Here is a 72,089-nt window from a genome sequence, read left to right on the forward strand (position 1 = left end):
CAGAGGAAGAAGCTTGTGCCTTCCCTTTCCTCTTTCTAGAGGTTTCTTTGGCCTTAGGTGCCATAAATGGTTATGGAAAAATAAAAAGCAACACTTTTAACACACCAAACATAGAAGGTTTGCTCGTCCTCGAGCAAAAGAAGAAAGAAGGAAGTAGAGGAAGAAGAAAATGGAAGAGATGGAGAGGTGTGAGTGGTTCGGCCAAGGGGGAAAAGTGTTTATGATGTGTGAAAATGAAGGAGGGATGAGGGGTGATAAACCACTATTTTATGGTTTATATTGTGCTAAATTAAGTGGTTTTTCATCTATTATTCTCACGCTTATTCATAGAAATGCATGTTTTATATTTTCCTTTCCGATTTTGTGCTATGATTGAAAACATGCTCCTTTGACCTTAATTTCATTAATATTAATTCTCTCTTTATACCATTCGATGCCGTGATATGTGTATTAAGTGTTTTTAGAGATTACAGGGCAGGAATGGCTTGGAGGATGGAAAGGAAGCATGCAAAAGTGGAAGGAATACAAGAAGTTGAAGGAACTGCAAAGCTGTCAGCCTGACCCTCTCGCACTAAAACGGTCATAACTTGAGCTACAGATATCCAAATGAGGCGATTCTAGTTGTGTTGGAAAGCTAACATCCGGGGCTTTGATTTGATATATAATTTACCATAGTGGCCATACTGCTAGGTGATGCGAACGCGTGTTCCACGCAGACATATCGCAGTGACGAAAATCAGCGTGGCAAATTTCTTCTCCAGCGATTTCTGGGCTGTTTTCGACCCAGTTTTCGGCTCAGAAAATAAAGATTAGAAGCTATAAAGTGGGGAAATCTATTCATTCATAATAAACAACTCCATAATTTATAATTTTAGGTTTTAGATGTAGTTTTCTAGAGAGAGAGGCTCTCTCCTCTCTCTTAGGATTTAGGATTTCTCTTAATTTTAGGATTGCTTCTTCTCAATTCCAGGTTCAATGTTCCTTTAATTTAACTTCTCTTCTACTTTTATTTGTTCTAGTACTCTGGTTTATTTATTTTTCTTATTGATTCTCTTCTTATCCAAATTGGCTTATGAACTCTTCATGTTAGATTTGAATATTCTATTTAATGCAATTTGAGGTATTTCAGATTTATGATTGCTTTCTTCTATTTATGATATAAATAATTTAGATTTTCCCCCTTTGCTTTGGTTAAGTAATTGGTGACACTTGAGTTATCAAACTTAGCTGTTGATTAAAAATTAGAATTTGCTGATTAATTTGGATCCCTCTAAAGCTAGTCTTTCCACAGGAGTTGACTAGGACTTGAGGAATCAAATTAATTAGTCCGGTTGACTTTCCTTTATTTAGTAAGGGTTAACTAAGTGGGAGCAATAAACAATTCTCATCAGACCTGATAAGGATAACTAGGATTGGATTTCCAATTCTTATACCTTGCAATGGTTTTCATGATAATTAATTTACTTTCTTGTTAGTTTATTTTTCCTGTTCACTATTCAAAAACCCAAAAATATACCTTTTTCCATAACCAATAATAAATCATACTTTCCTGCAATTCCTTGAGAAGACGACCCGAGGTTTAAATACTTTGGTTATTAAGTTTAAAGGGTTTGTTACTTATGACAACCAAAACGTTTGTAAGAAAGGAATTCTTGTCGGTCTAGAAGCTATACTTACAACGCGAATTTATTGTGAAATTTCTAGATCGCGCGAGAGTTTCGTTCTTCAAAATGGCACCGTTGCTGGGGAATTGCAAACGTGTGCCTTATTATTGGTTATTGTAAATATTTGCTTTTTGATTTGTTTTTATTTTTGTTTTTTCGTAAATTAAGAGGTTATTGGTTTTTATTTAGTTATAAAAAAAATTTCAGATTTTTATTTTAAAATTTTTTATCTTATCTTATCTTAGTTTTAAATTTCAAAATTCAAATCTTTTTTAAAAAATCATATCTTTTTCAAAATCTTATCTTATCTTATTTCAAATTCAAATTTCAAATTTCAATTAAATTCCAAAATTCAAAATTCAAATTTCAAAATTTAAATTTAAAATTTTAAAAATCAAACCTTTTCAAAATTTAAATCTTTTTCAAATCTTTATCTTATATTGTTGACTTTTTCAAAATTCAAAATTTAAAATTTAAAATTTAAAATTCAAAAATCAAAATTCAAAATTTAAAATTCAAATTTCAAATTTTAATTTTCTAATTTCAAATTTCAAAATTTAAAATTCAAAATTCAAAATTTAATTTTCAAATTCAAAAATTTAAATTTCAATAACCTTTTAATTTAAATTTGTTTTTATTTTCGTTTTTAATTTTTATTTGCTATTATGAGTTCTCACCCCCATCGTTTTAAGTTTGGTTCTAATGTTGTTGTAAGAAATGGAAACTATAATGAAAATAGGCATCAAGGTTGGAAGAATCAAAGATGGGAGGAGCCACAAGGATTTGATCAACCCTCTTGGCAACAACCCCCTCCAATGCACTATAACCAACAACCATTCTGTGATGCATACCAAAATGATGACTATGGTGGACCCCCTTGTAGTTACCAACAAGCCCCTCCATATGCTTATGAACCATCTCCTTAACACAACTTTGAACCACCATACTCACAAGCCCCTTACCACCAAACACCACCATATGACCCTAACCTGTATCCATCACAGCAACCACCATATGAACCACACCTAGAACCACCACCTCAATATTCACCATCTCCATATCCTTATCAAGAAGAACCATCTTCCTATTATGAATCCTTTCTCCAAAATAATGAACCCTCATATCCACCCCAATCTCCAATGGATAACATCCTTCGTGGTCTTCTTCAAGGGCAAGCGAAGATGAAAAGGAATGTACTGGAATTAGTGACTGCCTTAACTGAGGTAGTAAATCAATTAGCTTTTGATACACGAAAAACTTGTCTCTCAACAAATTCCCCTTCGGCAAGTATACCGAATTGTCGTCAAGTAATAACTCACAAAAGAGTGAGGTCGAATCCCACAGAGATTAACGGATTAAGCAATCAATGGTTAATTGATTATCCTAGTTAGACGAATCAGATTGGAGTGATAAGCAACAAGGAAATGTAAATGGCATAAAAGTAAAGAAAGCAATAAAGTGCAGAAAAGTAAATGTAAGAACTAAAAATAAAATGAACATTGGGATCAAGAGATATTGCAATCCTTCGGATCAAGTTCATTCTCATCTCTTCCTCAATCAATGCATTCATTGATCTCCATGGCAATCTTAAATGATCGAATTACAATTCCTTGTAATTCAATCTCTCAAATCTTGATCAATAGCCAATTCCTTGGTCAATTGCTCATGAGAAGAGATGAAGTATGGTCACTGATTATATCACATGCTTTCCCAAATCAAGTGTTGGTAGGGTTATAGTCACATACCCCTCCAACCCCAATTTGTTCCAACATGAGAAAGCATTTCTAGCATGATCTCTTCATTCCTCTTCCAAGGTTCAGAAGAAATCCAAGTATGAATAGCTTCTTTTCCAAGATAACTACCCAATTGGATGAAGATTGAAAGCTTTCTAGTAAAATCAAGAGAAAAGATAGAAGAAGAATAATGAAAACTAATATTGATCCATCAAATTACAACAGAGCTCCCTAACCCAATGAAAAGAGTTAGTTGATCATTGTTCTACCAAAATAGAAAAGAAAGAAAGTGCAGAAAAGTAAAGATGAAGATTAAAACTAAAATTGAAACTTCAAAATTCATAAATGAAAAGTACAAAGAAAAGAAAGAGAAGGAAAAGTGTGTAAGGGGAGGGAGTCCGAAGACCCCTCTTCAATCCCCCCCTCCAGAATGTCCTTTGAATGTAAAAGCTAAGGCCCTTATATAGGCTCTCCTAAATTACAAAATGAAATTAAAAGCAATTTACAATTAAATGAAAATTCCTATTCTAGATGCTTCTTGTGGCCTTGATTGGTTGACACTTGTGGGCTTGCTTCCTTGAGGTTGGGTGGTCCTTGAAAGAGAATCAAGTTGAGGTCTAAGTGCTAATGTCAGTGCTAACGTTAGCCACACTAACGCTACAAGTGTGGCGTTTGTGCTGAAGTTAGTGTGGCTAACGTCACACTTGCTACCCAGTTGGTGTTTTTGGGGCTTAAAAGATGCCTCTGGTTTGTTCTCCAATTTCATGCCCACTATAGAGTATTATATCTCGTTGGAAAGCTCGGAATGTTAGCTTTCTAACGTAACTAGAATCACCTCAATTGGACCTCTGTAACTCAAGTTATGCTCTTTTGAAGAGGACAGGGTTGCTGGCATAGTGGCTGGCGTTATTGGCAAACGTGAGTGCCAATAACGGCCACGATCAGGGGCTGAAAATTTCCAGTTTCTGAAGCTTAAGTTAATGTCCACCCCATACTATTATATATTTTTGGAAAGCCCTGGATGTCTACTTTCCAACGCCCTTGGAAGCGCATCATTTGGAGCTCTACAACTCGAGTTATACTTCTTGAAAGGTGAAGAGGTCAGCTGGCCTTACTACAGGTTGATACCATGTTCATCTTTGCACTTTCGGGGCAGGTTTTCTCCCTTAAATTTAGAGTCCACCATGTAATGCCATATATGTTTGGAAAGCTCTGGAATCCTACTTTCCAATGCCACTGGAATCACCTCATTTGGAGCTTTGTGTCTCAAGTTATTCTTGTTTGAAGAATGCATGGTTAGGCTGCTGGGTGAGACTTTTGCCCACGTTAACTACCACGTTAATGTAGTTAACGTGGAAGCTAACGTGGGTCTTTTTGCTTCGCAAACGTTAGTGGAGATTACCTTTTCCACTAACTTTGCATCTCCCTTTCCTTCCACGTTAGTTCCCACGTTAATGTTACTAACGTGGAGACTAACGTGGGTCTTCTTGCACCTTCGCTAGCGTTATTGGCACTCACTTTTGCCACTAACGCTGCTCCTTCTTCAAAGTTGATGCCATTAACGTTCCCACTAACGTTCCAACTTTCCTTCCTTCCACGTTAATGGCCACGTTAGTGGCACTAATGTAGCCACTAACGTGGCTCTTCTCTGCTTCTTGTTACCTGAAATCAATCAAACAAAGTACATCAAAGTCTTGCTCTTAATCATGAGATCACGCATCATCCATTTTATCATTCAATGCATGCATAATTCTCATGAAATCATTCAAAATTCACAATGTTTGCTTGAATCATGGTATGAATGCATTTTCAACCAAATACTTGCTTATTTCTTAAGAAAATGCATGAAACCAACCTAAAGCATACAAAAAATGGCTAGTAAAACTAGCCAAGATGCCCTGGCATCACAACACCAAACTTAAATCTTGCTTGTCTCCAAGCAAGAAAAGAACTATGCACAAAGAATTCTCTTAATTGGAATGCATTGAAGAATTACTTATGATGCCCTAGTGGGTGAAGTGAATAAGTGACAGTGGGGTTAACTCTAATTTGTATGCTTATGCAAGGATTCCAGTGCTCATTAGTCCTTACATTTTGGAAGTTTTAGATCTTAGGACTTTTATTCAAATGATATTATGGAATCTTCTTTATGGATTGTCACCTTTGAAGCAGCACTTATTTTCTAGCATTTTTCTTTTCTTTTTGTATCTTGGCCTCGACTCTAGGTATCATGTCTCAAAGCGGCTCTTTAAGATAAGCTTTCAATCAATACTCCTAAACCAGTTGGTCTAAGGTATTAGGTGTTGAAGCACCCCTTAGGATATACTTGCTCAAGCCTCTCTCTTTGACACAAATCCACCACAAGCATGTAACTAGGACAATAACTCTTTGAGTTCTTGTTTCTTTCTTTTTCTTCCTAGTAATTGATGCTCAGAGCCTTGGGCTTGTTCTTTGTTTTTCTTATTCTTTTGTTTTCTTTTGTTGCTGCTTCTTGGATCAATAGATGTTTGAGAAATTCCATAATACTTTTCTAAATTTCAATTCCTGTCTATGAGCTCCCATGCAAGTTTTCACAAACATGCAACCTCAATACACAATCATACAATCAGAACCTCCACTCCTCTTAATCTTTTGCTTGCCCCAAGATTTATAAAATTCTTCAACATTTTCCTTTCAAAAGAATGATTTCTTTGTTGCATTCTTAGAGATATTGGGTGCAAGTAAAATTCAAGATGATAATCATGATGTCATAGCAACATGTTACAAATCAAATATCAAATTATGCTTATTCACAAGGAGTAATCACACATGCATACAAAGAAAATAGAGGGCAATCATGCAATTTAAAGTGCTGGAAATAAGTAAGAGGAAAAAAGAACTTTACCACCTTGTAGTTCATCTTCATTGTTGTTGCCCTTTTCCTCCTATTCTTCCCCTTCCCACACCAAACTTAGAATGATTGCTTATACTCAAGCAACAATTAAAACAGTGGTGATGGGGTTTATGATGGATCATGAATGTCTTAGAATGAAGTTTGAGTATACATGTGTTTCAGCAAGCAAGATTAAGGATACAATAAAGGCACAAGAGATACAAACAGAGACATTTTAATTGCATTAATAAGTGGTGTTGGCATGGTACTTTGCATGAAAGTTAAGTGGCAACACCAAATTTAGTGTGATACTGTCATTTTAGAATGATGCAAATACCTAGTAAAGATTGAAAATCATTTTATTGCATGGCAACACCAAACTTAGAATGCAATCATATGTCAAATGATTGAAAGTAAACTATGTAAGGAAAGAAAATGTTACCTACGGTTGGGTTGCCTCCCAACAAGCGCTCTTTTAATGTCATTAGCTTGACATGTTGTTCATGAGTTTCTTCCTCTTCTTCCAGTTTGTTAAGAGGAATGACCTCAAGAGGAAAGAGGAGCCAGTTAATGCCCCTTGTTTTGAGTGCCTCTCCCCAGCAAGCTTTTTTTATTGTTAGCTTGTGTAAACTTGCTTGTTGGGGTAGGGGTGGGATGGCTTTTAGTTGACCTTTTCATTTCCCTGGATATTGTCCTTCTTTTCTTGGTCACCATCCTCTTTTTTGTACTCATGTTGATTGCCTTCACCACCTTGATTTCAGTACTTGGGTGTTGTATGATGGTTGGAGCATCCTCTTCATCAAGAGCTTCTTGAATTGGTGGTTCAATGAACTCATCCTTTATGCAACTCTCTGTTTTATTGGAGTTGTGTGGACTCCCTTGATTGACTTCCTCCCTTTCTGCTGCATGATGTTGCATTGAGCCTTTTGGGAGTGAGTTTGCATGTTCCTTTGTCACCCTTAGTAGCCTCTGTGGGTATGGAGCTTTGGGCTTATATACTCGCACAGCCTCCTCCTTCTTCATATGAATCTCACTTGGTATGACTGCCTCTTTTTCTTGTTCTTCTGATTCCTCCCTTGTTCTTGACCTTTGAATGAACTTCTCTATTTCTGGAGAGAGTGAAGTGGTCTCTCTTTGTAATCTTAGCTCTTCAATGAATTGTTCTTTAGAATAGAGTTGTGCATTCTGTCTCAATTTTTCTTCATGGTCTCTTTTTGCTATTTTCTCCTCTTCGTTTGTCTTTATTATTTCTTCAAGGAGGAGTTCTATCCTAGCGAGTATCTCTTCTTCTCTACTTTTTTTGAGTTCTTCCATGATGAGTTCCATCCTAGCAAGTCTATCTAAAGGAGGTTGGGTAGGTTGTAATGGTTGGTCGGGGTTGGCTTGTGAATGGAATTGGTTGTTTTGTGGTTGTGTGTTCTGAAAGTGGTATGACTCTTGTGGGTAGTGGATTGAGTTTTGTGGATGGTGAAATGAATTGTATGGATTTGGGATAGACTTTTGTGCTGAGGCATACTCAAATGATGAAGAATTTAAGCATGTAAAACTTGAAGGTGAGGTTGTATAATTGAGAGGTGATGGCTCTTGATGAATTGGGTATGAATGAGTGAAATCTCTTTGATTTTGATCTTCCCAGCCACAACTTGAGTAGTGATCAATTTCACCAAAATATGGACCATTTTGTGGCTCTGGAAAGCACCCCATTTCATGTTCTTGATACTCCCACCCACCATGAGCATAGTAAATTGGATCATCCTGTGGTGGTGGAGAGTTTCTCATGAAATGTGATTGACTACAATATGATGGATGCTCCTTTCTTTTCTGCAAAAAGCTCTGTCTCAAACAATACTCACCAAAAGACATTGGAATCTCCATTGTAATAAATGAGGGATTCTTAGTGAGGCAATATCACAAACAGTTGGTTAGCAAAAGAAAATAAAGAAACAAAAGAAAATAAAGACAAAAGAAAAGTGTCTAATCTAGTAAATCAATCAACCGGTAGTTTGTTAATCACAATTAATCCCCGGCAACGGTGCCATAAACTTGATACACGGAAAACTTGTCTCTCAACAAATTCCCCTTCGGCAAGTATACCGAATTGTCGTCAAGTAATAACTCACAAAAGAGTGAGGTCGAATCCCACAGAGATTAACGGATTAAGCAATCAATGGTTAATTGATTATCCTAGTTAGACGAATCAGATTGGAGTGATAAGAAACAAGGAAATGTAAATGGCATAAAAGTAAAGAAAGCAATAAAGTGCAGAAAAGTAAAATGGCAAGAAAAGTAAATGTAAGAACTAAAAATAAAATGAACATTGGGATCAAGAGATATTGCAATCCTCTGGATCAAGTTCATTCTCATCTCTTCCTCAATCAATGCGTTCATTGATCTCCTTGGCAATCTTAAGTGATCGAATTACAATTCCTTGTAATTCAATCTCTCAAATCTTGATCAATAGCCAATTTCTTGGTCAATTGCTCATGAGAAGAGATGAAGTATGGTCACTGATTAAACCACATGCTTTCCCAAATCAAGTGTTGGTAGGGTTATAGTCACATACCCCTCCAACCCCAATTTGTTCCAACATGAGAAAGCATTTCTAGCATGATCTCTTCATTCCTCTTCCAAGGTTCAGAAGAGATCCAAGTATGAATAGCTTCTTTTCCAAGATAACTACCCAATTGGATGAAGATTGAAAGCTTTCTAGTAAAATCAAGAGAAAAGATAGAAGAAGAATAATGAAAACTAATATTGATCCATCAAATTACAACAGAGCTCCATAACCCAATGAAAAGAGTTAGTTGATCATTGCTCTACCAAAATAGAAAAGAAAGAAAGTGCAAAAAAGTAAAGATGAAGATTAAAACTAAAATTGAAACTTCAAAATTCATAAATGAAAAGTACAAAGAAAAGAAAGAGAAGGAAAAGTGTGTAAGGGGAGGGAGTCCGAAGACCCCTCTTCAATCCCCCCCTCTAGAATGTCCTTTGAATGTAAAAGCTAAGACCCTTATATAGGCTCTCCTAAATTACAAAATGAAATTAAAAGCAATTTACAATTAAATGAAAATTCCTATTCTAGATGCTTCTTGTGGCCTTGATTGGTTGACACTTGTGGGCTTGCTTCCTTGAGGTTGGGTGGTCCTTGAAAGAGAATCAAGTTGAGGTCTAGGTGCTAATATCAGTGCTAACGTTAGCCACACTAACGCTACAAGTGTGGCGTTTGTGCTGAAGTTAGTATGGCTAACGTCACACTTGCTACCCAGTTGGTGTTTTGGGGGCTTAAAAGATGCCTCTGGTTTGTTCTTCAATTTCATGCCCACTATGGAGTATTATATATCGTTGGAAAGCTATGAATGTCAGCTTTCTAACGCAACTGGAATCACCTCAATTGGACCTCTGTAACTCAAGTTATGCTCTTTTGAAGGGGAGAGGGTTGCTGGCATAGTGGCTAGCGTTATTGGCAAACGTGAGTGCCAATAACGTCCGCGATCAGGGGCTGAAAATTGCCAGTTTCTGAAGCTTAAATTAATTTCCACCCTATACTATTATATATTGTTGGAAAGCCCTGGATGTCTAATTTCCAACGTCTTTGGAAGCGCATCATTTGGAGCTCTACAACTCGAGTTATACTTCTTGGAAGGTGAAGAGGTCAGCTGGCCTTACTACAGGTTGATACTATGTTCATCTTTGCACTTTCGGGGCAGGTTTTCTACCAAGAGGAAGAGGTTGAAATTGAAGAAGCTTGCAAAGATATGGAAGTTGTCAAAGAAGAGCCCAAGGGAATGGAGCTGGAAATCACCTTGCCAAGGTTGCTGGAGACCTCTTCCCCAAAGCCATCACCATCCATCCCTCATTCAAGTGGGTAAATCTCTCATCTCTAAGCTTAATTAGCTCACTTGAATATGATTTGCTTGAAACAAATGGTCAGCTTAGAGCTCTTTGTGGCTTTAAGAGTAAGAGGGAGATGGTTAGTGGTAGGAGTCGTCATGCAAGATTCAATATGGTGGAAAGCTCAAAGTTTAAATGCAAAGGTTGGTGTAAAGCTCAACTGAATGGGTCTAGGAAGTTGTTTGGCCACTTTAGTGAGAATTTAGATTGCCTGCCACCCGGTTGGAACACTAATGATCAACAAGAAGACGGGTGCAAAAGCAAGGTTTGGGACCCCGGAATTCAGTCTAGAAATCAACACTCTTGGGGCCTTGTCACTTGCTTTAACCTGCTTGAAGGCTTTCTGCGCCTAGTTTGGGACCCCGGAGGCCATTGAAATCACAAACATTGGTGGAGATTCCTGGATGATTTCAAGCACAAGCCACCATAACAAAGGACTCTCCAAATGTCCAACTTAAGGACAATAACTAAAAGTGCTAGGTGGGAGACAACCCACCATGGTATGATCTTTCATTTTTATTCTTAGTTTTATTTTATTTTATTTTCATTTTTATTAGTGGTCATTCATAAATTTTGCATAAGCATCTGCATTCTGCATTCTGCATTTTTTACATTAAAAAAAAAACACGCACGCGACGCGTAAGCGTTGCTGACGCGTCCGCGTCACAGGAGCATTAGGAAGAAAAGAAAAGTGAACAGAGAGTCACGCGAAAGCGTGGCTAGAGGCGTGCCTTAGGCACAAATATGATCATGCGACCGCATCGCTGACGCGTTCGCGTCGTTTGCGAAATAGCTTCCCACGCGTCCGCGTCACCCACGCGAACGCGTGGCTCTGTAAAATCGACGTAAAGGGGTGTATGGCAGTATGTTGGGCTGGAATGGGGCTGGACTCATGCTGGAAGCCCAAGCCCTCCCACGCGAACGCATTTCCCACGCGGCCGCGTCATTTTCCAAAAATGGCCATCCACGCGATCGCGTCAACCACGCAACCGCGTCACCCAAAAATTGGGCAAAAAGAGTTTCGAACAGAGAGTTGTGCGAACACGAGGCTGCACTCGCGCCAATCGCACAAATCAGGCCACGCGATCTCATGATCCACGTGTCCGTATCACCTGACCTTATCGCACACCACGTGATCGCATCACTCACACGTCTGTGTCGCCTGCGCCGCACAACTTATCCAAATCAGCGCCAATTATCTTATCTTTTCTTTTCTAATCCTAATTTCTTCTATCTTTCCTTCTTTCTTCTTTCTTTCTTACTTTATCTCTTTCACTTCTCATTCTTTTTTACCTTCATTCTATTTTACTTAATTTGTATACTTTCATTCATTGCATTTTAATTTTGTGCATATTTTTATTTTCTTTTCTAAATTTATTATTTTTCCGTTGGTGTTAAATTTTCTTATTTAACAGTTGCATCTTCTCTTGTATTATTTTGGGTGCTTAGTGACTTGTTTTATTTTGATTGGGTAATATTATTTAAATCAATGCCAATCTTTTATACCTGTGCTCCTTTTTGTATTGATATGAACTTATACTGTCTTTTATTACCCATACTCCTCCCCTTTATTGCAAATTTTGCACCACTGTTATGCCATGTGCTTCTATTGTTTTCTCACTTGCATGTTGTAGCTACCATGTAATTAAGACCCCCATTATTTGGTATTAACCCACTCAGACTTTATTTATTTTCTTATCTTTATTTCTGGGTTACTTTTTCTTCTTTTTCCTCTTCTTTCAGGCTGGCCACTAAAGAAGGAAAAAGGAAAACTTCTAAAAGGGGAGACAGACAAGTCCATCTACACAATCTCTAGAGAAAAGCATCAGTTGTAGCAGTCCGTCCACCTGAACATCTCTGCATGCACCGAGGACGGTGCAATCTTTAAGTGTGGGGAGGTCGATACCGATCTCCATGGGTTAGTTATTTTCTTCTCAACACCAATGTCTTATTTTCTTTATTTGTTCATTGTTGCATCTGCATATTTGATTGCATGTTCGTATGATTTTGTGCATTTAGTTACTACTTGGTTAAAGTAAGAAATTTCTTTTTAAGACCCTATTATTTTTGAAAAATTTTACTAATTTAAATTAAAACTTTTTTGTTAAAACTTGTTTGAAGATTGTAATTGGAACATAGTTTAAAAAGCTAAGAACACACAACCCGTGAGATTTGAGCTTAATTACATGGTTACACTATTTAACCATAAATATTTTATTCTTGTGTGTTTACTTCTCTATGATTGTAATCTATATTTTGTTTCATCCTATATGTCCAATGTTTAATGTGTTATATGCATGCATATGATTGAGGCCATTATTTGTTTTTGCTCACTTATCCCAAATAAGCCTACCCTTTAAATTACCATTGTTAGCCACTTTGAGCCTTTTAATCCCATTTGTTCTATATTTTACCACATTACTAGCCTTAAGAAGAAAAATAATTAAATATCCTAATTGAATCTTTGGTTAGCTTAAGATAGAAATTGTGTGTTAATTAAGTATGGGAAAACTGTGGGAACATGGGTTAATAAGGGAATGTGTCATGTTTTTACTTTGATAAAATATTGTGAATTTAGGTACCTACTCATGTGAGACCAGAAAAAATTAAAAATCCATGTGCATTGATAAGTTATGTGTATTTTTTTCAATTTTAAAAAAATAAAGAAAAAAAAAAAAAGAGAAAAAAAATCCAAAAAAAATATTTAATAAATAAGTAAATAAATAAGGGGACAAAATTATCCCAATGTTAAGTTAATGAAAAATCAATGCATATGTGATAAAATTAAAGAAAAGTTGATACATGAGTATGATATGCAAAAATGGGAACTTTGGGTAGCTAAGCATGATTTTACAATTACATAGAGTGTGTGTATAGGTGAAGAGCTTAGGTTAATTAAAGATTCATATTATAGCTCACTTGGCCATACATATATCCTCACCCTTACCTTAGCCCCATTACAACCCTGAAAAGATCTCATGATGTTTGCATTGGTACATTAAATTTTTGTTGATTGGTTAGATGAAGAACAAAGTTTAGAAAGCAAGATTAGAGAAGAGTAGAGTGATTAACCCTAGACACTTGAGCGATTAGAGTGCATATACACTACCAGTGAGGGTTCATTGCTTGATTCTATGTTCCCTGCTTTCATGAGCTATCTTCTTACAAGTTTACTTGTCTTTTATTGTATGATTTGAATTAGTGAAATATGATTTATGTTTGTCTTGAAAAGCTTATTTACTTTTAACCAAGTAGATAGAAACATCTTAGCATGTAGTTGCATTCATATAGATAGGTTGCATTTCATACATCATATCATTCCTCTTTACTCCTTTATAGCTTCTCTTGAGCTTAGCATGAGGACATGCTAATGTTTAAGTGTGGGGAGGTTGATAAACCACTATTTTATGGTTTATATTGTGCTAAATTGAGTGGTTTTTCATCCATTATTCTCACGCTTATTCATAGAAATCGCATGTTTTATATTTTCCTTCCCGATTTTGTTCTATGATTGAAAACATGCTCCTTTGACCTTAATTTTATTAATATTAATTCTCCCTTTATACCATTCGATGTCGTGATATGTGTATTAAGTGTTTTCAGAGATTACAGGGCAGGAATGGCTTGGAGGATGGAAAGAAAGCATGCAAAAGTGGAAGGAATACAAGAAGTTGAAGGAACTGCAAAGCTGTCAGCCTGACCCTCTCGCACTAAAACGGTCATAACTTGAGCTACAGAGATCCAAATAAGGTGGTTCCAGTTGCGTTGGAAAGCTAACGTCTGGGGTTTCGATTTGATATATAATTTCCCATAGTGGCCATACCGCTAGGCTACGCGAATGCGTGTTCCACACGGACACGTCGCAGTGACAAAAATCAGCGTGGCAGATTTCTTCTCCAACGATTTCTGGGCTGTTTTCGACCTAGTTTTCGGCCCAAAAAACACAGATTAGAAGCTATAAAGTGGGGAAATCCATTCATTCATAATAAACAACTCCATAATTCATAATTTTAGGTTTTAGATGTAGTTTTCTAGAGAGAGAGGCTCTCTCCTCTCTCTTAGAATTTAGGATTTCTCTTAATTTTAGGATTGCTTCTTCTCAATTCCAGGTTCAATGTTCCTATAATTTAACTTCTCTTCTACTTTTATTTGTTAGTACTCTGGTTTATTTATTTTTTTTATTGATTCTCTTCTTATCCAAATTGGCTTATGAACTCTTCATGTTAGATTTGAATATTCTATTTAATGCAATTTGAGGTATTTCAGATTTATGATTGCTTTCTTCTATTTATGATATAAATAATTTAGATTTTCCCCCTTTACTTTGATTAAGTAATTGGTGACACTTGAGTTATCAAACTTAGCTGTTGATTGAAAATTAGAATTTGCTGATTGATTTGGATCCCTCTAAAGCTAGTCTTTCCACAGGAGTTGACTAGGACTTGAGGAATCAAATTAATTAGTCCACTTGACTTTCCTTTATTTAGTAAGGGTTAACTAAGTGAGAGTAATAAATAATTCTCATCACACCTGATAAGGATAACTAGGATTGGATTTCCAATTCTTATACCTTGCAATGGTTTTCATGATAATTAATTTACTTTCTTGTTAGTTTATTTTTCCTGTTCACTATTCAAAAACCCAAAAATATACCTTTTTTCTATAACCAATAATAAATCATACTTTCCTGCAATTCTTTGAGAAGACGACCCGAGGTTTAAATATTTCGGTTATTAATTTTAAAGGGGTTTGTTACTTGTGACAACTAAAACGTTTGTAAGAAAGGAATTCTTGTCGGTCTAGAAGCTATACTTACAACGCGAATTAATTGTGAAATTTCTAGATCGCGCGAGAGTTTCGTTCTTCAAGGGGTTTATATAAGAGTGGAGAGAGGGGTAGGGTTCATGTATTAGGGGTTAGGTTTGGGAGGTAAAGGATTTGAATTTGAATTGTGAGGTGATTGGGGAAGAGAAATGGAGGTGATTGGTGAGGGGTATTTGGGGAAGGGTGTTATGGGAAGGTGTGAAGAAGAGAGATAGAAAGTTGAGGTAGGTGGGGATCCTGTGGGGTCCACAGATCCTGAGGTGTCAAGGATTTCGCATCCCTGCACCATTTTGGGAGTGTGAACGCCCCTTGGGGTGCCAATCGTGGCGTTAAACGCCAGGTTGCTGCCCATTTCTGGCGTTTAACGCCAGCTTTTCTTCCCTTTCTGGCATTAAACGCCAGCTTGATGCCCTTTTCTGGCGTTAAACGCCAGTCTGGTACCCTTACTGGCGTTTAAACGCCAGTAAGCTCCTCCTCCAGGGTGTGCTATTTTTAATGCTGTTTTTTATTTTGCTTTGATTTTTGTAGTTATTTTTGTGACTCCACATGATCATCAACCTAAGAAAAACATAAAATAACAATAGAAATTTAACATAGATAGGTAAAAATTGGGTTGCCTCCCAACAAGCGCTTCTTTAATATCAGTAGCTTGACAGTGGGCTCTCATGGAGCCTCACAGATACTTAGAGCATGATGATGGCCTCCCAACACCAAACTTAGAGTTTGAATGTGGGGGCTCTGGTTGACTCTGCATTGAGAGAAGCTTTTCATACTTCCTCCCCATGGTTACAGAGGGAGATCATTGAGCCTTAAACACAAGGTAGTTCCCATTCACTTGAAGGACCAACTCTCCTATGTCAACATCAATCACAGCTTTTGCTGTGGCTAGGAAGGGTCTGCCAAGGATGATGGATTCATCCTTATTCTTCCCAGTGTCTAGGATTATGAAGTCAGCAGGGATGTAAAGGCCTTCAACCTTTATCAAGACATCCTCTACAAGAGAGGGGCATAAGGTTTACACTTGACCCTAGGTCACACAGAGCCTTCTCAAAGGTCATGGTGCCTATGGTACAAGGTATTAAGAACTTTCCAGGATCCTGTTTCTTCTGAGATAATTTTAGTTGAACCAGATCATTCAGTTCATTGATGAGCAATGGAGGTTCATCCTCCCAAGTCTCATTACCAAATAGCTTGGCATTCAGTTTCATGATTGCTCCTAGATATTGAGTAACTTGCTCTTCAACAATATCTTCATCCTCTTCAGAGGAAGAATACTCATTAGAGCTCATGAATGGCAACAGTAAGTTTAGTGGAATCTCTATGGTCTCCGTATGAGCCTCAGATTCCCTTGGTTCCTCATTAGGGAACTCCTTAGAGGCCAGTGAACGTCCATTGAGGCCTTCCTCACTGAAAATCACTGCCTTTTCTTCCTCCCCAGATTCGGCCATGTAGGTTATAGTTATGGCCTTGCACTCTTTTTTTGGATTCTCTTCTGTATTGCTTGGGAGAGTACTAGGAGGGAGTTCAATAACCTTCTTACTCAGCTGACCCACTTGTGCTTCCAAATTTCTAATGGAGGACTTTGTTTCAGTCATGAAACTGAGAGTGGTCTTAGATAGATCAGAGACTACAGTTGCTAATTCAGAGTTGCTCTGCTTAGAATTCTCTGTCTGTTGCTGAGAAGATGATGGAAAAGGTTTGCTATTTCCAAACCTGTTTCTTCGATCATTATTACTATTGAAGCCTTGATTAGGCTTTTGTTGATCCTTCCATGAGAGATTAGGATGATTCCTCCATGAAGGATTGTAGGTGTTTCCATAGGGTTCTCCCATGTAATTCACCTCTTCCATTCCAGGATTCTCAGGATCATAAGCTTCTTCTACAGAGGAAGCTTCTTTATTACTGCTGGATGCAGCTTGCATTCCAGTCAGACTCTGAGAAATCATATTGACTTGCTGAGTCAATATTTTATTCTGAGCCAGAATGGCATTCAGAGTATCAATCTCAAGAACTCCTTTCTTCTGAGTTGTCCCATTGTTTATAGGATTTCTTTCAGAAGTATACATGAACTGGTTATTTGCAACCATTTCAATGAGTTCCTGGGCTTCTTCAGGCGTCTTCTTCAGATGAAGAGATCCACCAACAGAGTTGTCCAATGACATCTTAAAAAGTTCAGACAGACCATCATAGAATATGCATATGATGCTCCATTCTGAAAGCATGCCAGAAGGACACCTTCTGATCAACTGCTTGTATCTTTCCCAAGCTTCATAGAGGGATTTGCCTTCCTTCTGTCTGAAGGTCTGGACTTCCACTCTAAGCTTACTCAATTTTTGAGGTGGAAAGAACTTTGCCAAGAAGGCATTGACCAGCTTTTCCCAAGAGTTCAAGCTTTCTTTAGGTTATGAGTCCAACCATGTCCTAGCTCTGTCTCTTACAGCAAAAGGAAAGAGCATAAGTCTGTAGACCTCAAGGTCAACCCCATTGGTCTTAACAGTGTCACAGATTTGCAAGAATTTAGCTAAAAACTTATGAGGATCTTCTCATGGAAGTCCATGAAACTTGTAATTCTGCTGCATCAGAGAAACTAATTAAGGCTTAAGCTCAAAGTTGTTTGCTCCAATTGCAGGAATTGAGATGCTCCTTCCACAGAAGTCATAAGAGGGTGCAATAAAGTCACCAAGCATCTTCCTTGCATCTCCACCATTGTTGTTGGGTTCGGCCATGTCTTCTTCTTTTTCGAAAAATTCTGTCAGGTCCTCTCCAGAGTGTTGTGCTTTAGCTTCTCTTAGCTTCCTCTTCAAGGTCCTTTCAGGTTTCGGATCAGCTTCAACAAGAATGTTCTTATCCTTGCTCCTGCTCATATGAAAAAGAAGATAACAAAAAAGAATAGGAATCCTCTATGTCACAGTATAGAGATTCTTTGAGGTGTCAGAGGAAAACAGAAATAGAGGGATGAGGTAGGTAGATAAGAATTCGAACATATGAAGAAGGAGAGAGAGTCCGAATTGCTAATTGAGGAGGATTGTTAGTCCTTAAATAGAAGAAGGTGAGAGAGGGAATTTTCGAAAATTTTTAAAAGAAAAATAAAATTAAAATTTAAAACAATTAGTTAAAGAATTTTGAAAAATGGTTAATGGTTTTTCGAAAATTAAAAGTGAGAAAGTTGTTAGGTGATTTTGAAAAATATTTTGAAATCAGTAATCAAAAAGATATGATCGAAAATTATATTGAAAAAGATGTGGTTTGAGAAGATATGATTGAAAAATAATTTTAAAAAATTTTAAATTAATGATATGATTGAGAAGATATGATTGGAAATTAATGACTTGGCTAACAAGAAATTTAAAAGATATGATTCTAAAATTCAAATATTGAACCTTTCTTAATAGGCAAGTAACAATTTGAAATTTTTGAATCAAATCATTAAATGTAGCAAGGATTTTTGAAGATATTGAAAAATAATTTAAAAAGATTTTATTTTGAAAAAGATATGATTGATAAGAGAGGATATGGAAAAGATAAGATTTTGAAAAATTAGTTTTAAAACTTTCAAAATTGAAAAAGATTTGAATTGAAAACAAAATTACCTCCTTTGTGTTGTCCTGGCATTAAACGCCCAGAATGGTATCCATTCTGGCGTTTAACGCCCAAAATACTACCCTTTTGGGCATTGAACGCCCAGCCAGGTACCCTGGCTAGCGTTTAAACGCCCGTTTTCCTTTCTCACTGGGCGTTTTTGAACGCCCATCTTTTTCTCTGTAATTCCTCTGCTGTATGTTTTGAATCTTCAATTCTCTGTATTATTGACTTGAAAAGACATAATTTTGAAAATTTTTTTGAATTTTTAATGATGAGAGAGAGCAACAACAAAATGAAACTAATCATGAATAACTAAGATCAAATAAACAATGCATGCAAGAACACGTTGAATGTCAAGATGAACATCAACACATATTTTTAAGAAAAGAATGACATGCAAGACACCAAACTTAGAAATTTTCATTCTGTAGACACTAATAATTCAAAAATGCATATGAAAAACAAGAAAAGACACCAAACAAGAGAATTTAAAGAACAGACCCAAGAAAATCATCAAGAACAACTTGAAGATCAATGAAGAACATAATGCATATATTTTAGAAAAAAGCAAGAAAATTACAAATATACTAGACACCAAACTTAAAATGTGACACTAGACTCAAACACAAATTATTTTTTATTTTCATGGTTTTATTAAATTTAGTTTTTTGTATTTTTTTTTCGAAAATTATTTTGAAAAGGAAAATAAAGAAATTCAAAATTTTTAATGAGAATTCCAAGAATCATGCAATGTTAGTCTAAAACTCCGGTCCAGGAATTAGACATGGCTTACTACCCAGCCAAGCTTTAGTGAAAGCTTCGGTCCAAAACACTAGACATGGTCAATGGCCAGCCAAGCTTTAGCAGATCATTACATTCAACAACAAGATTGATAGAAATCAACAAGCTCTTGTGATGATAAGTTGAAACCTCGATCCAAAAGATTAGACATGGCTTCACAGCCAACCAGACTTCAACAGATCATCATGAAACTCTAGAATTCATTCTTAAAAATTCTGAAGAAATTTTTTTTTAGGAAACTAAACATATTTTATTTTGTTCTTCAGAAAATAAATTTTTTTTTTGAAATTTTTCAAAAATAAAAATCTTAAAAATAAAATAAAATTACTTAATCTGAGCAACAAGATGAACCGTCAGTTGTCCAAATTCAAACAATCCCCAGCAACGGCGCCAAAAACTTGGTACACGAAATTGTGATTCACACTTTTCACAACTCCGATGCAACTAACCAGCAAGTGCACTGGGTCGTCCAAGTAATACCTTACGTGAGTAAGGGTTGACCCACGGAGATTGTCGGCTTGAAGCAAGCTATGGTCATCTTTGTAGATCTCAGTCAGGCAAATTCAAATAGTTATGAGGCTTTGATAATTAAAATATAAGTAAAACAGAAATTAAGATAGAAATACTTATGTAATTCATTGGTAGGATTTCAGATAAGCGTATGGAGATGCTTGTTGCTTCTGAACCTCTGCTTTCCTATTGCCTTCATCCAATCATGCGTACTCCCTTCCATGGCAAGCTGTATGTTGGGGGACCACTATTGTCAATGGCTACTGTCCGTCCTCTCAGTGAAAATGGGCTGGCTACGGGTTACGTAGGGCTAATCATCTGTCGGTTCTCACTCATGTTGGAATAGGATCCATTGATCCTTTTGCGTCTGTCACTACGCCCAACACTCACGAGTTTGAAGCTCATCACAATCATCCCATCCCAGATCCTACTCAGAATACCACAGACAAGGTTTAGACTTTCCGGATCTCAAGAATGTTGCCAATTGATTCTAGCTTATACCACGAAGACTCTGATCTTACGGAATGGAGGGCTCTGTTGTCAGGAGAGACAACCATGCATCATGAACCAGGAGGCTAAGAGATACACACTCAAGCTATTGCAGATAGAATAGAAGTGGTTGTCAGGCACGCGTTCATAGATGAGAATGATGATGAGTGTCACGGATCATCACATTCATCAGGTTGAAGTGCGAGTGAATATCTTAGAATAAGAATAAACTTGAATTAAATAGAGAAATAATAGTACTTTGCATTAATTAATGAGGAACAGCAGAGCTCCACACCTTAATCTATGGGGTGTAGAAACTCCACCGTTGAAAATACAAAAGTGATGAAGGTCCAGGCATGGCCGAATGGCCAACCCTCAAAACATGATCAAAAGATCAAAAGTGATACAAATATAGTCTCAGAAATGATCTAAAGATGAAAATACAATAGTAAAAGGTCCTATTTATAATGAACTAGTAGCCTAGGGTTTACAGAAATAAGTAAATGATGCAGAAATCCACTTCCGGAGCCCACTTGGTGTGTACTTGGGCTGAGCGTTGAAGCTTTCACATGTAGAGACTTTTCTTGGAGTTAAACGCCAGTTTTGGTGCCAGTTTGGGCGTTTAACTCCAGCTTTTATGCCAGTTCTGGCATTTAACGCCAGAAAAGGGTAGAAAGTTGGTGTTTAAACGCCAGTTTGCGTTATCAAAATTCGGGCAAAGTATGGACTATTATATATTGCTGGAAAGCCCAAGATGTCTACTTTCCAACCAAATTGAGAGCACGCCAATTGGGCTTCTGTAGCTCCAGAATATCCACTTCGAGTGCAGGGAGGTCAGAATCCAACAGCATCTGCAGTCCTTTTTCAGGCTCTGAATCAGATTTTTGCTCAGGTCCCTTAATTTCAGCCAGAAAATACCTAAAATCACAGAAAAACACACAAACTCATAGTAAAGTCCAGAAATGTGATTTTTATTTAAAAAATAATAAAATTATAATAAAAATTAACTAAATCATACTAAAAAATACCTAAAAACAGTGCCAAAAAGCGTATAAATTATCCGCTCATCATTGACAAAAACAAGGAATTGTTAATACAAAAAAAAAGAGAAGAAAGAAGAAAATCATGTATATAATAGCATATGAAACAAAAAGCTAAATAAAGGATGCATATGTTTGTGTTGTGGAAAGAAAATGCATGAGTAAATGTGAGATAGGAGATAAATGGGTAATTAGGTTGTTTTGTTATATGTATAGGATGATATAGGATTAGGTGGACACTTGAGCTAATCAAAGATCTAATTCACTAAGTCCACTTGACCATATTGATCTTACCTTAACCCTAGCCCCATTACAACCTTCCAAAGACCTCATGATATTTTTTTTTCATGCATCAAATATTAGTTGATTGTTAGATGATTTGTAAATCTTTGAAAAGTATGATTAAAGGAGAATTGAGTGATTAAACCCTAAACACTGAGCGAATAGAGTGTAAACATATCTGGTGAGGGGTTCGATCGCTCAATTTTATGTTCTTGTTCCTTATATTGCACCTTCTTGCAAGTTGTTTGTTGGTTAGTTTTGAAAATCTCAATTCAATTCTTTGGATGTTGATCATAGTGCATTGACTTTTTGCCTTGGCCCTAAAGCCTTCTTGGGATGGATTGAAGTTTCATGGTATGTTTTTACCAATTTTCAGTAGAATAGACATTAGTAAGTAATATCTAGGTTAGTTGCATGCATATAGGTAGTACATTGAATAAGTTGCTTACCCTTTTTTGCCTTTCTCCTTTGATTGTGATTAGCATGAGGACATGCTATTGTTTAAGTGTGGGAGAATTGATGAATCTATATTTGATGATAAATTTTGGTTTAATTTGAATGTATTTCATCACATAAACTCACACTTATTCATTCAAATAGCATACTTTTGTGTTTTCTCTCTAGATTGTGCCTAAATGTGAAAATATGCATTTTTGTGCTTAAATTAGTGATTTTAATCCCAGTTTTATTCCATTCGATGCCATGACATGTTTGTTGAGTGATTTTAGGTCCTAGAGGCAAGTTTGGCAAGGAAAAAGTGGAAGGAAGCATCTACAAAAGGAGAACACATGAAGAAAACAAAGGAGAAGCACACAGCCATGTGTGCATACGCACAACTCCCTGTGCGTACACACAAGAGAAAATTTCAGCATGTGTGCGTACGCACACACCCGTGCGTATGCACAAGTACCAATGCGTGACTTCATTAAAAAGTCACGTGGCTCGCGATTTGAGGGGTTTTTTGGCCCATTTCTGAAGGCTTTGGAGCATATATGAAGGGGGAAGCAACACCATATCACGACATACACTACCATACTTCGTAGAATACATTTTAAGATTAGTTTTAGGGTAGTTTAGTTTAGGTATTCTCTCAAATTTCCTTAGGTTTAATTAGGGTTTGTAGCATTTTATACTTCAATTTTGGTCTTGGATTTTTGCTATCTCATTGTAAGTATTTCTTTAATTCCTCTTTTATTACATTAGTTGTTCTACATTTTCATATATTTCAATTTCTCTTGTTAATATATACATAGTTTTTCAATTTTGAGTTTTGGTTTATGAATTTGATGTTTGATGCTTATTTTATGTTTGTTGAGTTGCCTTTTTTGATTTTGATCATTTGTGGTTCATAGCTTTCATCATTTTCCCAATTTTGTCATGTTTTATGATTATGCCCTCTATGTATTTGATGAAATACCAGTTTTGATTATGGGATAATTTCCACCCCTTGGCTTGGGAAAATGAGTTTATGGATTACTAGAGCCATAATGTCCAACATTTAGTGATAATTCTTGAGTTGTTAGTTGTTATTGTTTCCACTAACGCTAGCTTCTTACTAAGGTAATTAGTAAGTTAGCTAGGATTTGTGCGTTAATAACAATTATGCTCACTTGACCTATCCTTCGATGTTAAGGGTTGACTTAGTGAGATTAATACATCATAATTATCATAGTTGTGGTTATGGCAAGGAAGGGATTCCATAAATCATCCCAAGTCAAGGTTTTCCATTTATTCTTTGAACCACTTTTCCATCATTTTATAGCATTACTTGTCCATATTACATACATAGTTCTTTCATTCCTTTATTACTTTATTAATTACAATTTTGCCTCGTTCTTTTATCTCTTTATTGTTTGCTTCAATCATTGAAAACCCTCTTGCTTCTCACAATCAAAATTGTGTGCGCTCTTAGGCATTAATTCCTAGGGAAGACGACCCGACGTTTGATTACTCTCGGTTAATTTGAATTAGAAATATTAAACTTTGATTGAGAGGATCCATTGCCGGTTTGGACTATGCTACCGACGAAGTAATTCTTGTTTTTCTAAAATTCCAAATCGGCACGATTCTCCACTCATCAGAGATTTGATAAACCCCAATTTTGTGGTTTATCTTGTGCTTAATTTAGGAGATTTTATCAATTTTTCTCACATTTATTCAATGAAATAGCATGGTTTTGTAATTCTCTCTAAATTTATGCTCAAGTATGAAAACATACTTTTTAGACCTTAAAATAGCTAAGATTAATTCACTTTAATTTCACTCGATGCCTTGATGTGTTTGTTGAGTGATTTCAGATTCATAAGGCAAGTATTGGATGGAAGAAGTGAAGAGAAAAGCATGCAAAGTGGAGAATTCATGAAGAAATGAGCATTTGGAGAATTCATGGCCACGCGCACCCATCAGCCATGTGTACGCGTGAGGAGGAATTTTGCAAGTGATGCGCACGCGTCGTCCATGCGCACGCGTGATGATCGGCACGTGACTCACTTAAAGTGAATTCGCTGGGGGCAATTTCTGAGCTGCACAGGCCCAAATCCAATTCATTTCTGAGACTATTTCATGCAGAATTCAAGCTTGGACAAAGGAGGAGTAATTACTTTTAAGATAGCATCATGTAGTTTAGTTTTCTAGAGAGAGAAGCTCCCTCTTCTCTCTAGAATTAGGGTTCTTAGGTTAATTGCATCTTAGGTCTAGGTTTAATTTCTTGTTTTCATCTTATTTTACTTTCAATTTCTTGTTATTACATCTTTGCTCTCTTAGTTCTCTTGTTAATTTTCCTTTTATGTCATTTTTATGTTCATGCACCATTGTTGGATTTGGTTTCTTTTTTTTTAATGCAATTTATGTTTTATGTTCCTTTATTGTTGATTTGGGTTGTTGTTATTATTTCCTTGCAATTGGGTAATTGTAGATTTATTTTTCCTTGCAATTTTACCATGCTTTTCTTTAATGCCTTCCATGTGTTTGACAAAATGCTTGGTTGGATGTTAGAGTAGATTTTTGAGGATTCTTGGCTTGGAAAGAGAAATTAGGTAATCTCGAGTCATGAATATCCAACTCATGTTGGTGATCTAGAGTGATTAGTTAATATTGTTTCCATTGACTCTAATATCTTACTAATTCAATTAGTAAGTTGATTAGTACTTTTAGATTGAGATTAACTAGTCCTATTTGACTTTCTCCCTATGTTGAAGATGACATCGTACCTTCTTCTGATGTTGGAGATGACGAAATAGGATTAGCTCTTGTTAATTATTGTATGACTAGGATAGAAAACCTAGATTCTCAATCCTTGCCATGAATGTCTCTCTTTATTACTTGCTTTATTTGTTTGTTTGCTTTATTTTCTTACCATTTATTTCTTGCCCTTTTATAAATCAAACCCCCCCTTGTTCCTTCATAGCCAATAATTGATCACTTCATTGCAATTCCTTGTGAGACGACCCAAGGTTTGAATACTTCGGTTAATTCTTATTGGGGTTTGTACTTGTGACAACCAAAATATTTTAAATTTGATTTGAGCATTACTTGTCGGTTGGGAACTATACTATCAACGAAATTATTTTGTGTGAAATTCCTAACCGACGGTTTTGTTCTTTCAGCTACTTTTTTTTATTCTCTCTGCCTTAAGCTTGCATTTATAGTGATATATTCATATAATGTAAACTTAATTTTCATTTTTCTTGTTATATGCAGCCATCTTCTATAATTGCTCTCCAAGATTAGGTATCTGGTACTGATATTCAAAACTTTGATATGATCATATATGGTTGCATATATTTGCTTTTATATGCAACAAATTGTTGAGACATCTGATGAACTCAAGTCTGCTCTCTCAGAATCCTTCTCGGCTTGAAATCGGCCATTATCAATGTTATTATTGATTCCTATGCTGGTTCAGAGTGTGGGATGCTGCAACATAAGAATTGATTTTCAAATTTTAAATTTCAATAACACAAATTGCATAGCCTTGTGGTTTTCTTTGGTGTACCATGATATGATAAAGACATAAATTATATTCCATGAATCCACACAAATGTAAAATGTTACATGATTATAATGAATACTTGAATGATAGAAACTGAATTTTATATATACTTATTACTACTATTTCTGTTTCATTTTATCCATTCCTTTTTTTTTAGATTCTTAAGATAAGGTATTTTGAAAGTAAAAAAAAAAAAAAAGAGAAGGTATTTTTGGTACAATTTGTATATAAATAAGTAAAAGAATGATAGTGACAAAATAAAAGGGATTATAGGAATATCTTTTATGTCGTAGAATCATTGAATAGGGATTATAGGTATATCTTTCATTGAATATTTATAGTTTCACCGAATTTTCAATTAAGTATCTATACTTTTTTTCTTTTTAATTAGGTCCCTAAGGATATACAAGTAATTTCACAATTCACTAATTTTTTTACGTTTAACGTCAATAGGGACTAAATTAAAAAAAATAATGTATAGGGACCCAATTGAAAAAAAAAAGTATAGGGACCTAACTGAAATTTTGGTGAAACTATAGGGACTTGCAGAGTAATTAAACTATTAATTTATTAGCTAATTATTAATTAATTTCCAGGGTTTACAATTTTCACATGCAACGCCTGCTTTTAAAAGAGAAGAGTTCGACCATGACTACAAAGAGGGATGGTGGTTGCAGTGGTTGCAGGGCGGGGCTATGGGGCTGCGGGGCTGCGTTTGAGGACTAGGTTTCTCCAAATAAATTTTCAATTTTCAAAGAGAAAGGGAAGAGTGGGACTAGCTGGCTACGTTTGGGGGATTAGGATTCTTTCTTTTTTCTTTTTCTTTTAATGGTTAAACAACGCTGTTTTGAGGATCGGCCAGTTTCGGCAGTTTACCGATTAATTGCCGGTTCGATTGATTCTTTGACCGTTTTTTGCTAGGCGGTTGATGAATCCATATTTGATGAGATATTCTGGCTTGATTTGAATGGATTTCATCACATAAACTCACATAAATTCATATAATCTTATTAATATACAAACTCAAGTTAAATAGTATAAAGAAATATCAAATATTAAATGTCAACATAAATATTTATCAATCATCTAAACCTCAAGATGTTCTTGTGAGTTTCTTTTTTTGGGATAATTATTTAAACATGTTATGTAATTATGATTGTGATTTCAACTATTGTGCTAAGAAAAACCTTCAAGGAACAAGGATATGTTGATGGTGATAGTGTCTTCTGAGGCATCAATGTCTCCTCATCCAGCCCCTCTAATTTCTTCAGCTAAAGCCATAACAAAAGGAATGGTACCAAAAAATGAGGTAGTTAATGAATCATCAAATGAGAAGCTTTTTGTTATTGCAAGTGAAGATGAACAGGCCAATGCACAAGTTTGAATGTAGCAACTTAACAGAACTTAACAGAGCCAAAAAGAAAAAAAAAAGCGGCAACAAAAGTTAAATACCAGCAACAAATAATCACTCTAAATCCTGAAATCAATAACTATTTCAAAAAAAATTCAGAAACATCATACTTAAAAATTAAAAAACGGCAACAGCAGCATAACAAATCTATTTTAATCAACAATTTCAACAACACAAAATCAATGATTTAATTAATTTCAGATTCAGAATTCATAAATCAGAATATCAGACATTCAAAACACTGAAATAGACTCAACAATAATGACACTAAATTAAACAGAGCATTAGCAAGGAAGAAGAAGAAGAACATTAGCAACATTATTTGAACAAAAAATTCAGAAATTAAAAGTAAGAAGAAGAACCGAGCATTCAGAACCAACCTTCAAGGACCATCAGCAACAGCAACAGATCCAGAACCAACCTTCAAACATTCAGAACAAAACTTCAAACCATCGGCAAATACAAGACATATTTGAACAAAACATCAAAAATCGAATAAGACTTGAACCAAGACCGAAGCAGACTTGAACAAAAATTGAAGCAAAGTTGAACAAAAATTGAAGCAGACTTGATCCAAAACCGAAGTAGACTTGAAGAAAAATCAGAAATGGAACAAAAATTGAAGAAGAAGACCAAAGTGAAGATGAAGAAGAGAAGCCACTAACCTGGGTCCGTGCCGAGAAGCCAGCAAAGATGAAGAGCCGAAGAGGAGCTGGGTTAGGCAGCGACGCTGAGGAGCTGGGTTAGGCGGCGATGATGGAGGGCTAGGTGGAGGGCAACACGGCTAGGGTTTCTTTCATTCAAAGTTCTGCAGAACATGGATGAATGAATGATTGGGGGAAGAGGGGGGTTGGGTCACGAGGGATCACTGGATTGGTGGATCCGTTTCTTTTTTTTTTTACAAGTTTAAAAACAGCATCGTTTTATCCGAACCGGCCGGTTACCAGTCCGGCAAACCGATCGGTTCTCGACCGGTTCGCCGGTTTTCCACCGGTTTTTCTTCAAACGGTTATAAGGGGAGGACCGGACTGCTTGCACTGCCGATTCCTGGTTGAACCGGTTCGACCAGCCGGTCTGGTCCGATTTCCAGAACCATGTTTTTGTGCTTAAATAAGTGATTTTAATTCCACTTTCATGTCATTCGATGCCGTGATATATTTTGTGAGAGATTTCAGGTCATTTAGGCATGATTGGCTAGGCAAAAGTGGAAGAAAGCATGTACAAGGGAGTACACATGATGAAAACAAGGAAAAGTACACACAGTCAAGTGTGTGTGCGCACAAGCAAGCATGCGTACGCACAAGAAGGAATTAGCATGTGTGCGTGCACAGAACCCTCTGTGCATACGCACAGATAAGCATTCAGCAAAGTGTGCGTACGCACAGGTCCCTGCACGTGGTTTCATTAATGAAACATGTGATCCGCAATTTTTTGGAGGCTTTTAGCCCAATTTTGGAAGGCTTGATGCTGAATGGGAGTGCTTATGAAGGGGATATCAACACATATGAAGGATGTATTATTACAAGCTTACATTAGGTTTTAGTCTTAGTTTTCCTTAGTTAGAAATCATCCTTAGGAGTAGGAGTAGTGTAGATAGCAAATGCTCTCCTAGGGTTTTAATTGTAGCATTTTATAGCAAGTTTGATCTTGGATTTTGCTTCTTTAATTGTAAGTACTCTCAATTTTCTCTTTAATTACATTATCTTTACTTTCATTTTCCTTTGGTTCAAGTACTTTGTTAATATTTGCAATTTTGAGTTTCTTGAAGTTTTGATTGATGAATTTTGTCTTTTATGGTTTATATATGCTTGATTGAATTTTTATTGTTGACATTGTGAATATTTTGGTTATAGTTTGCATTTTTCTTTGCAATTTCTCATATTTTGGTTTTATGCGCACAAGGTGTTTGTGAAAATGCCACTTATGGATTTTGAGTAGATTTTAACACCTTGGATTGGAATTTGAGTTCATAGGATACTAGAGTCATGATGTCCGACATTTAGTGGTAATTCTTGGGTAGTTAGTTAACTCTTGTGTTCATTGAAGCTAGCTCTTTACCAATTAATTTGGTAAGTTAGCTAGGACATATGGATCAAGGTCAATTATGCTTGCTTGACCTACTCCTCGATGTTAGGGGTTGACTAAGCGAGATTGACTCATTATAATTACCATAGTTGTGGTTATGGCGATAATAGGATTCTTTGGATTCTCATTCCCAAGTCAAGGCTCTTTTATGCATATCTTGGTATTTTCACTAGTTTTGATCTTGTTTCCTTTTTTGCTTGCATTGATATCAATTTTGATCATCTCTTAGTTCTTTTATTTCTTAGTTCTTTTAATCTTTCCTTTCTTGATTTCAAAACCCCCTTTTTGCCTCCACAACCAAGAGCGTAACATTTCAATTGCATTCCTAGGAAGATCGACCTGAGGTTAAAAGACTCTCGGTTTATATGTTTTGTATTGAAAAATATCAAACTTTGATTGAAAGGATTGTTCGTTAGTCTAGGCTATGCTTGCAACGAAGAAATAATATTTTGTGAAATTCTAGATCGACATCTATTCTCTCATCAAGTTTTTGGCGCCATTGCTAGGGATGCAATTAGTGTTATAACTTAAGTTGTTGTAAATATGTTGATAGTGTAAATATCTTACTTTTTTGGTTGATTGGTTGTTTTTGTTAATATCTAGGTGTTTGTTTTTCTTGTTTGTTTACGTCTTTAGTTTTTATTTTCAATTTTCTCTGAGTTGTCACCCTCTTGGTTTGGAGTTTAGTTGTGATCATTTTGTAGGGCCTGATAACTTCAATTTTGGATTGCATCATGGGATTGGAGCATAAATTTTGGAAGGAGAAACCTCCTCTATACTACAACGAGCCAAACCGTCCCCAATATGCATACCCAAATCAAGGATATGGTGGGTTTCACAACGATTACATACTTCCACCACCATATACCTATGACCCATACCCCCAACAAAACCCTCAATCACTACATTTTCAAACACCACACCACCATCACCGTACACCTTCTTACATATCACCTCAAAACACTTACCAACATGAGTCACCTCCCACACATACAACCTTTTTTCCACCCAATGAACCTTCTCTCTTATCTAACTATGGAGTTCCCCAACCCTTGGCCCAAGACCATCAAGATGTTCAAGTCTTTCTCCAAGAGCAAGAAGGATTCTGAAGAACTCAAGGGCAACTCATGGCTACCATAGCCGAGGCGGTGAACCACTTGGTCCTACTACGCTCATCCGATCAATACACTTCTCTTGAAAAATGTGATGGATCAACTAAAGAATGGAGTGAAGAGGGGAATGTGGAGCCTCAAGGGGAAAAAGAAAAGTTAGATCATGACATGCAACAAAGGGAGAAAGGGAAGTATGTGAACCAGAGGAGAGAAAGGTAGAATTGAGGGAGATTGAGCAAGATGAGGATTCCATCATTGATGATTTTTTGTCCTCCTTGGTCAATCCCCTTAATGATCCTAATGAGCTTCTTCCCATTGAGTTTGAGAGAGACATGGAAGTAGACTTCTCACAACCTCCTTGTTATGACTTGAGTGATGGAGAGGAGGAAGTTGGTAAGGAAGCAATTCCATTCCAAGAACATATTGAGTGAGTGGCAATTTCATCTATGAACTTCATTGGCCCCCATCAATATGTTAAAGATCAACAAGAAGGTGACCGGATACCTAGGATATGGGATCCCAGAGGAGCTTTGAAGTGCAAGCTTGGATGGAGATTCAAGGAGGAATGGAAACATAAGCTGTCCTAACAAGAATCTCCTTAAAAAGTCCAACTTAAGGACTTTAAACCAAAGTGCTAGGTGGGAGTGATAAACCACTATTTTATGGTTTATATTGTGCTTAATTGTGCGGTTTTATCAAATCTTTACCCACTTATTCATATGATTAGCATGTGATAAACCACAGTTTTATGGTTTATGTTGTGTTTAATTGTGTGGTTTTATCATGATCCTTACCCACTTATTCATTAATTTAGCATGCATTTATATTTCCTTCCTGAAATTATTACATGTTTGAAAACTGCTTCCTAGAGACTTTTAATTTTGTATTTTTAACTCTCCTTTATTCCATTCGATGCCGTGATCTATGTGTTAAGTGTTTCAGGCTTTATAGGGCATGAATGAGTTGGAGATTGGAAAGGAAGCTAGCAAAAATAGAAGGAACACAAGAAATTGAGGAGATAACCAGCTAGAAGTAATGCGGTCGCATGGCTCACGCGACCACGCGAAAGAGGAAAATTCGCAGTGACGCGGCCGCACGGCTCACGCGACCGCGCGGACTGGAAAAACTCGAGCGACGCGGAAGCGTGGACGACGCGAACGCGTGGCAAGGAAAAGCGCGAATGACGCGTCCGCATGGATGACGCGATCGCGTGACATGCGCGATCTGCATAATATGCAGGATTCGCTGGGGGCAATTTTGGACCCTATTTTGACCCAGTTTTCGGCCAGAACAGGAGACTAGAGCCAGAGAACATGCAGAAACCAAGGACAACATTCATTCTACACAAGTTTTAATTTTAGATCTAGTTTTTACTCCTCCTCTAGGTTTTCTCTCTAGACATTCATAGTTCTTAGGATTTAATTTGCGATTGCTCTTTGCATTGGAACACTGAGAAGAGTTATTACCTCATTAAGACTTCGTCATTCTAGTTCGTTTTCTTTACTTGGTTTACTCTTCCATGTTCTCTGCGTTGTTTAATTTTACCATTGGAATATTCTTAGGATTATTTAATACAAGGATCACTTTTATTTTTAATTGACTATTTTAATTTTTATTTACAATGTCTTTCTTTAATTCCTTTTCATATGCTATGAATTTTACCTTTACAATGAGTGAGTAGTTCCCTAACTTGATGGGGAGTTGATTTAAAGGAACCCTTGAGTTGGAAGGTTCAAGAGAAAGATTGTAATTGGGTTATTGTTGGTTTGCTCTCTAATTTCTGACACCAATCCTCCCCAGAGTGGATTGGGACTTGTGGATAGAACAGTATTCCAACTTGTTTTACCTTCCCTTACTTAGTAAAGGATAACTAAACGAAATAACTCTCAATTGTCAATTAATCTTAGAGTATTCCATCAAGAATAGGGCTTCCATGTAATCAACTCCCAGTCAAGGCTTTTATTTACATTATTCAATTTCATCAATTTAATTTCCTGTTTACTCAACTCAAACTTTTTCGAAAACATCTGATTAATAAAATAGCTCCCTTTCCTGCAACTCGTTGGGAGACGACCTGGGATTCATACTCCTAGTATTTTAAATTTTAATTTTCTGTGACACCTTTCTAAATTGAGCAGTGGATTTCTGGCGAGTTAAGAACTATACTTGCAACGTATATATTCTAATAATTTTTAATTCACCAATTTCTGCCCGCATCAATTTTTGGCGCCGTTGCCGGGGAGTTGCAATAGAGTGCTAAAGTTATTAATTAGAATTTATTTATTTGCATTTTTATTTTATTTTTCTACTATGAGCTGCCTGTTTCTTTCGTCAAATGACGCGTTCACTCCCTGATCCGCGCTTGCTAATATTCGATCTTGAAATTGAAAGGACTATTTCACGAATAAGGCGAGCTCGGCGTCGGTTAGTCCGCTCTGAGGGCGGATCTAAAACGTCACTTGAGGAAGAAACCAGCCCCCGTTCTACTGATTCGGTTGATTCACGTGCAGACGACATGGCAGAACCTAGGAGAATTACTATCCAGGAGGAAGGAGCCCCTGATTTTACAATACAACCGTTTCAAGCGCATCAACCAGCGGTGGCTACAGATTTTGAAATAAAGACCACACTGCTCAATTTGATGCCCAAGTTTCATGGCTTACCTGCTCAAGAGCCTATCAAGCACCTGAGAGATTTCCAGGCAGCCTGTTCTCCTGTCAGGCGTGATGGTGCTGATGAAACTTCAATTTTGCTGAAAGCTTTCCCATTTTCCCTTGAGGGAAAAGCAAGAGAGTGGTACTACACTCAACCCCTAGCAAATGTATCCAACTGGGATACGCTCAGAAAATAGTTTTTAGAGAAATTCTTTCCATCTGAAGTTACTGATAGACTGAGGAAAGATATTTCCACGATTGTTCAAGATGACAACGAGACTCTCTTTGAATACTGGGAGCGCTTCAATAATCTTCTGGAAGTATGCCCCCACCACATGATTGACAAGATAGTGTTACTCAGCTATATCACACAGGGCATGAGGCCCCAAGATAAGACCACATTGGAAAGTGCTATCAATGGGTCTATGAAGAAGTACAAGACCACTGATGAGGCATGGCAATTGATCAGTGACTTAGCTGAATCTACTAGGAACCACAGACAGAAGCAAGGCCGTTCAAAAGCCATTACAGAAGTATCCTCTAGCAGAGAGACTGCTGCTCTAACTCAGAGTATCTGTGAAATGACCAACTTGCTGAAGTAAATGCAATTGAATCAACAACAAGTTCAGCAAGCTCAACCTCCTTTACCACAGCAAAGCCAACAGTTAGTTCCACAGAGAGTTTGCAGAATTTGTGCTGATTATAGTCATTATACTGATGAATGCCCCCAGCTCCAACAGAAAGACAACATGGTGGCATCCACTCATAATTTCTATGACCGCCCCAACCAAGGGTACAATCAAGGTGGAAATAATAACCATGGATGGCAGGACAATTCTAACCAGAATTGGAGGGACAATAATAACAGAGGAGGAAGAGATAATCTGGGAAATCAGAGGTGGAATAATAATAACAACAGGCAGCAGAACCAACCTTACAAAGCACCTCACCTGAGGCAATCCCAAAGACCACAGAATACCCAACAGCAGACCTCTCAATTTAATCATCCTTCTTCATCTCCTAATGAAGAGTTACTACAATTTTTTAGCGAAGACAACAACCATGAAAAATAACATTAATGCCAGTCTGAATGGTCTGACCGCTACTTTGCAAGCTCTTGTCTCACAGATTGGATCAATGCAGAATTCCAGTAACCAACCTTCAAGCTCCAATGAAATCCCCTCTCAACCATTACCCAACCCGAAGGGGGACATTAATGCCATCACCTTGAAGTCCGGAACCACACTGCAGGAGAGGAATCAGGAGGAGCCAAGCTTACCAGAACACGCCACAGCTGAAGAGGTAATAGAAATAGAAGATGTTGAAGAAGAAGATGACATACAGGACATAGCTGAAAAAGAAGAAGCCCAACCACAGGAGGAAGCACCAAGAGGCGCACACACTGCAGAAAACACCACTCCCATTCCATTTCCACAACTTGCAAGGAAGCCCAGGAAGCAGCTGGAACCCGATCCCAAAATGGTAGAAATATTCAAAAAGGTTGAGGTAACTGTTCCTCTTTTTGAAGTTATTCAACAAGTACCTAAATATGCAAAGTTTCTAAAAGATTTATGTATACATAAAGACAAAATTAATGAATTAGAAACTATTCCTTTAGGTAGTTCCATATCTGCTTTAATGGGAGGATTACCTGAGAAGTGTAGTGACCCAGGTCCTTGTATAGTTAATTGTACTATTGGTGGTGTAGTAATTTATGATTGCATGTGTGATTTAGGAGCCTGTGTTAGTATAATGTCTTTGTCTATATATGATATTTTGAGGCTCCCTCCTTTAAAAAGGTCGGCAGCTCGTTTTGTGTTAGCAGATAAAAGCATTATTACAGTGGCTGGAGTTACTGAAGATGTTTTAGTGAACATTAAAGGGCTTACATTTCCCACTGATTTTTATATCTTGGAGATGCCCCATAATGACTCAGATAAGCCATCATCAATCCTACTTGGAAGACCATTCCTGAAGACATCAAAATTCAAATTGGATGCTTTTTCAGGAACATACTCTTTTGAAATAGATGGCCGAATAGTAATCTTCAATCTGAATGGAGTCATAAACAACCCTCCAGAAGATCATTCTATCTTCCAGTGTGATGTCATAGATGAAACTGTAGGTGCAGTTCACAAGGAAGAGTTAGAAGAGAGGCACACTGGACAAGGTCCAAGTGTGGGGACCCTCTTAACTGACAATGAGGGCACTTCGCCATTTTTACAAGCTCCAAATAATCCAGAGCCTGCCCATGATCAGAAATTAGAATTGAAACCCCTTCCTCCACATCTCAAATATGCTTATCTCGAAGATGAGCAGAGATTTCTGGTTATCATTGCAAGGGAACTCACTTCTCAACAAGAAGAGCAGTTACTTGATGTACTGAGGAGGCACAAGAAGGCAATTGGGTGAAGTTTGGCAGACATAGTAGGCATCAACCCTCAAGTATGTGAGCAAAGAATATTTTTAGAAGAGGGAGCAAGACCTGTCCGTCAACCCCAAAGAAGATTGAATCCCACTATCTTGGAAGTTGTCAAAAAGGAAGTGACTAGACTATTGGAAGCAGGTATCATCTATCCCATTTCAGACAGTGAATGGGTTAGCCCAGTACAAGTGGTGCCCAAGAAGTCTGGAGTCACTACAGTGAAGAATGAGCATGGAGAGCTCATAGCAACTAGAGTTCAGAATGCTTGGAGAGTTTGCATTGATTACAGGCGTCTCAACCAAGCCACCCGTAAGGATCACTATCCACTTCCATTTATTGATCAAATGCTGGATCGCCTGTCAGGTAAATCACATTATTACTTTTTAGATGGTTACACAGGTTATTTCCAGATTCATATAGCTCCTGAGGATTAGGAAAAGACCACTTTTACATGTCCTTTTGGGACTTACGCTTACAAGAGAATGCCATTTGGCTTGTGCAATGCACCAGCTACTTTTCAAAGGTGTATGATGAATCTTTTCTCTGATCTTATTGAGGACTGTATGGAGGTTTTTATGGATGATTTTAGCGTTTATGGTGATTCTTTTAGCCTTTGCTTAGATGGATTATCTAGAGTATTAGATAGATGTGTTAATACAAACCTTGTATTAAATTTTGAAAAATGTCATTTTATGGTAAAACAAGGGATTGTATTAGGACATGTGGTATCTAATACTGGTATTTCTGTAGACCCAGCAAAGGTGAATGTTATTTCTAGTTTACCTTACCCCTCCTCTGTGAGAAAAGTCCGTTCGTTCTTTGGCCGTGCAGGTTTTTACAGGAGATTTATTAAGAACTTTAGTAAGGTAGCACTTCCCTTATCCAGATTACTGCAGAAGGATATTGAGTTCGAGTTCAGTGAAGATTGCAAACAAGCATTTGATAAGCTGAAGGCCGCCCTGACTCAAGCTCCAATTGTGAGAGGACCAGACTGGAGCCAGCCGTTTGAAATCATGTGCGATGCTTCCAACCATGCGGTAGGAGCAGCGCTGGCTCAGCGCGAAGGTAAGGATCCTTTTGTTATTGCTTATGCATCTAAGACTTTAGACACTGCCCAGTCCAATTATACTACTACTGAGAAAGAGCTTCTTGCTATTGTTTTCGCTCTGGATAAATTCCGAGCTTATTTACTTGGTACTAGAGTAGTGGTGTATTCGGACCATGCAGCTTTAAAGTATCTATTATCTAAAAAGGAGTCCAAACCAAGGCTCAAACGTTGGATACTGATATTACAAGAATTTGATTTAGAAATAAAGGATAGGAGTGGTAACCAGAATTTGGTGGCAGACCACTTGAGTCACCTTGAGCACATTAAGGATGATTCTACTCCTATAGATGATAATTTTCCATTTGATAACCTGCAAGTAGTATCTGAGGTATCTCTTTGGTATGCACCTGTAGCTAATTATCTAGTTAGCCGCACATTTCCTCCAAACTTTTCTAAGCATCAAAGAGACAAGCTGAAAAGCAAGTCTAAATATTATATATGGGATGACCCATATTTATAGAGATGTGGCCCTGATCAGGTAATTAGACGGTGTGTGCCTCAATCAGAATTCCAGTCCATCTTAGAGGCCTGTCACTCATCTGAGAGTGGAGGACATTTTGGCCCTCAAAGAACTGTTAGAAAAATCTTAGACTGTGGATTCTGGTGGCCTACTCTTTTTTGAGACGTTGCTGAATTTTGTAGAAATTGTATCCCATGCCAAAAATTTGGTAATATATCCAGAAGGGATGAGATGCCTCAACAATATATGGTTTTCTGTGAAATTTTTTATGTTTGGGGCATTGACTTCATGGGTCCATTTCCAAATTCCAATGGTTATTTTTATATATTGTTAGCTGTGGATTACGTTTCCAAATGGGTGGAAGCAATTTCTACCCGCACTGATGACGCTAACACTGTTGTTTCCTTTGTGAGAAACCATATTATCTGTCACTTTGGATCACCACGAGCAATCGTGAGCGATCAAGGCACCCATTTTTGTAACAGGAGACTAACAGGACTAATGAAGAAGCATGGGATAATTCATAAGGTTGCGACAGCATACCATCCTCAGACTAATGGGCAAGCCGAGGTGTCAAATAGAGAGATAAAGCGTATCTTGTAGAAGATAGTAAAGCCTCATAGAAGAGACTGGAGCACCAGGCTACAAGATGCACTCTGGGCATACAGAACAGCATACAAAACACCCATTGGGATGAGTCTTTTTCGCTTAGTTTATGGAAAAGCTTGTCATCTCCCGGTAGAAATAGAGCACAAAGCCTTTTGGGCAGTCAAGGAGTGCAATATGGGAATTGAGAAAGCCAGAGTTGAAAGGAAGTTGCAAGTGCAAGAACTGGAGAGCCTTCGCCTAGAAGCTTACGAGAACTCAAGACTACACAAGGAGAAGATGAAGGCTGTACATGACCAGAACATCAAGAGGAAAGAGTTCCAACCTGGGGACTCAGTCCTCCTTTACAAATCTCGACTGAGGCTCATGCCAGGCAAGTTGAGATCAAGATGGGAAGGTCCATACAGAGTAGAGAAGGCCGAACCGTACGGAGTTTATCACCTTAGCCATCCTTCGAGCTCGGAGCTTATCAAAGTTAATGGACATCGTTTAAAGCTGTACCATGGCGAAAAGCGAAAGAAAGACAAGGAACTCGAGATCTTCCTCCTGGAAGATCCCCACATAGCCAAAGACTGAGCTAGTGGAGCGTCCAACTTACGGACATTAAAGCAAAGTGCTAGGTGGGAGACAACCCACCATGGTATGATCGTTCTTTTCTCTATTTTTAGTTTTCTTATCCAATAACTCTTCTCTTTATTAGTATATTTCGTGTATCTGCATTTACATACTTTTATTTAAAAAAAAAGGAGGAAAATGCCACGCGACGCGACCGCATCAGCAACGCGTCCGCATCGCAAGGAGAGGGGAGAAAAATAAAAACGAACAGAGAGTCACGCTGGAGTGTGGCTGGAGGCGTGCCAGTGGCACAAAGCGACCCACGCGACCGCATCGCTGACGCATCCGCGTCGTATGGGCATAATGACCTCCCACGCGATCGCGTGCCCCAAGCACCCGCGTGCCTTGATTTTCGACGTAAAAAGGGTGCACAGCTGAAGTTGTGCTAGAGTGGTGCTGGACTGGAACTAAACGCGTAGTCCCCCTCACGTGACCGCGTGCCCCACGCGGCCGCGTCGTACACCATAAACTGCCCACTCATGCGATCGCTTGCCCCATGCGATCGCATCACCAAAAATTTGGCATTTAATGATTTTGAACAGAGAGTTGTGCGAGTGCGAGGCAACCCTCGCGCCACTAGCACAAACTAGGGTCACGCGACCGCGTCAATCACCTTAAGCGCAAGTCGCGCGACCGCGTGCCCCATGCGATTGCGTCGCTTGCACCGCACAGCTCAACCTAACTCTTCAAATATCTTATCTTTCTCTTCTCCAAATCCTAATTTTTCTTTTCCCTCCTTATTTCTTCCTTCTCCCTTCTTCCTTCTATCTCACCTTTTACTCTCTATCTCTCTCAACTCCATTAACAAGGTTTTATTTTCTTCTTCCCTCCTTCCTTTTCTATCATTCTTATTATTTTTATGTTATTTTTTTTCTTTTCTTTTCCTTTTCTTTTCATTATTCATATTTTCTTTCTTCTTCTTTCCTTTTTCCATGGTGTTAAAATTTTATTTGAGTCATTATTCCTCACTATATGCTTTCTAAATTGGGCGGTGGATTTCTGGCGAGTTAAGAACTATACTTGCAACGTATATATTCTAATAATTTTTAATTCACCAATTTCTGCCCGCATCAGCATGCATTTATAATTCCTTCCTAAAAATACTTCATGGTTGAAAACTTGCTTCCTAGAGACTTTTAATTTTATATTTTAACTCTCTTTTATTCCATTCGATGCCGTGATCTGTGTGTTAAGTGTGTCTGGCTTGATAGGGCATGAATGACTTGGAGATTAGAAAGGAAGCATGCAAAAATGGAAGGAACACAAGAAATTGAGGAGATGACCAGCGAGAAGTAACGCGGACGTATGGCTCACGTGACCGTGCAACATAGAGGAAATTGTAGTGACGCGGACGCATGGCTCACATGACCGCGCGGATTGGAAACTGCACAAGTGACGCGAAGGCGTGGACAATGCGCACGCGTGGCAAGGCAAAACGCTGGATGACCCAAACGCCTGGATGATGCGATCGCGTGACATGCGCGATCTGCAGAATTTGCAGAATTTGCTAGGGGTGATTTTGCGCCCTGTTTTGACCCAGTTTTCGGCCCAGAAAAGCATATTAGAGCCAGGGAACATGTAGAGACCAGAACACAACATTCATTCCACATAATTTTAGTTTTAGATCTGATTTTACTCCTCCTCTAGGTTTTCTCTCTACACATTCATAGTTCTTAGGATTTTGATTTTATTGCTTCTTGGACTGGGATATTGAGAAGAGTTATTACTTCTGTTAAGACTTCGTCATTCTAGTTTGTTTCCTTACTTGTCACTTACTCTTCCATGTCCTTTATTTACTCAAAATTATTATTGGATTATTTTTAGAATTTATTAATACAAGAATTATTTTTATTTTTAATTGATCCTTTTGATTATTATTTATCATGTCTTTCAATATTTTCCTTTCTTATTTCGTGGATTTTACAATCATAATGAGCGAGTAGTTCCATAACTTGATTGGGAGTTGATTGACAGGAGGACCTTGAGTTGGATGCTCAAGAGTAAAATTATAGTTGGGTTTCGCATTGGGTCGCCCTCTAATCATTGACACTAGTCCTTCCCAAGGGAGAGGATTAGAACTTGTGAATAGAAATTGACTTCCAACTTGCTTAACTTTCCTTTACCTGGTAAAGGATAACTGAGCAGCAAACCTTTAATTATCACTTTTATCTTGAGAGAACTCCATCAAGGATAGGGCTTCCAACTAATCTACTCCCGGTCAAGGTTTTTATTTAAATTACATAAATTCTCTGATTTAATTTCCTGTTTATCAACTCAAACCATTTTTAGAAAATATCTGATTAATAAAATAGCACATCTTCCTACAACTCATTGGGAGACGACCTGTGATTCATACTCCCAGTATTTTAATTTTAATTTTGTGACAACCCTTCTAAATTGATAAGTGAATTTTTGGTTGGTTAAGAATTGTACTTGCAACGTATCTCTTATAATAATTTCTTAACTCGCCAATTTCCGCCACGTCAATTTTTGGCGCCGTTGCCGGAGAGTTGCAATAGAGTGCTAAGTTATTGATTGGAATTTATTTATTTGCATTTTATTTTATTTTGCTACTATGAGTTGCATGTTTCTTTCATTAAATGACGCCTTCACTTCCTGATCCAAGCTTGCCAGTATTTGATTCTGAGATTGAAAGAACTATTTCATGTATAAGGCAAGCTCGGCGTCGGTTAGTCCTCTCCGAGGGCGAATCTAAAACGTCACTTGAGGAAGAAACAAACCCCCGTTCTACTGATTCGGTTGATTTACGTGCAGGTGACATGGCAGCACCTAGAAGAATTACTATCCAGGAGGCTGGAGCCCCTTACTTTACAATGCAACCATTTCAAGCGCATCACCCAGCAGTGGCTACAGACTTGAAATAAAGACTACACTACTCAACTTGATGCCTAAGTTTCATGGCTTACCTGCTCAAGAGCCTATCAAGCACCTGAGGGATTTCCAAGCAGCCTGTTCTACTGTCAGGCGAGATGGTGCAGATAAAACTTCTATTCTATTGAAAGCCTTCCCATTCTCTCTTGAGGGAAAGGTGAGAGAGTGGTACTACACTCAACCCGCAGTAACTGTTTCTGACTGGGATACGCTTAGAAGAGAATTTTCGGAAAAAAATTTTCCAGCTGAAGTTACTGATAAACTGAGGAAAGACATTTCCATGAGTTTGTGTGTTTTTCTGTGATTTCAGGTATTTTCTGGCTGAAATTGAGGGACCTGAGCAAAAATCATATTCAGAGGTTGAAGAAGGACTGTAGATGCTGTTGGATTCTGACCTTCCTGCACTCAAAATGGATTATCGGGAGCTACAGAACTCCAAATGGTGCGCTTCCAGTTGTGTTGGAAAGTAGACATCCAAGGCTTTCCAGAAATATATAATAGTCTATACTTTGAATAAGTATTGACGACGTAAATTGGCGTTCAACGCCAATTCCATGTTGCAGTCTGGCGTTCAGCGCCAGAAACAAGTTGCAAAGTGGAGTTCAATGCCAGAAACACGTTACAAACTGGCGTTCAACTCCAAGAATGACCTCTCCACGTGTAAACTTCAAGCTCAGCCCAAGCACACACCAAGTGGGCCCCGGAAGTGGATTTCTGTATCAATTACTCAATTCTGTAAACCCTAGTAACTAGTTTAGTATAAATAGGACTTTTTACTATTGTATTTACATCTTTAGTTTCATCTTTAGATCACGTTTGGGGGCTGGCCATTCGGCCATGTCTGGACCTTATCACTTATGTATTTTCAACGGTAGAGTTTTTACGCACCATAGATTAAGGTGTGGAGCTCTGCTATTCCTCAAAGATTAATGCAAAGTACTACTGTTTTTCTATTCAATTCAACTTATTCCGCTTCTAAGATATTCATTCGCACTTCAACATGAATGTGATGATCGTGACAAAGTCATCATCATTCCCCTATGAACGCGTGCCTGACAACCACTTCCGTTCTACTTTCGATTGAATGGATATCTCTTGGATATCTAATACAGGAGACCGAGTCTGAGTTATTAGTGTCTTCGTGGTATAAGTTAGAACCCATGGATGGCCATTCTTGAGATCCGGAAAGTCTAAACCTTGTCTGTGGTATTCCGAGTAGGATCTGGGAAGGGATGGCTGTGACAAGCTTCAAACTCGCGAGTGCTGGGCGTAGTGACAGACGCAAAAGGATAGTAAATCCTATTCCAGTATGATCGAGAACCGACAGATGATTAGCCATGCAGTGACAGCGCATTGGACCATTTTCACAGGAGGATGGGATGTAGCCATTGACAACGGTGATGCCCTACATAAAGCTTGCCATGGAAAGGAGTAGGATTGATTGGATGAAGACAGCAAGAAAGCAGAGATCAGAGGAACAAAAGCATCTCTATACGCTTATCTGAAATTCTCACCAATGAATTACATAAGTACCACTATCCTATTTTATATTTTATTTAATTTTCATCCACTATAATTTCTTAAAACTATTTGAATCCGCCTAACTGAGATTTACAAGGTGACCATAGCTTGCTTCAAGCCGACAATCTCGTGGGATCGACCCTTACTCACGTAAGATTTATTACTTGGACGACCCAGTGCACTTGCTGGTTAGTTGTACGAAGTTGTAAAACAGATATAAGATCATGAACGTGCGTATTGAGTTTTTAGCACCGTTACCAAGGAATAGAATGATCTCGATTTCGCACACCAAGTTTTTGGCTCCGTTACCGGGGATTGTTCGAGTTGGACAACTGACGGTTCATCTTGTTGCTCAGATTAGGTAACTTTATTTTAATTTTAAGTTTTTGTTTTTATTCTTTTAATTTTCGAAAAAAAATTCCAAAAAAATAAAATATATTTTTTTTTCTTCAGAATTTTTAAGAATGAATTCTAGTGTTTCCTGAAGCATGTTGAAGCCTGGCTGGCTATAAAGTCATGTCTAAATTCATTTAGACTAAGGCTTCCAAATCATCATTACAAGAGCAAGCTAGTTGTTGCTAATCAAATTTGTTATTGTATGACTGATTTGTATCTTCTAAAGCTTGGCTGGCCATTGGCCATGTCTAGTATTTTGGACCGGAGCTTTCATTGAAAGCTTGGCTAGCTAGTGAGCCATGTCTAATTCCTGGACTGAGGCTTTAGACTAAGAGTGCAAGATTCCTGGAATTCATGTTAAAAATTTTGGAATCCTTATTTTTCTTTTTCACATTAATTTTCGAAAAATACCAAAAAAATTCATAAAATCAAAAAAATCAAAAATAATTTTGTGTTTCTTGTTTGAATCTTGAGTCAAATTTTAAGTTTGGTGTCAATTGCATACTCATCTTGCATTTTTCGAAAATTGCATTCATGCATTGTATTCTTCATGATCTTCAAGTTGTTCTTGATGAATTTCCATGTTTGATCTTTGCATTTTCATATTTTGTGTCTTTTCTTGTTTTTCATATGCATTCTTGAATTATTAGTGTCTAGAGAATAAAAATTTTTAAGTTTGGTGTCTTGCATGTTTTTCTTTTCTTAAAAATTTTCAAAAATAAGTTCTTGACGTTCATCTTGATCTTCAAAGTGTTCTTGGTGTTCATCTTGACATTCATAGTGTTCTTGCATGCATTCATTATTTTGATCTAAAAATTCTCATGCATTGAGTCTTTTTCATGTTTTTCTCTTTCTTCATTAAAAATTCAAAAATTAAAAAAATATCTTTCCTTTTTTCAAAACATTTTAAAATTTAGTTGTTTCTTATGAGTCAAATCAAATTTTCAATTTAAAAATCTTATCTTTTTCAAAATCTTTTTCAAAAATCATATCTTTTTCATTTTTCTTACTTATTTTCGAAAATTTAAAAAAAATATTTTTCAAAAATCTTTTTCTTAATTTTACATCATATTTTCGAAAATATCATCAACAATTAATGTTTTGATTCAAAAATTTCAAGTTTGTTACTTACTTGTTAAGAAAGATTCAAACTTTAAGTTCTAGAATCATATCTTGTGATTTCTTGTGATTTCTTGTGAATCAAGTCATTAATTGTGATTTTAAAAATCAAATCTTTTTCAAAACTAATTTCAATCATATCTTTTTATCTTATCTTTTTCAAAATCATATCTTTTTAATCATACCTCTTCATATCATATCTTTTTTAAATATCTTTTCTAACTTCCTATTTTCTTATCTTTTAAAAAAAATTGATTTTTCAAAATTTGTTTCAACTAACTAATTAACTTTTTGTTTGTTTCTTATCTCTTTCAAAACTACCTAACTAACTATCCCTATCTAATTTTCGAAAATACCTCCCTCTTTTTCAAAAATTCTTTTTAATTAATTAATTGTTTTAAATTTTAATTTTAATTTTATTTCCCCTTTAATTTTCGAAAATCATCAACTCCTTTTCAAAAATTATTTTCGAAAATTTCTCTCTCTCATCTTCTTCTATTTATTTAATTACTTACTAACACTTCCCTTCATCTCATATCTCTGTTCCTATCCTCACCCTTGTGTTTAGATTATCCATTCTTCTTCACTCTTATTCCCTTTCTTCTTCTACTAACAATAAGGAACCTCTTTACTGTAACATAGAGGAGTTCTCTTCTTTTCTTGTTCTCTTTTCTTTCATATGAGCACAGACAAGGAAAAGGGCATTCTTGTTGAAGCTGATCCAGAACCTGAAAGGACTCTGAAGAGGAAACTAAGAGAAGCTAAAACACAACAATCCAGAGACAACCTTACTAAAATTTTTGAACAAGAAAAGGAGATGGCAGCCGAACTTAACAACAAAAATGCAAGGAAGATGCTTGGTGACTTCACTTCACCTAATTCCAATTTACATGGAAGAAGCATCTCCATTTCTGCCATTGGAGCAAACAATTTTGAGCTTAAACCTCAATTAGTTTCTCTGATGCAACAAAACTGCAAGTTTCATGGACTTCCATCTGAAGATCCCTTTCAGTTCTTAACTGAGTTCTTGCAGATCTGTGATACTGTTAAGACTAATGGAGTAGATCCTGAAGTCTACAGGCTCATACTTTTCTCTTTTGCTGTGAGAGACAGAGCTAGAATATGGTTGGATTCTCAACCTAAAGACAGCCTGAACTCTTGGGATAAGCTGGTCACGGCTTTCTTAGCCAAGTTATTTCCTCCTCAAAAGCTGAGTAAGCTTAGAGTGGATGTTCAAACCTTTAGACAGAAAGAAGGTGAATCCCTCTACGAAGCTTGGGAGAGATACAAGCAACTGACCAAAAAGTGTCCTTCCAACACGCTTTCAGAATGGACCATCCTGGATATATTCTATGATGGTCTGTCTGAACTAGCTAAGATGTCATTGGATACTTCTGTAGGTGGATCCATTCACCTAAAGAAAACACCTGCAGAAGCTCAAGAACTCATTGACATGGTTGCTAATAACTAATTTATGTACACTTCTGAGAGGAATCCTGTGAGTAATGGGACGCCTCAGAAGAAGGAAGTTCTTGAAATTGATACTCTGAATGCCATATTGGCTCAGAATAAAATATTGACTCAGCAAGTCAATATGATTTCTCAGAGTCTGAATGGAATGCAAGCTGCATCCAATAATACTCAAGAGGCATCTTCTGAAGAAGAAGCTTATGATCCTGAAAACCCTGCAATAGCAGAGGTGAATTACATGGGTGAACCATATGGAAACACCTATAATCCCTCATGGAGAAATCACCTAAATCTCTCATGGAAGGATCAATAAAAGCCTCAACAAGGCTTTAATAATGGTGGAAGAAACAGGTTTAACAATAGTAAACCTTTTCCATCATCCACTCAGCAACAGACAGAGAATTCTGAGCAGAATCCATCTAGCTTAGCAAATTTAGTCTCTGATTTATCTAAGGCCACTCTGAGTTTCATGAATGAAAGGTCCTCCATTAGAAATTTGGAGGCACAAGTGGGCCAGCTGAGTAAAAGGATCACTGAAATCCCTCCTAGTACTCTCCCAAGCAATACAGAAGAAAATCCAAAAGGAGAGTGCAAGGCCATTGATATAACCATCATGGCCGAATCCAAGGGGGAAGGGGAGGACGTGAATCCCAAGGAGGAAGACCTCCTGGGACGTCCAGTGATTAATAAGGAGTTCCGCTCTGAGGAACCAAAGGAATCTGAGACTCATCTAGAGACCATGGAGATTCCATTGAACCTCCTTATGCCATTCATGAGCTCTGATGAGTATTCCTCCTCTGAAGAGAATGAGGATGTTACTGAAGAGCAAGTTGCCAAGTTCCTTGGTGCAATCATGAAGCTGAATACCAATTTATTTGGTAAAGAGACTTGGGGAGATGAACCTCCCCTGTTCACCAATGAACTAAATGCATTGGATCAACTGAGATTGCCTCAGAAGAAACAGGATCCTGGAAAGTTCCTAACACCTTGTACCATAGGCACCATGACCTTTGAGAAGGCTCTATGTGACCTTGGGTCAGGAATAAACCTCATGCCACTCTCTATAATGGAGAAACTGGGAATCTTTGAGGTACAAGCTGCTAGAATCTCATTAGAGATAGCAGACAATTCAAGAAAAGAGGCTTATGGTCAGGTAGAGGACGTGTTAGTAAAGGTTGAAGGCCTTTACATCCCTGCTGATTTCATAATCCTAGACACTAGCAAGGAAGAGGATGAATCCATCATCCTTGGAAGACCCTTCCTAGCCACAGCAAGAGCTGTGATTGATGTAGACAGAGGAGAATTGATCCTTCAACTAAATGAGGACAACCTTGTGTTTAAAACTCAAGAATCTCCTTCTGTAACAATGGAGAGGAAGCATGAAAAGCTTCTCTCAGTACAAAGTCAATTAAAAGCCCCCACAGTCAAACTCTAAGTTTGGTGTTGGGAGGCCTCAGCCAAACTCTAAGTTTGGTGTTGAACTCCCATATCCAAACTCTAAGTTTGGTGTTGGAAAGTCTATAAAATTGACCTGATCACCTGTGTGGCTCCATGAGAGCCCACTGTCAAGCTATTGACATTAAAGAAGCGCTTGTTGGGAGGCAACCTAATTTTTATTTATCTAATTTTATTTTTATTTTTATTGTTCTTTCATGTTTTATTAGGTTCATGATCATGTGGAGTCACAAAATAAATAGAAAAATCAAAAACAGAATCAAAAACAGCAGAAGAAAAATCACACCCTGGAGGAAGGGCTTACTGGCGTTTAAACGCCAGTAAGGAGTATCTGGCTGGCGTTCAACGCCAGAACAGAGCATGGATCTGGCGTTGAACACCCAAAACAAGCAGCATCCTGGTGTTCAGACGCCAGGAATGCACACTGAGGAAAGCTGGCGCTGAACGCCAGAAACAAGCATAGAACTGGCGTTCAACGCCAGAAACATGCTGCATCTGGGCGCTGAACGCCCAGAACAAGCACCAATTCGGCGTTTAAATGCCAGAATTGCATGCAAAGGCATTTTACATGCCTAATTGGTGCAGGGATGTAATTCCTTGACACCTCAGGATCTGTGGACCCCACAGGATCATCTCAGCATCTGTGGACCCCACAGGATCCCCACCTACCTCCACTCATACTCTTTCCTCTTCTCATTCATCCTCTCTTCCCAATAAACACCCCCTCGCTCTCCTCCATATTTTCTCTTCTTCTTTTCTTTCTTCTCTTGCTCGAGGGCGAGCAATATTCTAAGTTTGGTGTGGTAAAAGCATAAGTCTTTTTTTTGTTTTTCCATAACCATTGATGGCACCTAAGGCCAGAGAAACCTCTAGAAAGAGGAAAGGGAAGAAAAAAACTTCCACCTCTGAGTCATAGGAGATGGAGAGATTCATCTCAAGGGTCTATAGCTCAGTGGTAGAACATTTGACTGCAAATCAAGAGATCCCTGAGATACCTCAGGGGATACATTTTCCTCCACACAATTATTGGGGACAACTAAGGGTGGAACATCAAGAGCACTCCATCATCCTCCATGAAATTAGAGAAGATCAATGGAAGGAGCAACAAAGACAAGGAAGAGACATAGAAGAGCTCAAGGACATCATTGGTTCCTCAAGAAGAAAACGCCACCATCACTAAGGTGGACTCATTCTTTGTTCTTAAATTTTCTGTTTTTCGTTTTCTTATGTTAAATGTTTATCTATGTTTGTGTCTTTATTACATGATCATTAGTGTCTAAGTGTCTATGCCTTAAAGTAGTGAATATGAATCCATCACCTCTCTTAAATGAAAAATGTTTTAAAAACAAAAGAACAAGAAGTACATGGTTTCGAATTCATCCTTGAAACTAGTTTAATTATTTTGATGTGGTGACAATACTTTTTTGTTTTTTGAATGAATGCTTGAACAGTGCATATGTCTTTTGAATTTGATGTTTAAGAATGTTAAATATGTTGGCTCTTGAAAGAATGATGACAAGGAGACATGTTATTTGATAATCTAAAAAATCATAAAAATGATTCTTGAAGCAAGAAAAAGCAGTGAATACAAAAAGCATGCAGAAAAAAATGGCGAAAAAAAAAGAGAGAGAAAGAAAAAGAAAAAGCAAGCAGAAAAAGCTAAAAGCTCTTAAAACCAAAAGGCAAGAGCAAAAAGCCAATAACCCTTAAAACCAAAAGGCAAGGGTAAATAATTTGGATTCCAAGGCTTTGAGCATCAGTGGATAGGAGGGCCTAAAAGAATAAAATCCTGGTCTAAGCGGCTAAACCAAGCTGTCCCTAACCATGTGCTTGTGGCGTGAAGGTGTCAAGTGAAAACTTGAGACTGAGCGGTTAAAGTCAAGGTCCAAAGCAAAAAAAAGAGTGTGCTTAAGAACCCTGGACACCTCTAATTGGGGACTTTAGCAAAGCTGAGTCACAATCTGAAAAGGTTCACCCAGTTATGTGTCTGTGGCATTTATGTATCCGGTGGTAATACTGGAAAACAAAGTGCTTAGGGCCACGGCCAAGACTCATAAAGTAGCTGTGTTCAAGAATCAATATACTGAACTAGGAGAATCAATAACACTATCTAAACTCTGAGTTCCTATAGATGCCAATCATTCTGAACTTCAATGGATAAAGTGAGATGCCAAAACTATTCAAGAGGCAAAAAGCTACAAGTCCCGCTCATCTGATTGGGGCTATGTTTCATTGATATTTTGGAATTTATAGTATATTCTCTTCTTTTTATCCTATTTGATTTTCAGTTGCTTGGGGACAAGCAACAATTTAAGTTTGGTGTTGTGATGAGCGGATAATTTATACGCTTTTTGGCATTGTTTTTAGTATATTTTTAGTAGGATCTAGTTATTTTTAGTATATTTTTATTAGTTTTTAATTAAAAATCACATTTCTGGACTTTACTATGAGTTTGTGTGTTTTTTTGTGATTTCAGGTATTTTCTGGCTGAAATTGAGGGACCTGAGCAAAAATCAGATTTAGAGGTTGAAGAAGGACTGCAGATGCTGTTGGATTCTGACCTCCCTGCACTCAAAGTGGATTTTCTGGAGCTACAGAACTCCAAATGGCGCGCTTCCAATTGCGTTGGAAAGTAGACATCCAGGGCATTTCAGATATATGTAATAATCCATACTTTAAATAAGGATTGATGACGTAAACTGCCGTTCAACGCTAGTTCCACGTTGCAGTCTGGCATTCAGCGCCAGAAATAAGTTGCAAAGTGGAGTTCAACGCCAGAAACACGTTACAAACTGGTGTTCAACTCCAAGAATGACCTCTCCACGTGTAAACTTCAAGCTCAGCCCAAGCACACACCAAGTGGGCCCCGAAAGTGGATTTCTGCATCAATTACTCAATTCTGTAAATCCTAGTAACTAGTTTAGTATAAATAGAACTTTTTACTATTGTATTTATCTTTATTTTCATCTTTAGATCACGTTTGGGGGCTGGCCATTCGGCCATGCCTGGACCTTATCACTTATGTATTTTCAACGGTAGAGTTTCTACACACCATAGATTAAGGTGTGGAGCTCTGCTATTCCTCAAAGATTAATGCAAAGTACTACTGTTTTTCTATTCAATTCAACTTATTCCGCTTCTAAGATATTCATTCGCACTTCAACATGAATGTGATGATCGTGAAAAAGTCATCATCATTCCCCTATGAACGCGTGCCTGACAACCACTTCCGTTCTACTTTCGATTGAATGGATATCTCTTGGATATCTAATACAGGGGACCGAGTCCGAGTTATTAGTGTCTTCGTGGTATAAGTTAGAACCCATGGATGGCCATTCTTGAGATCCGGAAAGTCTAAACCTTGTCTGTGGTATTCCGAGTAGAATCTGGGAAGGGATGGCTGTGACGAGCTTCAAACTCGCGAGTGCTGGGCGTAGTGACAGACGCAAAAGGATAGTAAATCCTATTCCAGTATGATCGAGAACCGACAGATGATTAGCCATGCAGTGACAGCGCATTGGACCATTTTCACAGGAGGATGGGATGTAGCCATTGGCAACGGTGATGCCCTACATAAAGCTTGCCATGGAAAGGAGTAGGATTGATTGGATGAAGACAGCAGGAAAGCAGAGATCAGAGGAACGAAAGCATCTCTATACGCTTATCTGAAATTCTCACCAATGAATTACATAAGTACCACTATCCTATTTTATATTTTATTTAATTTTCATCCACTATAATTTCTTAAAACTATTTGAATCCGCCTAACTGAGATTTACAAGGTGACCATAGCTTGCTTCAAGCCGACAATCTCTGTGGGATCGACCCTTACTCACGTAAGGTTTATTACATGGACGACCCAGTGCACTTGCTGGTTAGTTGTACGAAGTTGTGAAATAGATATAAGATCATGAACATGCGTATTGAGTTTTTAGCGCCGTTACCAAGGAATGGAATGATCACGATTTTGCACACCAATCAGCGACTTGGCTGAATCTACAAGGAATCACAGGCAGAAACAAGGCCGGTCAAAAGCTGTTGCGGAGGTATCTTCTAGCAAGGAAACTACTGCTCTGACTCAGAGTATATGTGAGATGACCAACTTACTGAAGCAGATGTAGTTGAGTCAACAACAAGCGCAGCAGAGCCAACAGTTAGTTCCACAGAGAGTGTGCAGGATCTGTGCTGATTATAGCCATTATACTGATGAATGTCCACAGCTCCAGCAGGAAGACAACACTGTGACAGCCACTCATAACTTTTATGACCGCCCCAACCAAGGGTACAATCAAGGAGGCAGCTATAACCATGGGTGGCAGGACAATCCCAACCAAAGTTGGAGGGATAATTCCAACCAAAATTGGAGAGATAACAATAACAGAGGAGGCAGAGACAATTAAGGAAATCAAAGGTGGAATAATAACAACAACAGGCAGCAGAACCAGAACTATCCTTACAGAGCACCTCACTTGAGGCAATCCCAAGGGCCACAGCACAACCAACAGCAGACCTCTCAGATCACTTATCCTTCTTCATCTTCTAATGATGAGTTACTACAATCTATTGATCGGAGACAGCAGGCCATGGAAAACAACCTTACTTCTACTCTAAATGGTCTGAACTCTACCTTGCAAGCTCTTATTTCTCAAATTGGATCACTAAATAACTCCAACAACCAGCTTTTGAGCTCCAGTGGAATCCCCTTGGTGCACGAAATTGTGTTCCATGTTCTTGTAACTTGTGTGAGATTAACAATATATAATTGTATTGAATCCTCATTGTGGCTCTATGTGTGGACACAACTCCGTTCAACTAACCAGCAAGTGCACTGGGTCGTCCAAGTAATACCTTACGTGAATAAGGGTCGAATCCCACGGAGATTGTTGGTATGAAGCAAGCTATGGTCACCTTGTAAATCTCAGTCAGGCAGATATAAAGTGATAATGGAGTTTTCGAAATTAAATAATAGAATAGGGATAGAGACACTTATGTAATTCATTGGTGGGAATTTCAGATAAGAGAATGGAGATGCTTTTCGTTCCTCTGAACCTCTGCTCTCCTGCTATCTTCATCCAATCAGTCTTACTCCTTTCCATGGCTGGCTGTATGCAAGGGCATCACCGTTGTCAGTGGCTACATCCCCTCCTCTCAGTGAATAATATGCTCACGCACCCTGTCACGGCACGGCTATTCATCTGTCGGTTCTCGATCATGCTGGAATAGGATTCACCCTCCTTTTGCGTCTGTCACTAACGCCCAGCACTCGCGAGTTTGAAGCTCGTCACACTCATTCAATCATTGAATCCTACTCAGAATTCCACAGACAAGGTTCAGACCTTCCGGATTCTCTTGAATGCCGCCATCATTCTAGCTTACGCCACGAAGATTCTGGTTAGGAGATCTAAGAGATACTCATTCTAGCTTAATTCATGTAGAACAGAAGTGTTTGTCAGGCACGCGTTCATAGGGGAGAATGGTGATGAGCGTCACACATAATCATCACCTTCATCACGTTCTTGGGTGCGAATGGATATCTTAGAAGCGAAATAAGAAGAATTGAATAGAAAACAGTAGTACTTTGCATTAATCTTTGAGGAACAGCAGAGCTCCACACCTTAATCTATGGAGTGTAGAAACTCTACCGTTGAAAATACATAAGTGAAGGTCCAGGCATGGCCGAGATGGCCAGCCCCCTAAACGAGATCAATAGTCTCCTAAGATGAACAATGGAATAAAACCGAGACCAAAGATTGTCAAAAAGACTAGTAAAAGGTCCTATTTATAATAAGCTAGTCACTAGGGTTTACATGAGTAAGTAATTGATGTATAAATCCACTTCCGGGGCCCACTTGGTGTGTGTTTGGGCTGAGCTTAAGTGTAGCACGTGCAGAGGCCATTTGTGGAGTTGAACGCCAGTTTCTGTGCCAGTTTGGGCGTTCAACTCTGGTTTTGGATCCTTTTCTGGCGCTGGACGCCAGATTTGGGCAGAAGGCTGGCGTTGAACGCCAGTTTACGTCGTCAATTATTGTCCAAAGTATGGAATATTATATATTGCTGGAAAGCCCTGGATGTCTACTTTCCAACGCAATTGGAATCGCGCCATTTCGAGTTCTGTAGCTCCAGAAAATCCACTTTGAGTGCAGGGAGGTCAGAATCCAACAGCATCAGCAGTCCTTTTTCAACCTCTGAATCTGATTTCTGCTCAAGTCCCTCAATTTCAGCCAGAAAATACCTGAAATCACAGAAAAACACACAAACTCATAGTAAAATCCAGAAATGTGAATTTAACATAAAAACTAATGAAAACATCCCTAAAAGTAACTAGATCCTACTAAAAACATACTAAAAACAATGCCAAAAAGCGTATAAATTATCCGCTCATCACAACACCAAACTTAAATTGTTGCTTGTCCCCAAGCAACTGAAAATAAAATAGGATAAAAAGAAGAGAATATACTATAAATTCCAAACTATCAATGAAACATAGTTTCAATCATATGAGCGGGACTTATAGCTTTTTGCCTCTTGAATAGTTTTGGCATCTCACTTTATCCATTGAGGTTCAGAATGATTGGCATCTATAGGAACTCAGAGTTCAGATAGTGTTATTGATTCTCCTAGTTCAGTATGATGATTCTTGAACACAGCTTCTTTATGAGTCTTGGCCGTGGCCCTAAGCACTTTGTTTTCCAGTATTACCACCGGATACATAAATGCCACAGACACATAATTGGGTGAACCTTTTCAGATTGTGACTCAGCTTTGCTAAAGTCCCCAATTAGAGGTGTCCAGGGTTCTTAAGCACACTCTTTTTTTTGCTTTGGACCTTGGCTTTAACCGCTCAGTCTCAAGTTTTCACTTGACACCTACACGCCACAAGCACATGGTTAGGGACAGCTTGGTTTAGCCGCTTAGACCAGAATTTTATTCCTTTAGGCCCTCCTATCCACTGATGCTCAAAGCCTTAGGATCCTTTTTATTTCCCTTGCCTTTTGGTTTTAAGGGTTATTGGCTTTTTGCTTGCTTTTTCTTTTTCTTTCTATTTTTTTTTCTATTTTTTCGCCCCTTTTTTTTTTTCTGCAAGCTTTGTTCTTTGCTGCTTTTTCTTGCTTCAAGAATCATTTTTATGATTTTTCAGATTATCGAATAACATGTCTCCTAGTCATCATTCTTTCAAGAGCCAACATATTTAACATTCTTAAACAACAACTTCTAAAGACATATGCACTGTTCAAGCATACATTCAGAAAACAAGAAGCATTGTCACCACATCAATATAATTAAACTAAGTTCAAGGATAAATTCGAAACTTATGTACTTCTTATTCTTTTGAATTAAAACATTTTTCATTTAAGAGAGGTGATGGATTCATAGGACATTTATAACTTTAAGACAAAGCTACTAACTACTAATGATCCTGTAATGAAGACACAAACGTAGATAAGCATATAACATAGAAAACGAAAAGCAGAAGAATTAAGAACAAGGAATGAATCCACCTTAGTAATGGTGGCATTTCCTTCTTGAGGAATCAATGATGTCCTTGAGCTCTTCTATGTCTCTTCCTTGCCTTTGTTGCTCCTCCTTCAGTGCTTTTAGATCTTCTCTAATTTCATGAAGGATGATGGAGTGCTCTTGATGTTCTACCCTTAGTTGCTTCCAATAATTGTGTGGAAGAAAATGTATCCCTTGAGGTATCTCAGGGATCTCTTGATTTGCAGTCAAATGTTCTACCACTGAGCTATAGACCCTTGATGGAAGCTTTTGTCTTCCCTTTCCTCTTTCTAGAGGTTTCTCTGGCCTTAGGTGCCATCAATGGTTATGGAAAAAACAAAAAAGCTATGCTTTTACCACACCAAACTTAGAATGTTGCTCGCCCTCGAGCAAAAGAAAAAAGAATAGAAGAATAAGAAGAAGATATGGAGGAGATGGAGGGAGAGGTGTATTCGGCCATATGGGTGGGATTGGGTGGGAAAGAGATGTTGAATTTTGAAGGAAAGTGGGTGTTTGGATGTGAGTGGTAAAGGGTTAATTAGGGAAGAGTGTTTATTGGGAATAGAGGATGATTGAGAAGAGAGAAGAGAGTGAGTGGAGGTGGGTGGGGATCCTGTGGGGTCCACAGATCCTGAGGTGTCAAGGCATTTACATCCCTGCACCAATTTAGGCATGCAAAATGCCCTTGCACACAACTCTGGGCGTTCAGCGCCAGGTTGGTGGCCATTTTGGGCGTTCAACGCCCATTGGCTGCCATTTCTGGCGTTGAACGCCAGAACCATGCTTGTTCTGGGCGTTCAGCGCCAGGATGCTCCCATTCTAGGCGTTCAGCGCCAGAACTATGCTCTGTTCTGGCGTTTGAACGCCAGACAGATGCTCCTCCAGGGTGTGATTTTTCTTCTGCTGTTTTTGATTCCGTTTTCAATTTTTCTATTTATTTTGTGACTCCACATGATCATGAACCTAAGAAAACATGAAAAACAATAAAAATAAGAATTAGATAAACATTGGGTTGCCTCCCAACAAGCGCTTCTTTAATGTCAATAGCTTGACAGTGGGCTCTCATGGAGCCTCACAGATGTGCAGAGCTTTGTTGAGACTCTCCAACACCAAACTTAGAGTTTGGATATGGGAGTTCAACACCAAACTTAAAGTTTGACTGTGGGGGCTCTGGTTGACTTTGCTTGGAGAGAAGCTTTTGCTGCTTCCTCTCCATGGTTGCAGAGGGAGATCCTTGAGTTTTGAATACAAGGGAGTTCTCATTCCATTGAAGGACTATTTCACCTCTGTCAACATCAATCACAGCTCTTGCTGTGGCCAGGAAAGGTCTTCCTAGGATGATGGATTCATCCTCTTCCTTTCCAGTATCCAGGACTATGAAATCAGCAGGGATGTAAAGGCTCTCAACCTTTACTAATACATCTTCTACTTGTCCATAAGCCTGTCTTCTTGAGCTGTCTGCCATCTCTAGTGAGATTTTAGCAGCTTGCACCCCATAGATTCCCAGTTTCTCTATTACAGAGAGGGGCATGAGGTTTATCCCTGAACCAAGGTCACACAGAGCTTTAAAGATCATGGTGCCTATGGTACAAGGGATTATGAACTTTCCAGGATCCTGTCTCTTCTGAGGCAATGTCAGTTGATCCAGATCACTTAGTTCATTGATGAACAAGGGAGGTTCAACTTCCCAAGCATCAATGCCAAACAATTTGGCATTCAGCTTCATGATTGCACCAAGAAACTTGGCAGTTTGCTCGTCAGTGACATCCTCATTCTCTTCAGAAGAGGAATACTCATCAGAGCTCATGAAGGGCATAAGGAGGTTCAATGGGATCTCTATGGTCTCTAGATGAGCCTCAGAGTCCTTTGATTCCCCAGAGGGAAGCTCCTTATTGACCACTGGACGTCCCAGGAGGTCTTCCTCCTTGGAATTCACGTCCTCTCCTCTCTTCACAGGTTCGGCCATGGCGCTTATGTCAATGGCCTTGCACTCTCCTTTTGGGTTCTCTTCTGTATTGCTTGGGAGAGTACTAGGAGGGATTTCAGTGATCCTTTTACTCAGCTGGCCCACTTGTGCTTCCAGATTTCTAATGGAAGACCTTGTTTCATTCATGAAACTTACAGTGGCCTTGGATAGATCAGAGACTAGATTTGCTAAATTGGAAGCATTTTGTTCAGAGTTCTCTGTCTGTTGTTGAGTTGATGATGGAAAAGGTTTGCCATTGCTAAACCTGTTTCTTCCACCATTATTAAAGCCTTGTTGGGGTTTTTGATCCTTCCATGAGAAATTTGGATGATTTCTCCATGTTGAGTTATAGGTGTTTCCATAAGGTTCACCTAAGTAATTTACCTCTGCTATTGCAGGGTTCTCAGGATCATAAGCTTCTTCTTCAGAAGATGCCTCTTGAGTACTGTTGGATGCAGCTTGCATTCCATGCAGACTCTGAGAAATCATATTGACTTGCTGAGTCAATATTTTATTCTGAGCCAATATGGCATTCAGAGTATCAACCTCAAGAACTCCCTTCTTCATAGGCGTCCCATTACTCACAGGATTCCTTTCAGAAGTGTACATGAACTGGTTATTAGCAACCATGTCAATGAGTTCTTGAGCTTCTGCAGGCGTTTTCTTTAGGTGAATGGATCCACCTGCAGAAGTGTCCAGTGACATCTTTGATAGCTCAGATAAACCATCATAGAATATATCCAGGATGGTCCATTCTGAAAGCATGTCAGAGGGACACTTTTTGGTCAACTGTTTGTATCTTTCCCAAGCTTCATAGAGGGATTCACCTTCTTTCTGTCTGAAGGTTTGAACATCAGCTCTAAGCTTGCTCAGCTTTTGAGGAGGAAAGTACTTGGCTAAGAAAGCCGTGACCAGCTTATCCCAAGAGTTCAGGCTGTCTTTGGGTTGAGAATCCAACCATAATCTAGCTCTGTCTCTTACAGCAAAAGGGAAAAGCATGAGCCTGTAGACTTCAGGATCTACTCCATTAGTCTTAACAGTATCACATATCTGCAAGAATTCAGTTAAGAACTGAAAAGGATCTTCAGATGGAAGTCCATGAAACTTGCAGTTCTGCTGCATCAGAGAAACTAATTGAGGTTTCAGCTCAAAGTTGTTTGCTCCAATGGCAGGAATGGAGATGCTTCTTCCATGTAAATTGGAATTAGGTGCAGTAAAGTCACCAAGCATCCTCCTTGCATTATTATTATTTTCGGCTGCCATCTCCTCTGCCTGTTCGAAAATTTCTGAAAGGTTATCTCTGGATTGTTGTATTTTAGCTTCTCTTAATTTTCTCTTCAGAGTCCTTTCAGGTTCTGGATCTGCTTCCACAAGAATGTTCTTATCCTTGCTCCTGCTCATATGACAAGGAAGAATGGACAGAAAAATGATAATAATAATAGAGATCCTTTATACCACAGTATAGGGATCCCTTTGTGAGTGGAAGAAAAGAGGGGGAGACAAAGAATGTGATGTAAAGGAAGAAACACAACTGTGAGGATGGAAGGAGGTGAAATGAGATGTTAGGATATGAATGAATAAATAGAATGAGATGGGGGAGGGATAATTTTCGAAAATTATTTTGAAAAAGAGTTAGTGATTTTTGAAAATTGGTTTTTGAAAGTTGTTAGTATTTTTCGAAAATTAAGATTTAAAATTTAAATTAATTAATAAATTAAAAAGAAATTTTGAAAAAGGGGGGAGATATTTTCAAAAAATGAGAGAGAGAGAGAGTTAGTTAGGTGGTTTTGAAAAAGTTAAGAAACAAACACAAAGTTAGTTAGTTAGTTGAAACAAATTTTGAAAAGATAAGAAGTTAGGAGGTTAGAGAAGATATTTTGAAAAGATATTTTTGAAAAAGATAAGATAAGAAGATATTTTTGAAAAGATATGATTGAAGTTAGTTTTGAAAAAGATTTGATTTTTAAAATCTCAATTAATGACTTGATTCATAAAAAATCACAAGATATGATTCTAGAACTTAAAGTTTGAATCTTTCTTAACAAGTAAGTAACAAACTTCAAATTTTTGAATCAAAACATTAATTGATTATGTTATTTTCGAAAATTTGTGATAAAAATAAGAAAAAGATTTTTGAAAAATATTTTTTTGGAATTTTCGAAAATAACTAATAATTTTGAAAAAGATTTGATTTTTGAAAAAGATTTTGAAAAAGATAAGACTTTCAAATTGAAAATTTGATTTGACTCATTGGCAACAACTTGATTTTTTTAAAATTTTTGAAAAAGTCAATCCAAATTTTCAAATTTGATGAGAGAAAAAAGGGAAAGATATTTTTTTGATTTTTTTTGAATTTTTATGATGAGAGAGAATAACAAGAAAAATATGCAATGCATGAAAGTTTTAGATCAGAACAATGAATGCATGCAAGAATGCTATGAATGTCAAGATGAACACCAAGAATACTATGAATGTCATGATGAACATCAAGAACATATTTTTGAAAAATTTTTAATGCAAAGAAAACATGCAAGACACCAAACTTAGAATTCTTTAATGCTTACGCACTAAGAATTCAAGAATGCATATGATAAACATGAAAAGACACAAAACAAAAATTCATCAAGATCAAACAAGAAGACTTACCAAGAACAACTTGAAGATCATGAAGAACACTATGAATGCATGATATTTTCGAAAAAAATGCAAGATGCATATGCAAGTGACACTAAACTTATAATGTGACTCAAGACTCAAACAAGAAACAGAAAATATTTTTGATTTTTATGATTTTCTAATTTTTTTGGATTTTTATTTTATATTTTTCGAAAATTATATGAAAAAGAAAAATAAGGATTCCAAAATTTTTAATATGAATTCCAGGAATCTTGCATTCTTAGTCTAAAGCTTCAGTCCAGGAATTAGACATGGCTCACTAGCCAGCCAAGCTTTCAAAGAAAGCTCCAGTCCAAAACACTAGACATGGCCAATGGCCAGCCAAGCTTCAGCAGGTGATCATGGATCAGCAGCAGGTAGATGAGCAAAAACTAATTTTCTCTTGATAACAAATTGCAAGCCTCAGTCCCAATGAATTTAGACATGGCTTTACAGCCAGCCAGGCTTCACATGCTTCATGAAACACTAGAATTCATTCTTAAAAATTTTGAATAAATTTTTGAAAACATTTTTATTTTTTTCGAAAACAAGAGAAATTTTTTTGAAAATATTTTTGAAAGATTTTTGAAAAAGTTTTGAAAAATAAAATAAAAAGAAAATTACCTAATCTGAGCAACAAGATGAACCGTCAGTTGTCCAAACTCGAACAATCCCCGGCAACGGCGCCAAAAACTTGGTGCACGAAATTGTGTTCCATGTTCTTGTAACTTGTGTGAGATTAACAATATATAATTGTATTGAATCCTCATTGTGGCTCTATGTGTGGACACAACTCCGTTCAACTAACCAGCAAGTGCACTGGGTCGTCCAAGTAATACCTTACGTGAGTAAGGGTCGAATCCCACGGAGATTGTTGGTATGAAGCAAGCTATGGTCACCTTGTAAATCTCAGTCAGGCAGATATAAAGTGATAATGGAGTTTTCGAAATTAAATAATAGAATAGGGATAGAGACACTTATGTAATTCATTGGTGGGAATTTCAGATAAGAGAATGGAGATGCTTTTCGTTCCTCTGAACCTCTGCTCTCCTGCTATCTTCATCCAAGCAGTCTTACTCCTTTCCATGGCTGGCTGTATGCAAGGGCATCACCGTTGTCAGTGGCTACATCCCCTCCTCTCAGTGAATAATATGCTCACGCACCCTGTCACGGCACGGCTATTCATCTGTCGGTTCTCGATCATGTTGGAATAGGATTCACCCTCCTTTTGCGTCTGTCACTAACGCCCAACACTCGCGAGTTTGAAGCTCGTCACAGTCATTCAATCATTGAATCCTACTCAGAATTTCACAGACAAGGTTTAGACCTTCCGGATTCTCTTGAATGCCGCCATCATTCTAGCTTACGCCACGAAGATTCTGGTTAGGAGATCTAAGAGATACTCATTCTAGCTTAATTCATGTAGAACAGAAGTGTTTGTCAGGCACGCGTTCATAGGGGAGAATGGTGATGAGCGTCACACATAATCATCACCTTCATCACGTTCTTGGGTGCGAATGGATATCTTAGAAGCGAAATAAGAAGAATTGAATAGAAAACAGTAGTACTTTGCATTAATCTTTGAGGAACAGCAGAGCTCCACACCTTAATCTATGGAGTGTAGAAACTCTACCGTTGAAAATACATAAGTGAAGGTCCAGGCATGGCCGAGATGGCCAGCCCCCTAAACGAGATCAATAGTCTCCTAAGATGAACAATAGAATAAAACTGAGACCAAAGATTGTCAAAAAGACTAGTAAAAGGTCCTATTTATAATAAGCTAGTCACTAGGGTTTACATGAGTAAGTAATTGATGTATAAATCCACTTCCGGGGCCCACTTGGTGTGTGTTTGGGCTGAGCTTAAGTGTAGCACGTGCAGAGGCCATTTGTGGAGTTGAACGCCAGTTTCTGTGCCAGTTTGGGCGTTCAACTCTGGTTTTGGATCCTTTTCTGGCGCTGGACACCAGATTTGGGCAGAAGGCTGGCGTTGAACGCCAGTTTACATCGTCAATTCTTGGCCAAAGTATGGACTATTATATATTTCTGGAAAGCCCTGGATGTCTACTTTCCAACGCAATTGGAAGCGCGCCATTTCGAGTTCTGTAGCTCCAGAAAATCTACTTTGAGTGCAGGGAGGTCAGAATCCAACAGCATCAGCAGTCCTTTTTCAACCTCTGAATCTGATTTCTACTCAAGTCCCTCAATTTCAGCCAGAAAATACCTGAAATCACAGAAAAACACACAAACTCATAGTAAAGTCCAGAAATGTGAATTTAACATAAAAACTAATGAAAACATCCCTAAAAGTAACTAGATCCTACTAAAAACATACTAAAAACAATGCCAAAAAGCGTATAAATTATCCGCTCATCACCCCTCTCAACCATTGCCCAATCCAAAGGGTGGCATCAATGCCATCACCCTAAGGTCTGGAACCACACTGCAAGAGAAGAATCAGGAGGAGCCAAACCCACTAGAACATGCCTCAGCTGAAGAGGTGGTGGAAGTAGAGGATGTTGAAGAGGAAGAGGACATACAAGACATGGTTGAAGAAGAAGAAGTTCAACCACAGAAAGAAGCACCAAAGGATGCAGGCGCTGCAGAAAATGTCCTTCCTATTCCATTTTTACAAATTGCAAGGAAGCCCAGGAAGCAGATGGAACTTGACCCCAAAATGGTAGAGATATTCAAAAAGGTTGAGGTAACTATTCCCCTTTTTGATGTTATTTAGTAGGTACCTAAATACGCAAAATTTTTAAAAGATTTATGCATACATAAAGACAAAATTCATGAATTAGAAACTATTCCTTTAGGTAGTTCTATATCTGCTTTAATGGGAGGTATACCTGAAAAGTGTAGTGATCCAGGTTCATGTATGGTTAATTGTACTATTGGTGGTGTGTAATTTTCTGACTGCATGTGTGATCTAGGAGCATGTGTTAGTATAATGCCTTTGTCTATATATGATACCCTGAGGCTCCCTCCCTTAAAAAGGTCGGCAGCTCGTTTTGTGTTAGCAGATAAAAGCATTATTACAGTGGTTGGAGTTGCTGAAGATGTATTAATGAGCATTAAGGGACTCACATTTTCCATTGACTTCTATATTTTGGAAATGCACCCTAATGACTCAGGAAGGCCATCATCAATCCTGCTTGGAAGACCATTCCTGAAGACTTCAAAGTTCAAGCTGGACGCATTTTTCGGAACTTATTCCTTTGAAATAGATGGCCGAATAGTAAAACTCAGTTTAAATAGAGCTATGAAGCACCCTCCGGATGACCTTTCTATCTCCCAGTGTGACATCATAGATGAAACCGTGGCTGAAGTTCACCAGGAGGAGTTAGAAGAGAAGTACACAGGACAAGGTCCAAGTGTGGGGACACTCTTGGAGAACAATGAGGGCACTTTGCCATTATCACCAGCCCCAGATAATCCAGAGCCTGACCATGAGCAGAAATTGGAATTAAAGCCCCTCCCTTCACACCTCAAGTATGCTTACCTTGAGGACAAGCAGAGATTTCCAGTTATCATTGCAAGGGAACTCACTTCCCAACAAGAAGAACAGCTACTCAATGTGCTGAGGAAACACAAGAAAGCAATTGGATGGAGCCTGGCGGATATAGTAGGCATCAGCTCTCAAGTTTATGAGCACAGAATATTCCTGGAAGAGGGAGAAAAGTCTGTCCGTCAACCTCAGAGAAGACTGAATTCCACCATCTTAGAAGTTGTCAAGAAAGAAGTGACCAGGCTACTTGAAGCAGATATCATTTACCGCATCTCAGATAGCGAATGGGTCAGTCCAGTACAAGTGGTGCCCAAGAAGTCTGGAATCACAACAGTAAGAAATGAGCATGGAGAGCTTCTGACAACTAGAGTGCGGAATTCATGGAGAGTTTGAATTGACTATAGGCGTCTTAACCAAGCCACTCGCAAGGATCATTACCCCTTGCCATTCATTGATCAGATGCTTGATCGCCTGTCATGTAAATCCTATTATTGCTTTTTAGATGGTTATACAGGCTATTTTCAAATCTATATAGCTCTTGAAGATCAAGAAAAGACTACTTTCACCTGTCTTTTTGGGACTTATGCTTATAAGAGAATGCCCTTTGGCTTGTGCAATGCACCAGCTACTTTCCAAAGGTGCATGATGAGTCTTTTCTCTGACCTTATTGAGAACTGTATAGAGGTTTTTATGGATTATTTTAGTGTTTATGGTGATTCATTTAGCCTTTTCTTGGATAATTTATCTAGAGTATTAGATAGATGTGTCAGTACGAACCTTGTATTAAATTTTGAAAAATGTCACTTTATGGTAAAATAAGGGATTGTACTTGGACATGTTGTATCTAATACTGGAATTTCTGTAGATCCAGCAAAGGTGGATGATATTTCTAGTTTACCTTACCCCTCCTCTGTGAGGGAAGTCCGTTCGTTCCTTGGCCATGCAGGTTTTTACCGGAGATTCATTAAGGACTTTAGTAAGGTAGCACTTCCCTTATCCAGACTACTGCAGAAAGATATTGAGTTCGAGTTTAGTGAGGATTGCAAACAAGCGTTTGATAAGCTGAAGACTGCCCTGACTCAAGCTCCAATTGTGAGAGGACCTGACTGGAGCCAGCCATTTGAAAACATGTGCCTTCCAACCACACAGCTCAGTCTAATTACACTACTACTGAGAAAGAACTTCTTGCTATTGTTTTTGCTTTGGATAAATTCCGAGCCTATTTACTTGGTACTAAAGTAGTAGTGTACTCAGACCATGCAGCTCTAAAGTATTTATTAGCTAAAAAGGAGTCCAAACCAAGGCTTATACGTTGGATACTGCTACTACAAGAATTTGATTTAGAAATTAAGGATAGGAGTGGTAACCAGAATCTAGTGGCAGATCACTTAAGTCGCCTTGAGCACATTAAGGATACCGCCACTCCTATAAATGATAATTTCCCATTTGATGACTTACAAGCAGTATCTGAAGTAATCCCTTGGTATGCACCTGTAGCTAATTATCTAGTTAGCCGCACCTTTCCTCCAAACTTTACTAAGCATCAAAGAGACAAGCTGAAAAGTGAGTCCAAATATTATATATGGGATGACCCATATTTATGGAGATGTGGCGCTAACCAGGTAATTAGACGGTGTGTGCCTCAATCAGAATTCCAGTCCATTTTAGAGGCCTGTCACTCATCTGAGAGTGGAGGACATTTTGGCCCTCAAAGAACAGCTAGAAAAATTTTAGACTGTGGATTCTGGTGGCCTACCCTTTTTAAAGACGCTGCTGAATTTTGTAAATCTTGTTCCCCATGCCAAAGGTTTGGTAATATATCCAAGAGGGATGAGATGCCTCAACAGTCTATGCTTTTCTGTGAAATTTTTGATGTTTGGGGCATTGACTTCATGGGTCCATTTCCAAATTCTAATGGTTATTTTTATATACTGCTAGCTGTAGATTACGTTTCTAAATGGGTGGAAGCAATTCCTACCTGCACTGATGATGCTAACACTGTTGTTTCCTTTGTGAGAAACCACATTATTTGTCACTTTAGATCACCACGAGCAATCATGAGCGATCAAGCCACCCATTTCTGTAACAGGAGACTAATAGGATTACTGAAGAAGCATGGGATAGTTCATAAAGTGGCAACAGCCTACCATTCCCAGACTGATGGGCAAGCTGAGGTGTCTAACAGAGAGATAAAGAGTATATTACAGAAGATAGTCAAACCTAATAGAAGAGACTGGAATACCAGGCTACAAGATGCACTCTGGGCATACAGAACTGGATACAAGACACCCATTGGGATGAGTCCCTTCCGCTTAGTTTATGGAAAGGCCTGTCACCTCCCAGTAGAGATAGAGCACAAAGCCTTTTGGGCAGTGAAGGAGTGCAATATGTAATTTGAGAAGGCCGGAACTGAGAGAAAGTTGCAACTGCAAGAATTAGAGAGCCTACGCCTAGAAGCTTATGAGAACTCAAGACTGTACAAGGAAAAGATGAAGGTTGTGCATGATAAGCACATCAAGAGGAGAGAGTTCCAACCTGGGGACTTTGTCCTCCTTTACAACTCTAGACTGAGACTCATGCCAGGCAAGTTGAGATCAAGAAGGGAAGGTCCATATAGAGTAGAGAAAGCTGAGCCATACGGAGTTTTCCACTTGAGTTATCCTTCAAGCTCTGAATTCATCAAAGTTAATGGACATCACCTGAAGCTATATCATGGTGCGAAGGCGAAACCCAGGGAGCTAGAGATCTTCCTCTTGGAGGATCCACCCACAGCAGAAGACTGAGCTAGTGGAGCGTTCAACTTAAGGACGTTAAAGCAAAGTGCTGGGTGGGAGACAACCCACCATGGTATGATCGTTCCTTTCTTTATTCTTAGTTTTTTTTTCAATAACTCTTCTCTTTATTAGCACATTTAGTTCGCATCTGCATTTGCATATTTTTATTTAAAAAAAAAGAGAGGGAGAGCACGCGACGCGACAGCGTTGCCGACGCATCCGCGTCGCAGGTGGCTCAGAAAGAATAAGAAATCGAACAGAAAGTCACGCGAGAGTGTGGTTGGAGGCGTGCCTTTGGCACAGATCGCCCCACACGACCGCGTCGCTGACGCGTCCGTGTCATGTGGGAGAATTGCCTTCCACGCATCCGCGTCACCCACGCGGACGCGTGACCTAAAAATCGACGTAAAAGAGAGTGCATGGCAGAAAGTTGTGCTAGAGTGGTGTTGGATTGGCGCTGGACGCACAGTCCCTACCACGTGAACGCGTGCCCCACACGTCTGCGTCATCTCCCAAAATTGGCCACCCACGCGATCGTGTCAACCACGCGACCGCGTCACCCTGGAATCTGGGAATAATGAGTTTTGAACAGAAAGTTGTGCGAGCGCGAGGCTGCCCTCGCGCCAGTAGCACAAAACAAGTCACGCGTCCGCGTGACCGACGCGACCGCGTTGACCCATCTAAGCGCCATCTACGCGAACGCGTACCCCACGCGTCCGCGTCGCTTGCGCCGCACAGCTTAACCTAATCTGCCAAAATATCTTATCTTTCTCTTCCCCAAATCCTATATTTTTCTTTTCCCTCCTTATTTCTTCCTTCTTCCTTCTTCCTTCTTTCTCACTCTCTACTTTTTCTCTCTCTCACCACCATTAACAAGGTTTTTCTTTTCTTCCTCACTCCTTACTTTTCTATGCTTCTTCTTTTTATGTTATCTTTTTCTTTTCTTTTTCCTTGCATTATCCATGTTTTCTTTTTTCTTTATTTTTCTTTTAATTGGTGTTGGAAATTTATTTGGGTCACTATTCTTTCCTATGATTTGCTTGTGAATTATTCAGGAATTATTTGACAATTATATATTACTTTTTAAAAGGGTTGCTTGCATGTTCAATTTAATACTTTCAATAGCTTATTTACCATGCATGCTATGTGTTTGTGAAAACGCCCGTACGGCATTGTGCACTATTTTTAGATTTCTTTTATTCTACTACTCTAAATGCTTGCTTTTCACAAAACCCCTTTTTATATTTTATTAATTTAATATAATTGTTGTTACAAACACGTTATTAGTTTGAAAGGCTTGGTAATCTCACTGGGACATTAAATTCTTGATCTATGCTACTCATGCCTTTGCCTACATGCCAATAAACACCTTACATTTAATTGTCATCATATGCACTTGCCATATTTCTATTTATGATTTTTCACATGTAGTCATGACCATGTGTTATCTTCATTCATCTTTTAATGTGCATTGATTACCATCTTACCCACCGTCTTCCTTGCTCTATCCCATGACATTTTGACATACTTTCTCTTTTCTCCCTTTTAGGATGGCCACCAAGAAAGGCAAGGAGAAAGCTACTCCCAAACCACCAGCAAGAAGAGGAACAAAAAGAGCATTAGTGGCAGAGCCATCTTCAACTGCAGTAAAGCCCTCAACAAAGAGAATTAAGAGGATTATAAAGGTTGATGAAAAAGAGAAAGCTTTCCCAGCAAAGGACACTGTGCGATTCACCAATCGCTACTGTGAGCAGATGTTCCCCATCCTGGCAGCAAGGAGTTACAACAACAAATACCTTCTTATCCTCCCGACTCATATTGCTGAATTTGTTGAGACGCAAATTGCGCAGAGACAATGGGGTTTCCTACAGAGACAGCCACGGCAGGTTAATCTTTCTTGGGAAGTAGAGTTCTACTCCAATTTCCACCTGCTAACCCTACAGTCTGTCTATGTCTGACAGAAGCAAGTCCCCATTACAGAAGAGGCCATTCAACGAGCTTTAGATCTTCCCCCTACTCCAGAAGGACTGAACGCATTTCAAGAAGCCGCACTCAAGCGCCAGATGTACCAATTTGACTAGGACGCTGTTCTCAGAGTTATCGCCCTACCTAGCAGCAGATGGATCTACGGATACCATCGTTCCCGTCCTAAGGGAATATTGGCTTCCGCACTTACTGTGGAGGCTCGCGTATGGGCACAGATTATGTCCCATTACATCTTTCCGAGCACTCACAAGTCCTCCTTCACTGCAAACATGGCCATTCTACTATGGTGCATCCTTACAGATCAACCTCTAAACCTACCAAGACACATCTGGAATGCTATGGGACACGTACAAATCACGGGTAACTTACCTTTTCCTGCCTTGGTCTCGGATCTCGTCTCAGCAGCCAGAGTCTCCTACAGAGCTGGGGACACCAAAGCCATGCTTCCACGGGATGATCAGCATATCCCTAACAGGAAATATATCAGACCTCCAGCAGCCACTACAAGCCAGCCTACTGAACCGGCTGAAGACATTCCTCCTTCCACACCACAAGCACCTACAACCAATCAACTGCTCCATCAGATACTTGAAAGGTTGGATCGGCAGGAACAGAAAGCAAAGCTAAGAGAGCGCCGTAACAAGCACCGATTCACATACCTCAAGGAGCTACTTAAGGGAAAATACAGAGACTCAGACACCCCGGACTCCACTTCCTTCCCCAGCACAGGGAGCCATGACGGTCCTGACTGTGAAGATACTGCTACCAGCCCACCCTTGTTCTTGACAAACGGCACCGAGGACAGTGCAAAGCCTTAAGTGTGGGGAGGTCGGTCAGTACCTGACTTCCGGAGGTAAATTCTCTTCCCTAACACCAATAAAATAGGATATTTAGTTAGTTTTTCTTTTGTAGGATAGGATAGATTGCATAGTAATAGATTAGTTGCATGCATGTTCTACTTGATTGAAAAGACAATAAGTTTCTTCTAAGACCCTATTTTTAGAACAAAATTTCACTAATTTTAATCAAAACTTTTGTGTTAAATTTGCTTGAAGTTATATTTGGAACATGATTTTTGAGCTAAAGAACACACAACCTGTGAGACTTTGAGCTTAAATACATGGTTATATTATTTAACCATAATTATTTTATTCTTGTGTGTTTACTTCTCTATGATTGTAATCTATACTTTGTTAGCCACTTTGAGCTTTTAAATCCCATTTGTTCTTTACTTTACCACATCACCAGCCTTAAGCGGAAAAACAATTATATATCCCAACTGAATCTTTGGTTAGCTTAAGATAGAATTATGTGTTAATTATGTATGGAAAAATTGTGGGAACAAAAGATAATAAGGGAATGTGTCATGATGATATAATGGGAATTTGGGTACCTACTCATGTGAAACTGTAGAAAATTAAAAAATCTATGTGCATTGATAAACTATGTTTGATAAAAAAAATCCAAAAATATTCAATAATCAAATAAGGGGACAAAATTACCCCAATGTTAAGTTAAGAATTCAAAGATCAATGCATATATGATAAAATCAAAATAAAGTTGATGCATGAGTAAGGAATGTGAAAGGGAAATTTTGGGTAGCTAGGTGTGAAATTTAAGCTATAAAGAATATATATATGTGTTAGGTGAAAGCTTGGGTTAATTAAAGATTCAATTTATAAGCTTACTCAGCCATATATGTACCCTTACCCATACCTTGGCCCCATTACAACCTTGAAAAGACCTCATGATGTTTGCATTGGTATATTAATTGTTGTTGATTGGTTAGGTGAAAAATAAAAATTAGAAAGCATTATTAGAGAAGGATAGAGTGATTACCCTATACACTAGCGAGATTAGAGCATACATACATCATCAGTGAGGGTTCAATGCTTAAGTTCTATGTTCCCTGCTTTCATGAGCTACCTTCTTGCATTTTTATCTGTTCTTACTGTATAAGAATTGAATTAGTGGAATTTGATTTGTGATTGTCTTGAAGAGCTTATTTACTTTTGACCAAGTGGACAAGAATCATATAGTTGCATTCACATATATAGGTTGCATTGCATTGCATGAGTTTTACATGTTCCTACTCATTTATTTTATCTCCTTCAACTAAGCATGAGGACATGCTAATGACTAAGTGTGGGGAGGTTGATAAACCACTATTTTATGGTTTATATTGTGCTTAATTGTGCGGTTTTATCAAATCTTTACCCACTTATTCATATGATTAGCAAGCATTTATAATTCCTTCCTAAAAATACTTCATGGTTGAAAACTTGCTTCCTAGAGACTTTTAATTTTATATTTTAACTCTCCTTTATTCCATTCGATGCCGTGATCTGTGTGTTAAGTGTTTCAAGCTTTATAGGGCATGAATGACTTGGAGATTAGAAAGGAAGCTTGCAAAAATGGAAGGAACACAAGAAATTGAGGAGATGACCAGCGAGAAGTGACGCAGACGCATGGCTCACGCGACCACACGACATAGAGAAAATTGCAGTGACGCAGATGCATGGCTCAGCGACCGCCCGAATTGGAAACTGCACAAGTGACGCGAAGGCGTGGATGATGCGCACGCGTGGCAAGGCAAAATGCTGGATGAGCGAACGCCTGGATGACGCGATCACGTGACATGCGCGATCTGCAGAATTTGCAAAATTCGCTGGGGCGATTTTGGGCCCTGTTTTGACCCAGTTTTCGGTCTAGAAAAGCATATTAGAGCCAGGGAACATGCAGAGACTAGAACACAACATTCATTCCGCATAATTTTAGTTTTAGATCTGCTTTTACTCCTCCTCTAGGTTTTCTCTCTACAGATTCATAGTTCTTAGGATTTTGATTTTATTGCTTCTTGGACTGGGATATTGAGAAGAGTTATTACTTCCGTCAAGACTTCGTCATTCTAGTTTTTTTCCTTACTTGTCACTTACTCTTCCATGTCCTTTATTTACTCAAAATTATTATTGGATTATTTTTAGAATTTATTAATACAAGAATTATTTTTATTTTTAATTGATCCTTTTGATTATTATTTATCATGTCTTTCAATATTTTCCTTTCTTATTTCATGGATTTTACAATCATAATGAGCGAGTAGTTCCATAACTTGATTGGGAGTTGATTGACAGAAGGACCTTGAGTTGGATGCTCAAGAGTAAAATTATAGTTGGGTTTCACATTGGGTCGCCCTCTAATCACTGACACTAGTCCTTCCCAAGGGAGAGGATTAGAACTTGTGAATAGAAATTGACTTCCAACTTGCTTAACTTTCTTTTACCTAGTAAAGGATAACTGAGCAGGCAACCTTTAATTATCACTTTTATCTTGAGAGAACTCCATCAAGGATAGGGCTTCCAACTAATCTACTCCCGATCAAGGTTTTTATTTAAATTACATAAATTCTCTGATTTAATTTCCTATTTATCAACTCAAACCATTTTTAGAAAATATCTGATTAATAAAATAGCACATCTTCCTGCAACTCGTTGGGAGACGACCTGGGATTCATACTCCCAGTATTTTAATTTTAATTTTGTGACAACCCTTCTAAATTGATAAGTGAATTTTTGGTTGGTTAAGAACTGTACTTGCAACGTATCTCTTATAACAATTTCTTAACTCGCCAATTTCCGCCACGTCAGGGAGACACCCCACCATGGTAATATCCTTCTAACCCTTCTCTCTTTTAGTTTTTGTTTCTTGAATAATTTGGTATGTTGCTTAGTTAGTTAGTTATATTTCGATGTTAGTTAGGTAATTTTAGAGGAATAATGTGTTTTTGGAGTTTTAACATGCTTTGGGGCTTGAAAGCTTGTTTTGGATGTCATGTTTGGTGCCTTAAGACAATAAAAATTTTGCAGAAACAAAGTCCTGTACGTACGTACGCACTTGTGCGCGCGCACACTTCCACTGTTTTTCATTATCTGTGTGTACCCACAGTACTGTGCGTACGCACACTCCAAAACCCCCAGTATATTCGTCACGCTCGCACATCTTGTGCGACTGCACCCTACCCTCTTTTCTTCCTGTGCGTACGCACAATCGTTGTGCGCATGCACACTTCCCCCAGATCTTTTAAAAAAAACCCTCTTGTGTGTGCTCATACCTTTGTGCACGCACACAACCCTTGGCACCCCTTCTGCTCGCAGCCCACACACCCAGTGTGCGTGGGAACAACCCTCATTTTCCCCTGTGTGCGCAAGCACAGGCACTTGTGCGTGCACACAGTCTTTGCCACGTCTTCTGTTTGCAGTGCCCGCACGCTGCTGTGCGTGCGTATACCCTTTCCTTTCTCTAGTGTGTGTCCGCACACTACCTTGTGCTTGCGCACAAGGACCTTTTCGAACGTTAATTCGAAAAGGGAGATTAATCGCACTTCAGTTTCTCTCCCCAAACCCTTTTCTTCTTTTCTTCTTCTCTGAAGTACACCCCTCCTCAACCCCTGAACCACCTCAGCCCAGTCCAGTCCACCGCCACTTCCCCCGTCCGATGACAACACTACCGGTGACCACCATCGCTCACCCCCTCCTTCTTCCTTCTTCCATTTTCTTCCCTTTCTCCATTTCTTCTTCTCTGTATGCTACCCCTGTTTCTGTGTGCCAGTACTAGTCCGTGCCTTCCAGTCTAGCAAGCAACCACCAGTGGCGGCAAACTTCTGTGCCACCGCGACCTCACCACCACCACTACTCCATAT

At 38.4% G+C, this 72,089-nt stretch overlaps 2 non-coding genes across 2 annotated transcripts; one reads left to right on the plus strand and one right to left on the minus strand.

The window, feature by feature from the left end:
• Positions 1-45,299: 45,299 nt before the first annotated feature.
• Positions 45,300-45,407, minus strand: LOC148562093 (small nucleolar RNA R71). The gene has a single exon (XR_015887988.1). It is a non-coding gene; the product is annotated as a small nucleolar RNA R71 (small nucleolar RNA).
• Positions 45,408-57,227: 11,820 nt separating this feature from the next.
• Positions 57,228-57,335, plus strand: LOC148562094 (small nucleolar RNA R71). The gene has a single exon (XR_015887835.1). It is a non-coding gene; the product is annotated as a small nucleolar RNA R71 (small nucleolar RNA).
• The last annotated feature ends 14,754 nt before the right edge of the window (positions 57,336-72,089 follow it).

The sequence above is a fragment of the Arachis ipaensis genome, chromosome B6 (genome assembly GCF_059453495.1).
Source record: "Arachis ipaensis isolate K30076 ecotype BB chromosome B6, ASM5945349v1, whole genome shotgun sequence".
NCBI lineage: Eukaryota > Viridiplantae > Streptophyta > Magnoliopsida > Fabales > Fabaceae > Arachis > Arachis ipaensis.